This window comes from Microcebus murinus, chromosome 22, assembly GCF_040939455.1.
Source record: "Microcebus murinus isolate Inina chromosome 22, M.murinus_Inina_mat1.0, whole genome shotgun sequence".
Taxonomy (NCBI): domain Eukaryota; kingdom Metazoa; phylum Chordata; class Mammalia; order Primates; family Cheirogaleidae; genus Microcebus; species Microcebus murinus.
Genome location: NC_134125.1, coordinates 29,867,770 through 29,939,858, shown reverse-complemented (window position 1 = coordinate 29,939,858; position 72,089 = coordinate 29,867,770).

Genomic DNA, 72,089 nt, shown 5'->3' with positions numbered 1-72,089 from the left:
AAGAATCTCTGCCATCATGGCCTTTCCTTTGCCCAAAACAAAAAAACAGTTAAGAGGGTTCTTAGGGCTAACAGGCTACTGCAGAAGTTGGATTCCAAACTACTCATTAATGGCCCAGCCCTTATACAAGAAACTAAAGCATCACCAACCAAATCCAATTTGCTGGGGGGAAAGTGAAAAGCAATATATAGAGGATTTAAAACAGGCTCTTACCCAGGCACCTGCTTTAGGACACCCCAACTATAGCCTTCCTTTTTTCCTTTTTGTACATAAAGTAGATGGAAATGCGCTTAGAGTATTAACTCAAAAGCATGGCGACAGTCACAGGCCAGTTGGTTATTTCAGCCAACAGTTAGACCCAGTAGCAAAAGGACACCCCCCTTGTATGAGAGCTATATCAGCTGCAGCCATTTTATGTAAAAAAAATTGAGGAATTTGTCCTGGGGTCCCCACTAATAATTTATGCCCCTCATTCTGTGGAATCTCTCCTAAACTCTCACCACACTCAACACTATTCTGTAAGTCGCCTTGCCTCCTATGAAGTGCTTTTGCTTTCTGCCCCTAACATCACTTTGAAGCGCTGCAATATTCTTAACCCTGCAACTCTTCTCCCTCTTCCAGGTGAGCAAGAAGAAAAACATGACTGCAGTCTACTAACTGATATCTTACTCTCTCCTCGAGCAAATTTGCAGGAAACTCCTATCGAGAATGCTGAGTTAATTTGGTTTACAGATGGTTCTTATTTAAAGGACCATCAGGGACATTATCAGGCGGGATATGCTGTCACTTCCACAGTAGACATAATAGAAAGCGCCCAACTCAAAGGAGTAAAATCAGCCCAAATGGCTGAATTAATAGCATTAACTAGAGCTTGTATTTTGGCTGAAGGGAAGGTAGCTAATATATACACTGATAGCCGCTATGCTTTTAGCATAGCCCATGATTTTGGCATGCTATGAAAACAGAGAGGATTTCTTACCTCATCTGGACAACCTATAAGAAATGGGCACCAAGTCTCAGAGCTATTAAAAGCAATTCAAATGCCTAAACAACTGGCAATCATAAAAATTCCTGGGCATTCCAAAGATAACACTGAAGAAGCTAAGAGAAACAATCTAGCTGATGCTGCAGCAAAAAATGCTGCCCTAGGAAAGATGACCTGTCCTGTACGAGAATGCCCCTTCCGACCCACCGACACTCTTACTAACATTCTTTTACAGTACCAACAGGCATCAACCCCTGAAGAGAAACAAATCTGGCAGCAAAAGGGAGGTGTATTTGACCCAAATAGGGAGTTGTGGCTGGGTCCCAACAAAAAACCTATAGTTCCTTTAGGTGCACAATTTCCTCTCCTTCAATTCATTCATGAAATGACTCACTGGGCCCCTGAGAAAATGATATTATGGGGAAAACAATATTTCTAGAAACCATCCCCCACAATAGCCCAAAAGGTATATTTTCGTTGTACTATATGTCCAAAACATAACCCTGGCAAGCCTTTGCATGGCTCCCAAGGCCACTTTCCTTTGCCTGCAAGACCATTTGAAGTTTGGCAACTGGATTTTATCCAGATGCCACCATCCCAGAATTACAAATATGTATTGGTCCTGGTTTGCATGTTCTCCCACTGGGTAGAAGCATTTCCTTGTCGGAGGGCTACTGCCTTAACAGTAGGCAAAATACTGCTAGAAAGAATCATTCCAGTTTGGGGAATCCCTTCTGAGTTACACAGTGATCGTGGAACTCACTTTACTGGACAAATTATCCAATCCATCTGCAAAATTTGGCCCATAATACAACATTTCCATTGTGCCTATCATCCTCAGTCGTCTGGGTTGGTAGAACGAACAAATGGCACAATAAAAACTCAATTAGCTAAATTAACTGAGGCCTTTAACCTCCCCTGGCCGAAAGCCCTCCCACTGGTTTTGCTTAACCTTAGATCCTCTCCCTTTGGGAAGCACTGTCTATCACCTTATGAAATAATAACAGGGAGACCTATGAGGCTGGACGAGGGTTTATATGAGCCAGCCTTACTTAAAAAAAAAATACTACATTATTGTCAGGGACTACTTAAAGCTCTAACAAATAATGCAAAAATGGTAACAGAGTCTTTCCACAGTGAGCTTACGGGAGCTAAAGACCCCAAGGATCATGGATTACAGCCAAGTGACTTTGTTTATTGGAAAAGGCACCAACTCAAAGACTCCTTACAACCTCGCTGAAAAGGACCTTACCAGGTACTCTTAACTAACTCTTGTGCTGCAAAATTAAAGGGGGTCGCCTCTTAGATTCATGTCTCACATCTAAAACGAGTGCCTGACCACGCTCCCGACCACACCTGGACTTCTAAATTAATCTCTGACACCCGCCTACGACTTCAAAAAACATCTGAGTCTCAACCAGCCTCCAAAGCAACGTCCAAAGCAACAACTAAAGCGGACACTCTTCTCAAGACATTGGACCAGGCCAGTCCTTATAAACCCTAAAATAACTCTTATTCTTACTTTACTTGCTATAGAATATATTGCTGCAAACCCTGAATGCCTTAACCAAGACCCCCAAGAGGTTGTTTGGGATTTGTAGAATCTCCCTTGGTATAACTTTCTAAATGAATATGGTTATGAATTTCCTTGTTAAGATTAGAAAAATATTTCACTTGATCATCCTCCTTCCCATAATTTCCCCTATCTGCCTACCCCACACTCCTGTTCTCTTTAAACCTAAAGATTTTTCCTGGCTTCCTGCAAACCTCACTACCTTCCCTGCCAGTAGAAATCATATCATTTGGTATGACATAGATCAGGATGAAATGAAGGCCACTGAATGGAACAGTTCCACTGTAAATCTCCCTAGAGGGGCCCCCTTTGCAGGGTACCTCTATTATAAAGCCTTAACCAAGTATAATGCCCTGCAAGAATATTTACCGAATAATGCCTCAGGACGATTATTAAAGAGATCTAATCAGGTAGAATACTGCGTCACAATAGACATTGGTGATGACAAACTCAGACAACTGCCTGGGTATGATGAGAAAAACCTAGCAGCTTCCTGTGTAAACTGTCGCAGCATAAGCTGCCCAGACAACCACCAGCCCTGTGCTTGTGGCTGGATGCCCTTGTCCAGCACCAACCACACTGACACTGCCCATAAAGAACTATTTATGGGAGTCAGTTGGTGGACAGAAGTCCCTGACAGTACAAATTCCACCCTAAGACAAGGGCGCCTCTGGGAAGCCTTATGGCACACTCAGACAAAGGCATACTTAGGAGTAACCTCCACCCATCTGACAATTGTCTGGGATACCCAGCGGTTCTGGGTTGACTCCATTTATCCAAATTGCACTGAGGCCATTAGTATACAATGGCAACAGCATTCCTGGTGAATACACCAAAATTGGCCATCCAAAAGACTAAAACGCCATCTCACGGGAAAAATTAGAGCTGGGTTAGGTATATTGGGGCAAGCTAAATTCGCAGCTAATAAAAAAAGACATTCCCTAAAAAAAGATTCCCTCTCAAAAATAGGCCACATAGAAGGAATGCTGTTCCAAAAAAAAGGGAAGGGATGGGAAGCTGCCCTAAAAGATAATGCAGCTCTAATGAAGTGGATAGAAGAGACCAGACAAACCCTAAAGACATACGCCCAAACCCAGAGGTAGAAACGAGCATGTGCTCTGACCCAACAAGGACTCATGTCCATGTTATTACAAATGGAATCTGAAGTGGCTATAAAACAATGGCCTACAGTACTCAGTGCTGAGGCTCAATCTAGGCACCTATGGAAAATATATGGTTCCCCAAATCTATGAAAATTCTTAGATGATAGATGTGATCTTAAACATTGTATTTTAAAAATTCTAGCACCAAAGTTAAATGAGGCTCAACAATATCCTGTAGTTCAACTAGCTGGCATTGGAACTATTGTCAATAATACTAGAATACTCCCCATGGGAAGTCGATGGGCTATTTTAGCCAATGAAAACACCTGGCATCCCATTTCCCTCTCAGATTGTGAGAATAGAAAAGGAGAATGGCTATGCCCTCAAAACACTTGGAACCCTGATTTCTCCCAGATTTGGCCCCTAATATCCACCCCCATAGAGCATAACATCTGGTATATAGAAAAGGGCCGTTTTTGCTGAGAGGGAAAACAAAATGACATTATAAAATTATATGATTTCTTTTGTAACAAAACCTCCTTTTCCCTCCTAAATACTAGTATATGGTGTAACACAAAGGTGGTGGGAAAAATAAATTTGCTAACTGTAAACAAGTCCTATAATAATTTAGATATTAAAAATCAAATGTTTCTCGAATTCAATTTATACCCTCCTCAGAATGTTATACCTATGGAGACTAATTGGCCAGAGGAAAAATTAAATTTATTAGACTCCAAATTGGTATCAGTTTTACAATCCTCAAATAAAATTTATCATAAAGTTCAATTGACTGTTGATAAAGAGGGTAAACATATTGTAAGTCTGATTAAAAAATATGATGATACATGCAGAGGATTTTTTGGCTGGTTAGGCTGCTTGCTACCTTCTGATTCTACCTATGGCTTTCTTGGGCACCTTCTGTTTAGTACTTTTATGACACTCATTGCCGTATTATTATTATATGTTTCTTGTAAATGCTATACCAGATACAAGAAAAGGAAGAAAAAAAATCAGTCAAAGGCCCAAATCATAATAGCTCACAGAATAAATCTAGTCCAAAACGTTTTTTAGACTAAGCCCAAGGCCTGACTCTATCTGGCCCCTTTTAACAATTGACTACTAAATCAAATAGAGTCAAGTCCCTCCCCTAAGATATAACATCGCCTATTCTACAGCACCGTGGGACCAGATAGACAACTCTAAGAATGAGCCTTCCTAGCACCGTGGGACCAGATAGACAACTCTAAAAATGAGCCTTCCTAGCGCCCTAAGACCTCATGCTGGTTGTTGGCCTACACATGCATTCCATGGAATGATCTTTGGCCAACAGGGGGAACTGAAGACTGAACTCTAATTTTTTGCTAAAAACTCCTTCCTAAGGAGGCCAGCAGGGTTAGGCTGACAAACAATAAATTCCCACAAAGCGGCTTTTGTTAACCAAACGAAGCAGTGGTTTACCCCCTGACCTGATTCTGGTATGGCATTAACATCACCTAAAAGATAAGAAGCCCCTGTCTTAACTCAAGCATCCTGGCAGATGCCTATCATAAATCTAAAATGTCTTAACTGAGCATCCTAGCAGGCGCCTATTGTAAATTTAAAATGTCCTCCTGTCTGGACCTCCCAGAGTGCCCACAACCCTATCTTAAAATAAGCATATCCTTTCTGGTCTTCTAGATAAAGTCTAACCCTCTCAGCCAATTGCCAGCCAAAGAATCTTTAAACCCACCTATAACCTGTAAGCCCCCGCTTCGAGATGTCCCACCTTTTTGGGCCAAACCAATGTATACCTCTCATGTATTAATTTGTGACCTTGCCTGTAACCTTTGTCTCTCTGAAAATGTATAAAACTGAACTGTAACCCAGCTACAGCGAGCCCACTTGCTCAAGGCTTCTTGAGAGTGGCTCCGGGTCATGGTCCTCAAATTTGGCTCAGAATAAACTTCTTTCAAATATTTCAGGGCTTGGATTTTTTCCGTCCACAGTGGGGTGCTGAAGAAATCAGTCCCCTCCATCTCCTACCTCTGGAAAACGCCCAAGCCCTTGGAGAACTGCCCGCACCGCTACCGTGGGGGCCGGGACCCTCCTCTGTGTCCTCCTGTGGCCCAGTCCACGGGGCCTGGGCCTGGCCGGGGCTGCATTGGACCCCAACCACCCTGGTGTGTGGACTCGCGAAAAATCGGCGAGTAGATATTGGATTCCAGCTTCATTGAGGTCATTTCACTAATGAGTGCACCGGAAAGAGTTTCCTAATCCACCTGTGAGGGTGGCAACTGAAGGAGAATTTTAAAGCTGACAGAATAGGCGAGGAAAGGCATAGGAGATTTCCACACCCAGTAAGGAAGTCTTTCCCGAAATGGAAGAAAGAAACGAGCAAACAGAGACACCAGTAGCCCGCCCAGATCAGAGTCTGCCCCTGAGAGAAAGTACCCTGACCAGGTTCCCCGTGGGTGGGTCGCAAGCTAGCGGCATTCAGAAGAGCCAGGCCCGCAGTCTGTGCGGAAGACACCTGCACTCGGGTGTGTGTGGCGGCACAATTCACAAGCAGCTCCAGATGTTAATCCAAGGAGAAGCCAGGGAGTTCCCAACGCCCCAAGTGTCCTCAGCCCACGACCGGCTGCTGTGGGAATGCGAAGCCCGGCTCCCGGTCTCAGAGCGGGACAACCAGGAGGTGTGATGTACACCCCGGGGTTCCCAGGAGGATCAGGCTGAAGCTGGGACTTGGCCTCAAAGTGTCCCCTCGCATGGCCACGCCCTTCCCCTTCCTGCTCCTCTACTCTTGGTGCCCCTCCATCCAGGGGCCAGACCTTAACAGTCACCCGCAAGAGAATCCTGGTCCCAAAGGAGCCTTCTGGGGGACCGTGCTGAGAGAGGTTGTGGGCATGGCCCGCTGGGGCTCTGCCCGACCCAGGGCTGAGAGATGCAACCTCCCAGCTCTGGGTCCCTGCAGGAAGTGTTGGCAAGCACAGGGCCAGTCCTCCCAAGGTTCAGGTGCAGGGAGCTCAGGCCAAGCAGCCTGTGGAAGAAGCCACATGCTGTGCCACCCCGGGAACAGGACTGCAGGTCACGGCCCCTCCCACATCCTCCTCCTCCTCCTCTTCCTCCTCCTCCCCCCCACCCTGACATGGCCCAGGGCTCAGAGACACCTCAGACTCTTGCTACCCAAAGTGCAAAGGGCATCAGTTGCTCCTCCAAACCCCCCGCCCAGCAGACCACGTTGTCCAGCCAGCCCCCGGGCCTCCCTGGGGTACCCAGCACAAAAGTGCAGACACCCACCGGACCCTCAGTCTCAGCTTTCGGATGTTTTTGCCACTCTAAGGACCCGTAGGCCCGCTGGGCCTTCTGGCAGGACAGAGAGCCCCGGGATCCGACGTGGAGAGCTGCGTGTACGTCCCCATGAGGAGGCGGTCCCCACCTCTGCGGCTCTCCCCTTGTGGGGGGCGGCAGCCGCAGGGCCTCAGGGAAGACACCAGGGACACTTAGGTATGGCTGCTCGAGACTGCTGCGGCCACCCTGTTGCCGGGTTTCTGAAGGGCTTCCTGGCAGCAGCGTCCACACCAAGCCCTTGGAAGGCCCAGGCGACGGAAGAGCCCGTCAGGCAGGGGCCAAGGACGGTGACAGGCCGGGTGGGGAGGAGGGAAGGAGCGAGTCAGGCAGGGGCCCAGGTGATGGCCCGGGCGGGGAGGAGGGTGTCAGGCAGGGGCAGAGGATGGTGATAGGCCAGGCGGGAAGGAGCCATTCAGGCAGGGGCCCAGGACAGTGAGGGGCCTGGTGGGGAGGAGTGCGTCAGGTAGGGGCAGAGGAGACGAGCTGGGTAATGGTTAGGGTTACAGTTAGGGCACGATTCACAATCGCAAAGATGTGGAAGCGACCGAGTGCCCATCCATCCAGGAGTGCATTAATAAAATGTGGCGCGTGGACACCACAGAGTGCCCTTCGGCTATGAGGAGCAGCGGTGAGAGGGCACCTCTCGTGTTCTCCCGGCCAGAGCTGTGTATACTCACCCACGGGAGACGGGCAGGCAGGGCGCAGTGTGGATCTGGCTGTGTCCATTTACCCACGGGAGACGGGCAGAGAGGGTGCTGTGTAGATCTGGCTATGTCCACGGACCCACGGCAGACGGCCAGGCAGGGCACAGTGCGGATCGGGCTGTGTCCACTCACCCACGGGAGATGGGCAGAGAGGGTGCTGTGTGGATATGGCTATGTCCACTGACCAACGGCAGACGGGCATGCAGGGCGCAGTGCGGATCTGGCTGTGTCCAATCACACACGGCAGACGGGCAGGCAGGGCGCAGTGCAGATCTGGCTGTGTCCACTGACCCACGGGAGACGGGCAGGCAAGGCGCAGTGTGGATCTGTCTGTGTCCACTCACCCACGGGAGACGGACATAGAGGGTGCTGTGTGGATCTGGCTATGTCCACTGACCACGGCAGACGGGCAGGCAGGGCGCAGTGCGGATCTGGCTGTGTCCACTCACCCACGGCAGACTGTCAGGCAGGGCGCAGTGCGGATCTGGCTGTGTCCACTCACCCACGGGAGACGGGCAGGCAAGTCGCAGTGCGGATCTGGCTGTGTTCACTCACCCACGGCAGACGGGCAGGCAGGGAGCAGTGCGGATCTGGCTGTGTCCACTCACCGACAGGAGACGGGCAGGCAAGGCGCAGTGTGGATCTGGCTGTGTCCACTCACCCACGGGAGACGTGCAGAGAGGGTGCTGTGTGGATCTGGCTATGTCCACTGACCCACGGCAGACGCGCATGCAGGGAGCAGTGCGGATCTGGCTGTGTCCACTCACCCACGGCAGACAGTCAGGCAGGGCGCAGTGCGGATCTGGCTGTGTCCACTCACCAAAGGGAGACGGGTACGCAAGGCGCAGTTTGGATCTGGCTGTGTCCACTCACCCACGGGAGACGGGCAGAGAGGGTGCTGTGTGGATCTGGCTATGTCCACTGACCAACGGCAGACGGGCAGGCAGGGCGCAGTGCGCATCTGGCCGTGTCCACTCACCCACGGCAGACGGGCAGGCATGGCGCAATTGGGATCTGGCTGTGTCCACTCACCCACGGCAGACGGTCAGGCAGGGCGCAGTGTGGATCTGGCTGTGTCCACTCACCCACGGGAGACAGGCAGTGATGGTGCTGTGTGGATCTGGCTATGTCCACTGTCCCACGGCAGACGGGCAGGCAGGGCGCAGTGCGGATCTGGCTGTGTACACTCACCCATGGCAGACGGGCAGGCAGGACGCAGTGCGGATCTGGCTGTGTCCACTGACTCACGGCAGACGGGCAGGCAGGGCGCAGTGCAGATCTGGCTGTGTCCACTCACCCACGGCAGACGGGCATGCAGGGCGCAGTGAGGATCTGGCTGTGTCCAATCACCCACGGCAGACGGGCAGGCAGGGCGCAGTGCGGATCTGGCTGTGTCCACTGACCCACGGGAGACGGGCAGGCAAGGCGCAGTGTGGATCTGTCTGTGTCCACTCACCCACGGGAGACGGACATAGAGGGTGCTGTGTGGATCTGGCTATGTCCACTGACCACGGCAGACGGGCAGGCAGGGCGCAGTGCGGATCTGGCTGTGTCCACTCACCCACGGCAGACTGTCAGGCAGGGCGCAGTGCGGATCTGGCTGTGTCCACTCACCCACGGGAGACGGGCAGGCAAGTCGCAGTGCGGATCTGGCTGTGTTCACTCACCCACGGCAGACGGGCAGGCAGGGAGCAGTGCGGATCTGGCTGTGTCCACTCACCGACAGGAGACGGGCAGGCAAGGCGCAGTGTGGATCTGGCTGTGTCCACTCACCCATGGGAGACGTGCAGAGAGGGTGCTGTGTGGATCTGGCTATGTCCACTGACCCACGGCAGACGCGCATGCAGGGAGCAGTGCGGATCTGGCTGTGTCCACTCACCCACGGCAGACGGTCAGGCAGGGCGCAGTGCGGATCTGGCTGTGTCCACTCACCAACGGGAGACGGGTACGCAAGGCGCAGTTTGGATCTGGCTGTGTCCACTCACCCACGGGAGACGGGCAGAGAGGGTGCTGTGTGGATCTGGCTATGTCCACTGACCAACGGCAGACGGGCAGGCAGGGCGCAGTGCGCATCTGGCCGTGTCCACTCACCCACGGCAGACGGGCAGGCATGGCGCAATTGGGATCTGGCTGTGTCCACTCACCCACGGCAGACGGTCAGGCAGGGCGCAGTGTGGATCTGGCTGTGTCCACTCACCCACGGGAGACAGGCAGTGATGGTGCTGTGTGGATCTGGCTATGTCCACTGTCCCACGGCAGACGGGCAGGCAGGGCGCAGTGCGGATCTGGCTGTGTCCACTCACCCATGGCAGACGGGCAGGCAGGACGCAGTGCGGATCTGGCTGTGTCCACTGACTCACGGCAGACGGGCAGGCAGGGCGCAGTGCAGATCTGGCTGTGTCCACTCACCCACGGCAGACGGTCAGGCAGGGCGCAGTGCGGATCTGGCTGTGTCCACTTACCCACGGGAGACGGGCAGGCAGGGCGCAGTGCGGATCTGGCTGTGTCCACCCACTCATGGGAGACGTGCAGGCAAGACACAGTGTGGATCTGGCTGTGTCCACTCACCCACGGGAGACGGGCAGAGAGGGTGCTGTGTGGATCTGGCTATGTACACTGACCCACGGCAGACGGGCAGGCAGGGCGCAGTGTGGATCTGGCTGTGTCCACTCACCCATGGCAGACAGTCAGGCAGGGCGCCGTTCGGATATGGCTGTGTCCACTCACCCACGGGAGACGGGTAGGCAAGGCGCAGTGTGGATCTGGATGTGTCCACTCACCCACGGGAGACGGGCAGAGAGGGTGCTGTGTGGATCTCGCTATGTCCACTGACCCACGGCAGATGGGCAGGCAGGGCGCAGTGAGTATGTGGCTGTGTCCACTGACCCACGGCAGATGGGCAGGCAGGGCGCAGTGCGGATCTCGCTGTGTCCACTCACCCATGGCAGACGGTCAGGCAGGGCGCAGTGCGGATCTGGCTGTGTCCACTCACTCACGGGAGACCGGCAGGCAAGGCGCAGTGCGGATCTGGCTGTGTCCTCTCACTCACGGGAGACGGGCAGGCAGGGCGCAGTGCGGACCTGGCTGTGTCCACTCACCCACAGAAGACGGGCAGGCAAGGCGCAGTGTGGTTCTGGCTGTGTCCACTCACCCGCGGGAGGTGGGCAGAGAGGGTGCTGTGTGGCTCTGGCTATGTCCACTGACCCACGGCACACGGGCATGCAGGGCGCAGTGCGGATCTGGCTGTGTCCAATCACCCCCGGCAGACGGGCAGGCATGGCGCAGTGCGGATCTGATTGTGTCCACTCACCCATGGCAGACGGGCAGACAGGGCGCAGTGCGGATCTGGCTGTGTCCACTCACCCACGGGAGACTGGCAGGCAAGGCGCAGTGCGGATCTGGCTGTGTCCACTGACCCACGGCAGACGGGCAGGCAGGGCGCAGTGCGGCTCTGGCTTTGTGCACTCACCCACGGCAGGCGGTCAGGCAGGGCGCAGTGTGGATCAGGCTGTGTCCAATCACCCACGGGAGACGGGCAGGCAAGGCGCAGTGCGGATCTGGCTGTGTCCACTCACCCACGGCAGACGGGCAGGCAGGGCGCAGTGTGGATCTGGCTGTGTCCACTACCCACGGGAGACAGGCACAGAGGGTGATGTGTGGATCTGGCTATGTCCACTGACCCACGGCAGATGGGAAGGCAGGGCGCAGTGCGGATGTGGCTGTGTCCACTCACCCAGGGGAGACGGTCAGGAAGGGCGCAGTGCGGATCTGGCTGTGTCCAGTCACCCACGGGAGACGGGCAGGCAGGGCGCAGTGCAGATCTGGCTCTATCCACTCACCCAAGGCAGACGGGCCGGCAGGGTGCAGTGCGGATCTGGCTGTGTCCACTCACCCACGGCAGACAGTCAGGCAGGGCGCAGTGCGGATCTGGCTGTGTCCACTCACCCACGCGAGACGAGTAGGCAAGGCGCAGTGTGGATCTGGCTGTGTCCACTCCCCCAAGGGAGACGGGCAGAGACGGTGCTGTGTCGATCTCGCTATGTCCACTGACCCACGGCAGACGGGCAGGCAGGGCGCAGTGAGTATCTGACTGTGTCCACTGACCCACGGCAGACGGGCAGGCAGGGCGCAGTGCGGATCTGGCTGTGTCCACTCACCCACGGCTGACGGGCTGGCAGGGCGCAGTGCGGATCTGGCAGTTTCCACTCATTCACGGGAGACGGGCAGGCAATGCGCAGTGTGGATCTTGCTGTGTGCACTCTGCCACGGGAGACGGGCAGAGAGTGTGCGGTGTGGATCTGGCTATGTACACTGACCCACGTCAGACGGGCAGGCAGGGCGCAGTGCGGATCTGCCTGGGTCCACTCACCCACGGCAGATGGTCAGGCAGGGCGCAGTGCGGATCTGGCTGTGTCCACTCACCCAGGGGAGACGGACAGGCAGGGCGCAGTGCGGATCTGGCTGTGTCCACTCACCCACGGGAGACGGGCAGGCAGGGCGCAGTATGTATCTGGCTGTGTCCACTCACCACGGGAGACGGGCAGAGAGGGTGCTGTGTGGATCTGGCTATGTCCACTGACCCACGGCAGATGGGCAGGCAGGGCGCAGTGCGGATCTGGCTGTGTCCACTCACCCACGGTAGACGGGCAGGCAAGGCGCAATGTGGATCTGGCTGTGTCCACTCACCCACGGGAGACGGACAGAGAGGGTGCTGTGTGGATCTGGCTATGTCCACTGACCCACAGCAGACGGGCAGGCAGGGCGCAGTGCGGATCTGGCTGTGTCCACTCCCCCAAGGGAGACGGGCAGAGAGGGTGCTGTGTGGATCTCGCTATGTCAACTGACCCACGGCAGACGGGCAGGCAGGGCGCAGTGAGTATCTGGCTGTGTCCACTGACCCACGGCAGACGGGCAGGCAGGGCGCAGTGCGGATCAGGCTGTGTCCACTCACCCACGGCTGACGGGCAGGCAGGGCGCAGTGCGGATCTGGCTGTGTCCACTCACCCACGGGAGATGGGCAGTCAATGCGCAGTGTGGATCTGGCTGTGTCCACTCAACCACGGGATACGGGCAGAGACGGTGCTGTGTGGATCTGGCTATGTACTCTGACTCACGTCAGACGGACAGGCAGGGCGCAGTGCGGATCTGGCTGTGTCCACTCACCCACGGGAGACGGGCAGAGAGGGTGCTGTGTGCATCTGGCTATGTTCACTGACCCACGGCAGTCGGGCAGGCAGGGCGCAGTGCGGATCTGGCTGTGTCCACTCACCCACGGCAGACAGGAAGGCAGGGCGCAGTGCGGATCTGGCTGTGTCCACTCACCTATGGGAGACGGGCAGGCAAGGCGCAGTGTGGATCTGGCTGTGTCCACTCACCCACGGGAGACGGGCAGAGAGGGTGCTGTGTGGATCTGGCTATGTACACTGACCCACGGCAGACGGGCAGGCAGGGCGCAGTGCGGATCTGGCTGTGTCCACTCACCCATGGCAGACGGGCAGGCAGGGCGCAGTGCGGATCTGGCTGTGTCCACTCACCCACGGCACGGTCAGGCAGGGCGCAGTGCGGATCTGGCTGTGTCCAGTCACCCACGGGAGACGGGTAGGCAAGGCGCAGTGTGGATCTGGCTATGTCCACTGACCCACGGGAGATGGGCAGAGAGTGTGCTCTGTGGATCTGGCTATGTCGACTGACCCACGGCAGACGGGCAGGCAGGGCTCAGTGCAGATCTGGCTGTGTCCACTGACCCAGGGCAGACGGACAGGCAGGGCCCAGTGCGGATCTGGCTGTTTCCACTGACCCCCGGCAGACAGGCAGGCAGGACACTGCGGATCTGGCTGTGTCCACTCACCCACGGGAAACGAGCAGGCAGGGCGCAGTGCGTATCTGGCTGTGTCCACTCACCCACGGGATACGGGCAAGGGGGTGCTGTGTGGTTCTGGCTATGTACACTGACCCACGACAGACGGGCAGGCAGGGCGGTGTGCGGATCTGGCTGTGTCCACTCACCCACGGCAGACGGTGAGGAAGGCCGCAGTGCGGATCTGGCTGTGTCCACTCATCCACGGGAGACGGGCAGGCAGGGCGCAGTGCGGATCTGGCTGTGTCCACTCACCCACGGCAGACGGGCAGGCAGGGCGCAGTGCGGATCTGGCTGTGTCCACTCACCCACGGCAGACGGGCAGGCAGGGCGCAGTGCGGATCTGGCTGTGTCCACTCACCCACGGGAGACGGGCAGGCAGGGCGCAGTGCGGATCTGGCTGTGTCCACTCACCCACGGCAGACGGTAAGGAAGGTCGCAGTGCGGATCTGGCGGTGTCCACTCACTCACGGGAGACGGGCAGGCAGGGCGCAGTGCGGATCTGGCTGTGTCCACTCTCCCACGGGAGACGGGCAGGCAGGGCACAGTGCGTATCTGGCTGTGTCCACTCACACACGGCAGACAGGCAGGCAGGGCGCAGTGCGGATGTGGCTGTGTGCAATCAACCACGGCAGACGGGAAGGCAGGGCGCAGTGCGGATCTGGCTGTGTCCACTCACCCACGGGAGACGGGTAGGCAAGGCGCAGTGTGGATCTGGCTGTGTCCTCTCACCCACGGGAGTTGTGTAGGCAAGGCGCAGTGTTGATCTGGATGTGTCCACTCACCGACGGGAGACGGGCAGAGAGGGTGCTGTGTGGATCTGGTTATCTCCACTGACCCACGGCAGACGTGCATGCAGGGCGCAGTGCGGATCTGGCTGTGTCCACTCACCCACGGCAGACGGTCAGGCAGGGCGCAGTGCGGAATTGGCTGTGTCTACTCACCCACGGGAGTCGGGTAGGCAGGGCGCAGTGTGGATATGGCTGTGTCCACTCACCCACAGGAGACGGGCAGAGAGGGTCCTGTGTGGATCTGGCTATGTCCAATGACACACGGCAGACGGGCTGGCAGGGCGCAGTGCGGATCTGGCTGTGTCCACTCACCCACGGCAGACGGGCAGGCAGGGCGCAGTGCGGATCTGGCTGTGTCCAATCACCCACGGCAGACGGGCAGGCAGGGCGCAGTGAGGATCTGGCTGTGTCCGCTCACCCACGGCAGACGGTCAGGCAGGGCGCAGTGTGGATCTGGCTGTGTGCACTCACCCACGGGAGACGGCAAGAGAGGGTGCTGTGTGGATCTGGCTATGTCCACTGACCCACAGCAGACGGGCAGGCAGGGCGCAGTGCGGATCTGGCTTTGTCCACTCACCCACGGCAGACGGGCATGCAGGGCGCAGTGCGGAACTGGCTGTGTCCACTCACCCACGGGAGACGGGCAGGCAAGGCGCAGTGTGGATCTGGCTGTGTCCATTCACCCACGGGAGACGGGCAGAGAGGGTGCTGTGTGGATCTGGCTATGTACACTGACCCACGGCAGACGGGCAGGCAGGGCGCAGTGCGGATCTGGCTGTGTCCATTCACCCACGGCAGACGGTAAGGAAGGGCGCAGTGTGGATCTGGCGGTGTCCACTCACCCACGGGAGACGGGCAGGCAGGGCGCAGTGCGGATCTGGCTGTGTCCACTCTCCCACGGGAGACGGGCAGGCAGGGCGCAGTGCGGATCTGGCTGTGTCCCCTCACCCACGGGAGACGGGCAGGCAAGGCGCAGTGTGGATCTGGCTGTGTCCATTCACCCACGGGAGACGGGCAGAGAGGTTGCTGTGTGGATCTGGCTATGTCCACTGACCCATGGCAGACGGGCAGGGAGGGCGCAGTGCGGATCTCGCTGTGTCCACTCACCCACGGCAGACGGGCAGGCAGGGCGCAGTGCGGATCTGGCTGTGTCCACTCACCCACTGGAGACGGGCAGGGAAGGCGCAGTGTGGATCTGCCTGTGTCCACTCACCCACGGGAGACGGGCAAGAGGGTGCTGTGTGGATCTGGCTGTGTCCACTCACCCACGGCAGACGGGCAGGGAGGGCGCAGTGCGGATCTCGCTGTGTCCACTCACCCACGGCAGACGGGCAGGCAGGGCGCAGTGCGGATCTGGCTGTGTACACTCACCCACGGGAGACGGTAAGGCAAGGCACAGTGTGGATCTGGCTGTGTCCACTCACCCACGGGAGACGGGCAGAAAGTGCGCTGTGTGGATCTGGCTCTGTCCCCTGACCCACGGCAGACGGGCGGGCAGGGCGCAGTGCGGATCTGGCTGTGTCCACTCACCCAGGGGAGACGGGCAGAGAGGGTACTGTGTTGATCTGGCTATATCCGCTGACCCACAGCACACGGGCAGGCAGGGCGCAGTGCAGATCTGGCTGTGTCACTCACCCACGGGAGACGGGTAGAGAGGGTGCTGTTTGGATCTGGCTATGTACACTGACCCACGGCAGACGGGCAGGGAGGGCGCAGTGCGGATCTCGCTGTGTCCACTCACCCACGGCAGACGGGCAGGCAGGGCGCAGTGCGGATCTGGCTGTGTCCACTCACCCACGGGAGACGGGCAGGCAAGGCGCAGTGTGTATCTGTCTGTGTCAACTCACCCACGGGAGACGGGCGGAGAGGGTGCTGTGTGGATCTGACTATGTACACTGACCCACGGCAGAAAGGTAGGCAGGGCGCCGTGCGGATCTGGCTGTGTCCACTCACCCACGGCAGACGGTCAGGAAGGGCGCAGTGCGGATCTGGCTGTGTCCACTCACCCACGGCAGACGGTCAGGAAGGGCGCAGTGCGGATCTGGCTGTGTCCACACAACCACGGGAGACGGGCAGGCAGGGCGCAGTGCGGATCTGGCTGTGTCCACTCACCCACGGCAGACGGGCAGGCAGGGCGCAGTTCGGATCTGGCTGTGTCCACTCACCCACGGGAGATGGGTAGGCAAGGCGCAGTGTGGATCTGGCTGTGTCCACTCACCCACGGGAGATGGGCAGATAGGGTGCTGTGTGGATCTGGCTATGTCCACTGACCCTCGGCTGACGGGCAGGCAGGGCGCAGTGCGGATCTGGCTGTGTCCCCTCACCCACGGCAGACGGTCAGGCAGGGCGCAGTGCGGATCTGGCTGTGTCCACTCTCCCACGGGAGACGGGTAGGCAAGGCGCAGTGTGGATCTGGCTGTGTCCACTCACCCACGGGAGACGGGCAGAGAGGGTGCTGTGTTGATCTGGCTATATCCACTGACCCACAGCACACGGGCAGGCAGGGCGCAGTGCGGATCTGGCTGTGTCCAATCACCCACGGCAGACGGGCAGGCAGGGAGCAGTGCAGATATGGCTGTGTCCACTCACCAACGGAAGACGGGTAGGCAAGGCGCAGTGTGGATCTGGCTGTGTCCACTCACCCATGGGAGACGGGCAGAGAGGCTGCTGTGTTGATCTGGTTGTGTCCACACAACCACGGGAGTCGTGTAGGCAAGGCGCAGTGTTGATCTGGCTGTGTCCACTCACCGACGGGAGACGGGCAGAGAGGGTGCTGTGTGGATCTGGCTATCTCCACTGACCCACGGCAGACGGGCATGCAGGGCGCAGTGCGGATCTGGCTGTGTCCACTCACCCACGGCAGACGGGCAGGCAGGGCGCAGTGCGGATCTGGCTGTGTCCACTCACCCACGGGAGACGGGCAAAGAGGGTGCAGTGTGGATCTGGCTATGTACACTGACTCACGGCAGACGGGCAGGAAGGGCGCAGTGCGATTCTGGCTGTGTCCACTCACCCACGGCAGACGGTCAGGAAGGGCGCAGTGCGGATCTGGCTGTGTCCACTCACCCACGGCAGACGGTCAGAAGGGCGCAGTGCGGATCTGGCTGTGTCCACTCACCCACGGGAGACGGGTAGGCATGGCGCAGTATGGATCTGGCTGTTTCCACTCACCCACGGGAGACGGGCAGGCAGGGCGCAGTGCGGATCTGGCTGTGTCCACTCACCCACGGCAGACGGGCAGAAAGTGCGCTGTGTGGATCTGGCTCTGTCCACTGACCCACGGCAGATGGGCAGGCAGGGCGCAGTGCGGATCTGGCTGTGTCCACTCACCCACGGGAGACGGGCAGAGAGGGTGCTGTGTTGATCTGGCTATATCCACTGACCCACAGCACACGGGCAGGCAGGGCGCAGTCCGGATCTGGCTGTGTCGACTCACCCACGGGAGACGGGCAAAGAGGGTGCTGTTTGGATATGGCTATGTACACTGACCCACGGCAGAGGGGCAGGCAGGGCGCAGTGCGGATCTGGCTGTGTCCACTCACCCACGGCAGACAGGCAGGCAGGGCGCAGTGCGGATCTGGCTGTGTCCACGCACCCACGGGAGACGGGCAGGCAAGGCGCAGTGTGGATCTGGCTGTGTCCACTCACCCACGGGAGACGGGCAGAGAGGGTGCTGTGTGGATCTGGCTATGTACACTGACCCACGGCAAACGGGCAGGCAGGGCGCAGTGCGGATCTGGCGGTGTCCACTCACCCACGGCAGACGGTCAGGAAGGGCGCAGTGCGGATCTGGCTGTGTCCACTCACCCACCGCAGATGGTCAGGAAGGGCGCAGTGCGGATCTGGCTGTGTCCACACACGCACGGGAGATGGGCAGGCAGGGCGCAGTGCGGATCTGGCTGTGTCCACTCACCCACGGCAGACGGGCAGGCAGGGCGCAGGGCGGATATGGCTGTGTCCACTCTCCCACGGGAGACGGGCAGATAGGGTGCTGTGTGGATCTGGCTATGTCCACTGACCCTCGGCTGACGGGCAGGCAGGGCGCAGTGCGGATCTGGCTGTGTCCCCTCACCCACGGGAGACGGTCAGGCAGGGCGCAGTGCGGATCTGGCTGTGTCCACTCTCCCACGGGAGACGGGTAGGCAAGGCGCAGTGTGGATCTGGCTGTGTCCACTCACCCACGGGAGACGGGCAGAGAGGGTGCTGTGTTGATCTGGCTATATCCACTGACCCACAGCACACGGGCAGGCAGGGCGCAGTGCGGATCTGGCTGTGTCCAATCACCCACGGCAGACGGGCAGGCAGGGCGCAGTGCGGATATGGCTGTGTCCACTCACAAACGGGAGACGGGCAGACAAGGCGCACTGAGGATCTGGCTGTGTCCACTCACCCACGGGAGACGGGTAGGCAAGGCGCAGTGTGGATCTGGCTGTGTCCACTCACCCACGGGAGACGGGCAGAGAGGCTGCTGTGTTGATTTGGCTGTGTCCACACAACCACGGGAGTCGTGTAGGCAAAGCTCAGTGTTGATCTGGCTGTGTCCACTCACCGACGGGAGACGGGCAGAGAGGGTGCTGTGTGGATCTGGCTATCTCCACTGACCCACGGCAGACGGGCATGCAGGGCGCAGTGCGGATCTGGCTGTGTCCACTCACCCACGTCAGACGGGCAGGCAGGGCGCAGTGCGGATCTGGCTGTGTCCACTCACCCACGGGAGACGGGCAAAGAGGGTGCAGTGTGGATCTGGCTATGTACACTGACCCACGGCAGACGGGCAGGCAGGGCGCAGTGCGGATCTGGCTGTGTCCACTCACCCACGGCAGACGGTAAGGAAGGGCGCAGTGCGGATCTTGCGGTGTCCACTCACCCACGGGAGACGGGCAGGCAGGGCGCAGTGCGGATCTGGCTGTGTCCACTCTCCCACGGGAAACGAGCAGGCAGGGCGCAGTGCGTATCTGGCTGTGTCCACTCACACACGGCAGACAGGCAGGCAGGGCGCAGTGCGGATCTGGCTGTGTCCACTCACCCATGGGAGACGGGCAGGCAAGGCGCAGTGTGGATCTGGCTGTGTCCACTCACCCACGGGAGACGGGCAGAGAGGTTGCTGTGTGGATCTGGCTATGTCCACTGACCCACGGCAGACGGGCAGGGAGGGCGCAGTGCGGATCTCGCTGTGTCCACTCACCCACGGCAGACGGGCAGGCAGGGCGCAGTGCGGATCTGGATGTGTCCACTCACCCACTAGAGACGGGCAGGGAAGGCGTAGTGTGGATCTGCCTGTGTCCACTCACCCACGGGAGACGGGCAAGAGGGTGCTGTGTGGATCTGGCTGTGTCCACTCACCCACGGCAGACGGGCAGGGAGGGCGTAGTGCGGATCTCGCTGTGTCCACTCACCCACGGCAGACGGGCAGGCAGGGCGCAGTGCGGATCTGGCTGTGTCCACTCACCCACGGGAGACGGTAAGGCAAGGCACAGTGTGGATCTGGCTGGGTCCACTCACCCATGGGAGACGGGCAGAAACGGCGCTGTGTGGATCTGGCTATGTCCACTGACCCACGGCAGACGGGCAGTCAGGGCGCAGTGCGGATCTGGCTGTGTCCACTCACCCACGGCAGACCGGCAGGCAAGGCGCAATGCGGATCTGGTTGTGTCCACTCACCCACGGTAGACGGGCAGAGAGGGTGCAGTGTGGATCTGGCTATGTCCACTGTCCCACGGCAGACGGGCAGGCAGGGCGCAGTGCGGATGTGGCTGTGTGCAATCAACCACGGCAGACGGGAAGGCAGGGCGCAGTGCGGATATGGCTGTGTCCACTAACCCACGGGAGACGGGTAGGCAAGGCGCAGTGTGGATCTGGCTGTGTCCACTCACCCACAGGAGACGGGCAGAGAGGGTGCTGTGTTGATCTGGCTGTGTCCAATGGCACACGGCAGACGGGCTGGCAGGGCGCAGTGCAGATCTGGCTGTGTCCACTCATCCACGGCAGACGGTCAGGAAGGGTGCAGTGCGGATCTGGCTGTGTCCACTCACACACGGGAGACGGGCAGGCAGGGCGCAGTGCAGATCTGGCTCTGTCAACTCACCCAAGGCAGACGGGCCGGCAGGGCGCAGTGCGGATCTGGCTGTGTCCACTCACCCACGGCACACGGGCAGGCAGGGCGCAGTGCGGATCTGGCTGTGTCCACTCACCCACGGCAGACGGGCAGGCAGGGCGCAGTGCAGATCTGGCTGTGTCCACTCACCCATGGGAGACGAGCAGGCAAGGTGCAGTGTGGATCTGGCTGTGACCACTCACCCACGGGAGACGGGCAGAGAGGGTGCTGTGTGGATCTGGCTATGTACACTGACCCACGGCAAACGGGCAGACAGGGCGCAGTGCGGATCTGGGGGTGTCCACTCACCCACGGCAGACGGTCAGGAAGGGCGCAGTGCGGATCTGGCTGTGTCCACTCACCGACGGCAGATGGTCAGAAGGGCGCAGTGCGGATCTGGCTGTGTCCAATCACCTACGGGAGATTGGTAGGCAAGGCGCAGTGTGGATCTGGCTGTGTCCACTCACCCACGGGAGACGGGCAGAGAGGGTGCTGTGTTGATCTGGCTATATCCACTGACCCACAGCACACGGGCAGGCAGGGCGCAGTGCGGATCTGGCTGTGTCCAATCACCCACGGCAGACGGGCAGGCAGGGCGCAGTGTGGATATGGCTGTGTCCACTCACCAACGGGAGACGGGCAGTCATGGCGCACTGAGGATCTGCCTGTGTCCACTCACCCACGGGAGACGGGCAGAGAGGCTGCTCTGTTGATCTGGCTGTGTCCACACAACCACGGGAGTCGTGTAGGCAAGGCGCAGTGTTGATCTGGCTGTGTCCACTCACCGACGGGAGACTGGCAGAGAGGGTGCTGTGTGGATCTGGCTATGTCCACTGACCCATGGCAGATGGGCAGGCAGGGCGCAGTGCGGATCTCGCTGTGTCCACTCACCCACGGCAGACGGGCAGGCAGGGCGCAGTGCGGATCGTGCTGTGTCCACTCACCCACTGGAGACGGGCAGGAAAGGCGTAGTGTGGATCTGCCTGTGTCCACTCACCCACGGGAGACGGGCAAGAGGGTGCTGTGTGGATCTGGCTGTGTCCACTCACCCACGGCAGACGGGCAGGGAGGGCGTAGTGCGGATCTCGCTGTGTCCACTCACCCACGGCAGACGGGCAGGCAGGGCGTAGTGCGGATCTGGCTGTGTCCACTCACCCACGGGAGACGGTAAGGCAAGGCACAGTGTGGATCTGGCTGTGTCCACTCACCCACGGGAGACGGGCAGAAACGGCGCTGTGTGGATCTGGCTATGTCCACTGACCCACGGCAGACGGGCAGTCAGGGCGCAGTGCGGATCTGGCTGTGTCCACTCACCCACGGCAGACCGGCAGGCAGGGCGCAATGCGGATCTGGTTGTGTCCACTCACCCACGGTAGACGGGCAGAGAGGGTGCAGTGTGGATCTGGCTATGTCCACTGTCCCACGGCAGACGGGCAGGCAGGGCGCAGTGCGGATGTGGCTGTGTGCAATCAACCACGGCAGACGGGAAGGCAGGGCGCAGTGCGGATATGGCTGTGTCCACTAACCCACGGGAGACGGGTAGGCAAGGCGCAGTGTGGATCTGGCTGTGTCCACTCACCCACGGGAGACGGGCAGAGAGGGTGCTGTGTTGATCTGGCTGTGTCCAATGGCACACGGCAGACGGGCTGGCAGGGCGCAGTGCAGATCTGGCTGTGTCCACTCATCCACGGCGGACGGTCTGGAAGGGCGCAGTGCGGATCTGGCTGTGTCCACTCACCCACGGGAGACGGGCAGGCAGGGCGCAGTGCAGATCTGACTCTGTCCACTCACCCAAGGCAGACGGGCCGGCAGGGCGCAGTGCGGATCTGGCTGTGTCCACTCACCCACGGCACACGGGCAGGCAGGGCGCAGTGCGGATCTGGCTGTGTCCACTCACCCACGGCAGACGGGCAGGCAGGGCGCAGTGCAGATCTGGCTGTGTCCACTCACCCATGGGAGACGAGCAGGCAAGGTGCAGTGTGGATCTGGCTGTGTCCACTCACCCACGGGAGACGGGCAGAGAGGGTGCTGTGTGGATCTGGCTATGTACACTGACCCACGGCAAACGGGCAGACAGGGCGCAGTGCGGATCTGGGGGTGTCCACTCACCCACGGCCGACGGTCAGGAAGGGCGCAGTGCGGATCTGGCTGTGTCCACTCACCGACGGCAGACGGTCAGAAGGGCGCAGTGTGGATCTGGCTGTGTCCAATCACCTACAGGAGATTGGTAGGCAAGGCGCAGTGTGGATCTGGCTGTGTCCACTCACCCACGGGAGACGGGCAGAGAGGGTGCTGTGTTGATCTGGCTATATCCACTGACCCACAGCACACGGGCAGGCAGGGCGCAGTGCGGATCTGGCTGTGTCCAATCACCCACGGCAGACGGGCAGGCAGGGCGCAGTGTGGATATGGCTGTGTCCACTCACCAACGGGAGACGGGCAGTCATGGCGCACTGAGGATCTGGCTGTGTCCACTCACCCACGGGAGACGGGTAGGCAAGGCGCAGTGTGGATCTGGCTGTGTCCACTCACCCACGGGAGACGGGCAGAGAGGCTGCTCTGTTGATCTGGCTGTGTCCACACAACCACGGGAGTCGTGTAGGCAAGGCGCAGTGTTGATCTGGCTGTGTCCACTCACCGACGGGAGACTGGCAGAGAGGGTGCTGTGTGGATCTGGCTATGTCCACTGACCCACGGCAGACGGGCAGGCAGGGCGCAGTGCGGATCTCGCTGTGTCCACTCACCCACGGCAGACGGGCAGGCAGGGCGCAGTGCGGATCGTGCTGTGTCCACTCACCCACTGGAGACGGGCAGGAAAGGCGCAGTGTGGATCTGCCTGTGTCCACTCACCCACGGGAGACGGGCAAGAGGGTGCTGTGTGGATCTGGCTGTGTCCACTCACCCACGGCAGACGGGCAGGGAGGGCGCAGTGCGGATCTCGCTGTGTCCACTCACCCACGGCAGACGGGCAGGCAGGGCGCAGTGCGGATCTGGCTGTGTCCCCTCACCCACGGCAGACGGTCAGGCAGGGCGCAGTGCGGATCTGGCTGTGTCCACTCTCCCACGGGAGACGGGTAGGCAAGGCGCAGTGTGGATCTGGCTGTGTCCACTCACCCACGGGAGACGGGCAGAGAGGGTGCTGTGTTGATCTGGCTATATCCACTGACCCACAGCACACGGGCAGGCAGGGCGCAGTGCGGATCTGGCTGTGTCCAATCACCCACGGCAGACGGGCAGGCAGGGCGCAGTGCGGATATGGCTGTGTCCACTCACCAACGGGAGACGGGCAGACAAGGCGCACTGAGGATGTGGCTGTGTCCACTCACCCACGGGAGACGGGTAGGCAAGGCGCAGTGTGGATCTTGCTGTGTCCACTCACCCACGGGAGACGGGCAGAGAGGCTGCTGTGTTGATTTGGCTGTGTCCACACAACCACGGGAGTCGTGTAGGCAAGGCGCAGTGTTGATCTGGCTGTGTCCACTCACCGACATGAGACGGACAGAGAGGGTGCTGTGTGGATCTGGCTATCTCCACTGACCCACGGCAGACGGGCATGCAGGGCGCAGTGCGGATCTGGCTGTGTCCACTCACCCACGGCAGACGGGCAGGCAGGGCGCAGTGCGGAAATGGCTGTGTCCACTCACCCACGGGAGACGGGCAAAGAGGGTGCAGTGTGGAAATGCCTATGTACACTGACCCACGGCAGACGGGCAGGAAAGGCGCAGTGCTGTTCTGGCTGTGTCCACTCACCCACGGCAGACGGGCAGGCAGGGCGCAGTGCGGATCTGGCTGTGTCCAATCACCCACGGCAGACGGGCAGGCAGGGCGCAGTGATGATCTGGCTGTGTCCGCTCACCCACGGCAGACGGTCAGGAAGGGCGCAGTGTGGATCTGGCTGTGTGTACTCACCCACGGGAGACGGCCAGAGAGGGTGCTGTGTGGATCTGGCTATGTTCACTAACCCACAGCAGACGGGCAGGCAGGGCGCAGTGCGGATGTGGCTTTGTCCCCTCACCCACGGCAGACTGGCATGCAGGGCGCAGTGCAGAACTGGCTGTGTCCACTCACCCACGGGAGACGGGCAGAGAGGGTGCAGTGTGGATCTGGCTATGTCCACTGACCCACGGCAGACGGGCAGGCAGGGCGCAGTACGGACCTGACTGTGTTAACTCACCCACGGCAGACGGGCTGGCAAGGCGCAGTGTGGATCTGGCTGTGTCCACTCACCCACGGGAGACGGGCAGAGAGGGTGCTGTGTTGATCTGGCTATGTCCACTGACCCACGGCAGACGGGCATGCAGGGCGCAGTGCGGATCTCGCAGTGTCCACTCACCCACGGCAGACGGTCAGGCAGGGCGCAGTGCGGAATTGGCTGTGTCCAATCACCCACGGGAGATGGGTAGGCAGGGCGCAGTGTGGATCTGGCTGTGTCCACTCACCCACAGGAGACGGGCAGAGAGGGTCCTGTGTGGATCTGGCTATGTCCAATGACACACGGCAGTCGGGCTGGCAGGGCGCAGTGCGGATCTGGCTGTGTCCACTCATCCACGGCAGACGGTCAGGAAGGGCACAGTGCGGATCTGGCTGCGTCCACTCCCCCACGCGAGACGGGCAGAGAGGGTGCCGTGTGGATCTGGCTATGTCCACAGACCCACGGTAGACGGGCAGGCAAGGCGCAGTGCGGATCTGGCTGTGTCCCCTCACCCACGGCAGTCGGGCAGGCAGGGCGATGTGCGGATCTGGCTGTGTGCACTCACCCACGGGAGACGGGCAGGCAAGGCGCAGTGTGGATCTGGCTGTGTCCACTCACCCTCGGGAGACGGGCAGAGAGGGTGCTGTGTGGATCTGGCTATGTCCAATGACACACGGCAGTCGGGCTGGCAGGGCGCAGTGCGGATCTGGCTGTGTCCACTCATCCACGGCAGACGGTCAGGAAGGGCACAGTGCGGATCTGGCTGCGTCCACTCCCCCACGCGAGACGGGCAGAGAGGGCGCCGTGTGGATCTGGCTATGTCCGCAGACCCACGGTAGACGGGCAGGCAAGGCGCAGTTCGGATCTGGCTGTGTCCCCTCACCCACGGCAGTCGGGCAGGCAGGGCGATGTGCGGATCTGGCTCTGTGCACTCACCCACGGGAGACGGGCAGGCAAGGCGCAGTGTGGATCTGGCTGTGTCCACTCACCCTCGGGAGAAGGGCAGAAAGGGTGCTGTGTGGATCTGGCTATGTCCACTGACCTACGGCAGACGGGCAGGCAGGGCGCAGTGCGGATCTGGCTGTGTCCACTCACCCACGGCAGACGGTCAGGAAGGGCGCAGTGCGGATCTGGCTGTGTCCACTCACCCACGGCACCGGTCAGGAAGGGCGCAGTGCGGATCTGGCTGTGTCCACACAACCACGGGAGACGGGCAGGCAGGGCGCAGTGCGGATCTGGCTGTGTCCACTCACCCACGGCAGACGGGCAGGCAGGGCGCAGAGCGGATCTGGCTGTGTCCACTCACCCACGGGAGATGGGTAGGCAAGGCGCAGTGTGGATCTGGCTGTGTCCACTCACCCACGGGAGATGGGCAGATAGGGTGCTGTGTGGATCTGGCTATGTCCACTGACCCTCGGCTGACGGGCAGGCAGGGCGCAGTGCGGATCTGGCTGTGTCCCCTCACCCACGGTAGACGGTCAGGCAGGGCGCAGTGCGGATCTGGCTGTGTCCACTCTCCCACGGGAGACGGGTAGGCAAGGCGCAGTGTGGATCTGGCTGTGTCCACTCACCCACGGGAGAAGGGCAGAAAGGGTGCTGTGTTGATCTGGCTATATCCACTGACCCACAGCACACGGGCAGGCAGGTCGCAGTGCGGATCTGGCTGTGTCCAATCACCCACGGCAGATGGGCAGGCAGGGAGCAGTGCGGATAAGGCTGTGTCCACTCACCAACGGAAGACGGGTAGGCAAGGCGCAGTGTGGATCTGGCTGTGTCCACTCACCCATGGGAGACGGGCAGAGAGGCTGATGTGTTGATCTGCTTGTGTCCACACAACCACGGGAGTCGTGTAGGCAAGGCGCAGTGCTGATCTGGCTGTGTCCACTCACCGACGGGAGACGGGCAGAGAGGGTGCTGTGTGGATCTGGCTATCTCCACTGACCCACGGCAGACGGGCATGCAGGGCGCAGTGCGGATCTGGCTGTGTCCACTCACCCACGGCAGACGGGCAGGCAGGGCGCAGTGCGGATCTGGCTGTGTCCACTCACCCACGGGAGACGGGCAAAGAGGGTGCAGTGTGGATCTGGCTATGTACACTGACCCACGGCAGACGGGCAGGAAGGGCGCAGTGCGATTCTGGCTGTGTCCACTCACCCACGGCAGACGGTCAGGAATGGCGCAGTGCGGATCTGGCTGTGTCCACTCACCCACGGCAGACGGTCAGAAGGGCGCAGTGCGGATCTGGCTGTGTCCATTCACCCACGGGAGACGGGTAGGCAAGGCGCAGTGTGGATCTGGCTGTTTCCACTCACCCACGGGAGACGGGCAGGCAGGGCGCAGTGCGGATCTGGCTGTGTCCACTCACCCACGGCAGACGGGCAGAAAGTTCGCTGTGTGGATCTGGCTCTGTCCACTGACCCACGGCAGATGGGCAGGCAGGGCGCAGTGCGGATCTGGCTGTGTCCACTCACCCACGGGAGACGGGCAGAGAGGGTGCTGTGTTGATCTGGCTATATCCACTGACCCACAGCACACGGGCAGGCAGGGCGCAGTCCGGATCTGGCTGTGTCGACTCACCCACGGGAGACGGGCAGAGAGGGTGCTGTTTGGATCTGGCTATGTACACTGACCCACGGCAGACGGGCAGGGAGGGAGCAGTGCGGATCTCACTGTGTCCACTCACCCACGGCAGACGGGCAGGCAGGGCGCAGTGCGGATCTGGCTGTGTCCACTCACCCAAGGGAGACGGGCAGGCAAGGCGCAGTGTGGATCTGGCTGTGTCAACTCACCCACGGGAGACGGGCGGAGAGGGTGCTGTGTGGATCTGACTATGTACACTGACCCACGGCAGAAGGGCAGGCAGGGCGCCGTGCGGATCTGGCTGTGTCCACTCACCCACGGCAGACGGTCAGGAAGGGCGCAGTGCGGATCTGGCTGTGTCCACTAACCCACGGGAGACGGGCAGGCAGGGCGCAGTGCGGATCTGGCTGTGTCCACTCACCCACGGCAGACGGGCCGGCAGGGCGCAGTGCGGATCTGGCTGTGTCCACTAACCCATGGGAGACGGGCAGGCAGGGCGCAGTGCGGATCTGGCTGTGTCCACTCACCCACGGCAGACGGGCAGGTAATGCGCAGTGCGGATCTGGCTGTGTCCACTCACCCACGGCAGACGGGCAGGCAGGGCGCAGTGCGGATCTGGCTGTGTCCACTCACCCACGGCAGACGGGCAGGCAGGGCGCAGGGCGGATATGGCTGTGTCCACTCTCCCACGGGAGACGGGCAGATAGGGTGCTGTGTGGATCTGGCTATGTCCACTGACCCTCGGCTGACGGGCAGGCAGGGCGCAGTGCGGATCTGGCTGTGTCCCCTCACCCACGGCAGACGGTCAGGCAGGGCGCAGTGCGGATCTGGCTGTGTCCACTCTCCCACGGGAGACGTGTAGGCAAGGCGAAGTGTGGATCTGGCTGTGTCCACTCACCCACGGGAGACGGGCAGAGAGGGTGCTGTGTTGATCTGGCTATATCCACTGACCCACAGCACACGGGCAGGCAGGGCGCAGTGCGGATCTGGCTGTGTCCAATCACCCACGGCAGACGGGCAGGCAGGGCGCAGTGCGGATATGGCTGTGTCCACTCACAAACGGGAGACGGGTAGACAAGGCGCACTGAGGATCTGGCTGTGTCCACTCACCCACGGGAGACGGGTAGGCAAGGCGCACTGTGGATCTGGCTGTGTCCACTCACCCACGGGAGACGGGCAGAGAGGCTGCTGTGTTGATCTGGCTGTGTCCACACAACCACGGGAGTCGTGTAGGCAAGGCGCAGTGTTGATCTGGCTGTGTCCACTCACCGACGGGAGACGGGCAGAGAGGGTGCTGTGTGGATCTGGCTATCTCCACTGACCCACGGCAGACGGGCATGCAGGGCGCAGTGCGGATCTGGCTGTGTCCACTCACCCACGTCAGACGGGCAGGCAGGGCGCAGTGCGGATCTGGCTGTGTCCACTCACCCACGGGAGACGGGCAAAGAGGGTGCTTTGTGGATCTGGCTATGTACACTGACCCACGGCAGACGGGCAGGCAGGGCGCAGTGCGGATCTGGCTGTGTCCACTCTCCCACGGGAAACGAGCAGGCAGGGCGCAGTGCGTATCTGGCTGTGTCCACTCACACACGGCAGACAGGCAGGCAGGGCTCAGTGCGGATCTGGCTGTGTCCACTCACCAACGGGAGACAGGCAGACAGGGTGCAGTGCGGATCTGGCTGTGTCCACTCACCCACAGGAGACGGGCAGGCAGGGCGCAGTGCGGATCTGGCTGTGTCCACTCTCCCACGGGAGACGAGCAGGCAGGGCGCAGTGCGTATCTGGCTGTGTCCACTCACACTCGGCAGACAGGCAGGCAGGGCGCAGTGCGGATCTGGCTGTATCCCCTCACCCACGGCAGACGGTCAGGCAGGGCGCAGTGCGGATCTGGCTGTGTCCACTCTCCCACGGGAGACGGGTAGGCAAGGCGCAGTGTGGATCTGGCTGTGTCCACTCACCCACGGGAGACGGGCAGAGAGGGTGCTGTGTTGATCTGGCTATATCCACTGACCCACAGCACACGGGCAGGCAGGGCGCAGTGCGGATCTGGCTGTGTCCAATCACCCACGGCAGACGGGCAGGCAGGGCGCAGTGCGGATATGGCTGTGTCCACTCACCAACGGGAGACGGGCAGACAAGGCGCACTGAGGATGTGGCTGTGTCCACTCACCCACGGGAGACGGGTAGGCAAGGCGCAGTGTGGATCTGGCTGTGTCCACTCACCCACGGGAGACGGGCAGAGAGGCTGCTGTGTTGATCTGGCTGTGTACACTGACCCACTGCAGACGGGCAGGCAGGGCGCAGTGCGGATCTGGCTGTGTCCACTCACCCACGGCAGACGGTCAGGAAGGGCGCAGTGCGGATCTGGCTGTGTCCACTCACCCATGGGAGACGGGCACGCAGGGCACAGTGCGGATCTGGCTGTGTCCACTCACACACGGCAGACGGGCAAGCAGGGCGCAGTGCGGATCTGGCTTTGTCCACTCACCCACGGGAGACGGGCAGGCAAGGCGCAGTTTGGATCTGGCTGTGTCCACTCACCCACGGTAGACGGGCAGAAAGGGCGCTGTATGGATCTGTCTATGTCCACTGACCCACGGCAGACGGGCAGGCAAGGCGCAGTGCGGATCTGGCTGTGTCCAATCACCCACGGCAGACGGGCAGGCAGGGCGCAGTGCGGATCTGGCTGTGTCCACTCACCCACGACAGACGGTCAGGCAGGGCGCAGTGCGGATCTGGCTGTGTCCACTCACCCACGGGATACGGGTAGGCAAGGCGCAGTGTAGATCTGGCTGTGTCCACTCATCAACGGGAGAGGGGCAGAGAGGGTGCCATGTGGATCTGGCTATGTCCACTGACCCACGGCAGATGGGCAGGCCGGGCGCAGTGCGGATCTGGCTGTGTCCCCTCACCCATGGCAGACGGTCAGGCAGGGCGCAGTGCGGATCTGCCTATGTCCACTAACCCACGAGATATGGGTAGGCAAGGTGCAGTGTGGATCTGGCTGTGTCCACTCACCCACCGGAGAGGGGCAGAGAGGGCGCAGTGCGGATCTGGCTATGTCCACTCACCCACGGCCGGCGGGCAGGCAGGGCACAGTGCGGATATGGCTGTGTCCACTCACCCACGGGAGACGGGCAGGCAAGGTGCACTGTGGATCTGGCTGTGTCCACTCACCTACGGGAGACGGGCAGAGAGGGTGCTGTGGATCCGGCTATGTCCACTGACCCACGGCAGACTGGCAGGCAGGGCGCAGTGCGGATCTGGCTGTATCCAATCACCCACGGCAGACGGGCAGGCAGGGCGCAATGCGGATCAGGCTGTGTCCACTCACCCACGGCAGACGGTCAGGCAGGGCGCAGGGCGGATCTGGCTGTGTCCACTCACCCACGGGATACGTGTGGGAAGGCGCAGTGTGGATCTGGCTGTGTCCACTCACCCACGGGATACGGGCAGAAAGGGTGCAGTGTGGATCTGGCTATGTGCACTGACCCACGGCAGACGGGCAGGCAGGGCGCAGTGCGGATCTGGCTGTGTCCACTGACCCACGGCAGATGGGCAGGCAGAGTGCAGTGCGGATCTGGCTGTGTCCACTCACCCACGGGATACGGGCAGGCAAGGCGCAGTGTGGATTTGGCTGTGTCCACTGACCCACGGCAGACGGGCAGGCAGGGCGCAGTGCAGATCTGGCTGTGTCCAATCACCCACGGCAGACGGGCAGGCAGGGCGCAGTGCGGATCTGGCTGTGTCCAATCACCCACGGCAGACGGGCAGGCAGGGCGCCGTGCGGATCTGGCTATGTCCACTCACCCCCGGCAGACGGTCAGGCAGGGCGCAGTGCGGATCTGGCTGTCTCCACTCACCAACGAGAGACGGTCAGGCAAGGTGCAGTGTGCATCCGGCTGTCTCCACTCACCCATGGGAGACGGGCAGAGAGGGTCCTGTGTGGATCTGGCTATGTCAATTGACCCACGGCAGACGGGCAGGCAGGGCGCAGTGCGGATCTGGCTGTGTCCACTCACCCACGAGAGACGGGCAGGCAAGGCGCAGTGTGCATCCGGCTGTCTCCACTCACCCACGGGAGACGGGCAGAGAGGGTGCTGTGTGGATCTGGCTATGTATACTGACCCACGGCAGACGGGCAGACAGGGCGCAGTGCGGATCTGGCTGTGTCCACTCACCCACGGCACACTGTCAGGCAGGGCGCAGTGCGGATCTGGCTAGGTCCACTCACCCAGGGCAGACGGGCAGACAGGGCGCAGTGCGGATCTGGCTGTGTCCACTCACCCATGGGAGACGGGCAGGCAAGGCGCAGTGTGGATCTGGCTGTGTCCACAACCCACAGGAGACGGGCAGAGAGGGTGCAGTGAGGATCTGGCTGTTTCCACTCACCCACGGGAGACGGGCAGGCAGGGCGCAGTGCGGATCTGGCTGTGTCCACTGACCCACGGCAGACGGGCAGGCAGGGCGCAGTGCGGATCTGGCTGTGTCCACTCACGCACGGCAGACGGGCAGGCAGTGCGCAGTGCGGATCTGGCTGTGTCCAAACACCCACGGCATACGGGCAGGCAAGGCGCAGTGCGGATCTGGCTGTGTACACTCACACACGGCAGACGGGCAGGCAGGGCACAGTGCGGATCTGGCTGTGTCCACTCACCCACGTGAGATGGGCAGGCAAGGCACAGTGTGGATCTGGCTATGTCCACTCACCCATGGGAGACGGGTAGCGAAGGCGCAGTGTGGATCTGGCTGTGTCCACTCACCCACGTGAGATGGGCAGGGAAGGCACAGTGTGGATCTGGCTGTGTCCACTCACCCACGGGAGACGGGCAGAGAGGGTGCTGTGTGGATATGGCTATGTCCACTGACCCACGGCAGACGGGAAGGCAGAGCGCCGTGCGGATCTGGTTGTGTCCAATCCCCCACGGCAGACGGGCAGGCAGGGCGCAATTCGGATCAGGCTGTGTCCACTCACCCACGGCAGACGGTCAGGCAGGACGCCGTGCGGATCTGGCTGTGTCCACTAACCCACGGGAGACGGGTAGGGAAGGCGCAGTGTGGATCTGGCTGTGTCCACTCACCCACGGGAGACGTGCAGAAAGGGTGCTGTGTGGATCTGGCTATGTCCACTGACGCCCAACAGACGGGCAGGCAGGGCACAGTGCAGATCTGGCTGTGTCCACTGACCCACGGCAGACGGGCAGGCTGGGCGCAGTGCGGATCTGGCTGTGTCCACTCACCCACGGCAGACGGGCAGGCAGAGCGCAGTGCGGATCTGGCTGTGTCCAAACACCCACGGCAGACGGGCAGGCAGGGCGCAGTGCGGATCTGGCTGTGTTCAATCACACACGGGAGACAGGCAGAGAGGGTGCTGTGTGGATCTGGCTATGTCCACTGACCCACGGCAGACGGGCAGGCAGGGCGCAGTGCGGATCTGGCTGTGTCCACTCACCCACGGCAGACGGGCAGGCAGGGCAATGTGCGGATCTGGCTGTGTGCACTCACCCACGGGAGACGGGCAGGCAAGGCGCAGTGTGGATCTGGCTGTGTCCACTCACCCAGGGGAGACGGGCAGTCAGGGTGCTGTGTGCATCTGGCTATGTCCACTGACCGACGGCAGACGGACATGCAGAGCGCAGTGCGGATCTGGCTCTGTCCACTCACCCATGGCAGACGGTCAGGCAGGGCGCAGTCCGAATCTTGCTAGGTCCACTCACCCACGGGAGACGGGCAGGCAGGGCACAGTGCGGATCTGGCTGTGTCCACTCACCCACGGCACACGGGCAGGCAGGGCGCAGTGCGGATCTGGCTTTGTCCGCTCACCCACGGGAGATGGGCAAGCAAGGCGCAGAGTGGATCTGGCTGTGTCCACTCACCCACGGGAGACGGGCATTAAGGGCGCTGTGTGGATCTGGCTATGTCCACTGACCCACAGCTGACGGGCAGGCAGGGCGCAGTGCGGATCTGGCTGTGTCCACTCACTCACGGGAGACGGGCAGGCAAGGCGAAGTGTGGATCTGGCTGTGTCCACTCACCAACGGGATACGGGCAGAGAGGGTGCTGTGTGGATCTGGCTATGTACACTGACCCACTGCAGACGGGCAGGCAGGGCGCAGTGCGGATCTGGCTGTGTCCACTCACCCACGGCAGACGGTCAGGAAGGGCGCAGTGCGGATCTGGCTGTGTCCACTCACCCATGGGAGACGGGCACGCAGGGCACAGTGCGGATCTGGCTGTGTCCACTCACACACGGCAGACGGGCAAGCAGGGCGCAGTGCGGATCTGGCTTTGTCCACTCACCCACGGGAGACGGGCAGGTAAGGCGCAGTTTGGATCTGGCTGTGTCCACTCACCCACGGTAGACGGGCAGAAAGGGCGCTGTATGGATCTGTCTATGTCCACTGACCTACGGCAGACGGGCAGGCAAGGCGCAGTGCGGATGTGGCTGTGTCCAATCACCCACGGCAGACGGGCAGGCAGGGCGCAGTGCGGATCTGGCTGTGTCCACTCACCCACGGCAGACGGTCAGGCAGGGCGCAGTGCGGATCTGGCTGTGTCCACTCACCCACGGGAGACGGGTAGGCAAGGCGCAGTGTAGATCTGGCTGTGTCCACTCATCAACGGGAGGGGGGCAGAGAGGATGCCATGTGGATCTGGCTATGTCCACTGACCCACGGCAGATGGGCAGGCCGGGCGCAGTGCGGATCTGGCTGTGTCCCCTCACCCACGGCAGACGGTCAGGCAGGGCGCAGTGCGGATCTGCCTATGTCCACTAACCCACGAGATATGGGTAGGCAAGGTGCAGTGTGGATCTGGCTGTGTCCACTCACCCACCGGAGACGGGCAGAGAGGGCGCAGTGCGGATCTGGCTATGTCCACTCACCCACGGCCGACGGGCAGGCAGGGCACAGTGCGGATATGGCTGTGTCCACTCACCCACGGGAGACGGGCAGACAAGGTGCACTGTGGATCTGGCTGTGTCCACTCACCTACGGGAGACGGGCAGAGAGGGTGCTGTGGATCCGGCTATGTCCACTGACCCACGGCAGACTGGCAGGCAGGGCGCAGTGCGGATCTGGCTGTATCCAATCACCCACGGCAGACGGGCAGGCAGGGCGCAATGCGGATCAGGCTGTGTCCACTCACCCACGGCAGACGGTCAGGCAGGGCGCAGGGCGTATCTGGCTGTGTCCACTCACCCACGGGAGACGGGCAGGCAGGGCGCAGTACGGACCTGACTGTGTTAACTCACCCACGGCAGACGGGCTGGCAATGCGCAGTGTGGATCTGGATGTGTCCACTCACCCACGGGAGACTGGCAGAGAGGGTGCTGTGTTGATCTGGCTATGTCCACTGACCCACGGCAGACGGGCATGCAGGGCGCAGTGCGGATCTCGCTGTGTCCACTCACCCACGGCAGACGGTCAGGCAGGGCGCAGTGCGGAATTGGCTGTGTCCACTCACCCACGGGAGACGGGTAAGCAGGGCGCAGTGTGGATCTGGCTGTGTCCACTCACCCACAGGAGACGGGCAGAGAGGGTCCTGTGTGGATCTGGCTATGTCCAATGACACACGGCAGTCGGGCTGGCAGGGCGCAGTGCGGATCTGGCTGTGTCCACTCATCCACGGCAGACGGTCAGGAAGGGCACAGTGCGGATCTGGCTGCGTCCACTCCCCCACGCGAGACGGGCAGAGAGGGTGCCGTGTGGATCTGGCTATGTCCACAGACCCATGGTAGACGGGCAGGCAAGGCGCAGTGCGGATCTGGCTGTGTCCCCTCACCCACGGCAGACGGGCAGGCAGGGCGATGTGCGGATCTGGCTGTGTGCACTCACCCACGGGAGACGGGCAGGCAAGGCGCAGTGTGGATCTGGCTGTGTCCACTCACCCTCGGGAGACGGGCAGAGAGGGTGCTGTGTGGATCTGGCTATGTCCACTGACCTACGGCAGACGGGCAGGCAGGGCACAGTGCGGATCTGGCTGTGTCCACTCACCGACGGCAGACGGGCAGGCAGGGCAATGTGCGGATCTGGCTGTGTGCACTCACTCACGGGAGACGGGCAGGCAAGGCGCAGTGTGGATCTGACTGTGTCCACTCACCCACGGGAGACGGGCAGACAGGGTGCTGTGTGCATCTGGCTATGTCCACTGACCGACGGCAGACGGACATGCAGGGCGCAGTGCGGATCTGGCTCTGTCCACTCACCCATGGCAGACGGTCAGGCAGGGCGCAGTCCGAATCTTGCTAGGTCCACTCACCCACGGGAGACGGGCAGGCAGGGCACAGTGCGGATCTGGCTGTGTCCACTCACCCACGGCACACGGGCAGGCAGGGCGCAGTGCGGATCTGGCTTTGTCCGCTCACCCACGGGAGATGGGCAAGCAAGGCGCAGAGTGGATCTGGCTGTGTCCACTCACCCACGGGAGACGGGCATTAAGGGCGCTGTGTGGATCTGGCTATGTCCACTGACCCACAGCTGACGGGCAGGCAGGGCGCAGTGCAGATCTGGCTGTGTTCAATCACCCACGGGCGACGGGCAGGAAAGGCGCAGTGTGGATCTGGCTGTGTCCACTCACCCACGGGAGACGGGCAGAGAGGGTGCTGTGTGGATCTGACTATGTCCACTCCCCAAGGCAGACGGGCAGGCAGGGCGCAGTGCGGATCTGGCTGTGTCCACTCACGCACGGCAGACAGGCAGGCAGGGCGCAGTGCGGATCTGGCTGTGTCCACTCACTCACGGGAGACGGGCAGGCAAGGCGAAGTGTGGATCTGGCTGTGTCCACTCACCCACGGGATACGGGCAGAGAGGGTGCTGTGTGGATCTGGCTATGTACACTGACCCACTGCAGACGGGCAGGCAGGGCGCAGTGCGGATCTGGCTGTGTCCACTCACCCACGGCAGACGGTCAGGAAGGGCGCAGTGCGGATCTGGCTGTGTCCACTCACCCATGGGAGACGGGCACGCAGGGCACAGTGCGGATCTGGCTGTGTCCACTCACACACGGCAGACGGGCAAGCAGGGCGCAGTGCGGATCTGGCTTTGTCCACTCACCCACGGGAGACGGGCAGGCAAGGCGCAGTTTGGATCTGGCTGTGTCCACTCACCCACGGTAGACGGGCAGAAAGGGCGCTGTATGGATCTGTCTATGTCCACTGACCCACGGCAGACGGGCAGGCAAGGCGCAGTGCGGATCTGGCTGTGTCCAATCACCCACGGCAGACGGGCAGGCAGGGCGCAGTGCGGATCTGGCTGTGTCCACTCACCCACGACAGACGGTCAGGCAGGGCGCAGTGCGGATCTGGCTGTGTCCACTCACCCACGGGAGACGGGTAGGCAAGGCGCAGTGTAGATCTGGCTGTGTCCACTCATCAACGGGAGAGGGGCAGAGAGGGTGCCATGTGGATCTGGCTATGTCCACTGACCCACGGCAGATGGGCAGGCCGGGCGCAGTGCGGATCTGGCTGTGTCCCCTCACCCACGGCAGACGGTCAGGCAGGGGCAGTGCGGATCTGCCTATGTCCACTAACCCACGAGATATGGGTAGGCAAGGTGCAGTGTGGATCTGGCTGTGTCCACTCACCCACCGGAGACGGGCAGAGAGGGCGCAGTGCGGATCTGGCTATGTCCACTCACCCACGGCCGACGGGCAGGCAGGGCACAGTGCGGATATGGCTGTGTCCACTCACCCACGGGAGACGGGCAGGCAAGGTGCACTGTGGATCTGGCTGTGTCCACTCACCTACGGGAGACGGGCAGAGAGGGTGCTGTGGATCCGGCTATGTCCACTGACCCACGGCAGACTGGCAGGCAGGGCGCAGTGCGGATCTGGCTGTATCCAATCACCCACGGCAGACGGGCAGGCAGGGCGCAATGCGGATCAGGCTGTGTCCACTCACCCACGGCAGACGGTCAGGCAGGGCGCAGGGCGGATCTGGCTGTGTCCACTCACCCACGGGAGACGGGTGGGAAGGCGCAGTGTGGATCTGGCTGTGTCCACTCACCCACGGGATACGGGCAGAAAGGGTGCAGTGTGGATCTGGCTATGTGCACTGACCCACGGCAGACGGGCAGGCAGGGCGCAGTGCGGATCTGGCTGTGTCCACTGACCCACGGCAGATGGGCAGGCAGAGTGCAGTGCGGATCTGGCTGTGTCCACTCACCCACGGGATACGGGCAGGCAAGGCGCAGTGTGGATTTGGCTGTGTCCACTGACCCACGGCAGACGGGCAGGCAGGGCGCAGTGCGGATCTGGCTGTGTCCAATCACCCACGGCAGACGGGCAGGCAGGGCGCAGTGCGGATCTGGCTGTGTCCAATCACCCACGGCAGACGGGCAGGCAGGGCGCAGTGCGGATCTGGCTATGTCCACTCACCCCCGGCAGACGGTCAGGCAGGGCGCAGTGCGGATCTGGCTGTCTCCACTCACCAACGAGAGACGGTCAGGCAAGGCGCAGTGTGCATCCGGCTGTCTCCACTCACCCATGGGAGACGGGCAGAGAGGGTCCTGTGTGGATCTGGCTATGTCAATTGACCCACGGCGACGGGCAGGCAGGGCGCAGTGCGGATCTGGCTGTGTCCACTCACCCACGAGAGACGGGCAGGCAAGGCGCAGTGTGCATCCGGCTGTCTCCACTCACCCACGGGAGACGGGCAGAGAGGGTGCTGTGTGGATCTGGCTATGTATACTGACCCACGGCAGACGGGCAGACAGGGCGCAGTGCGGATCTGGCTGTGTCCACTCACCCACGGCACACGGTCAGGCAGGGCGCAATGCGGATCTGGCTAGGTCCACTCACCCAGGGCAGACGGGCAGACAGGGCGCAGTGCGGATCTGGCTGTGTCCACTCACCCATGGGAGACGGGCAGGCAAGGCGCAGTGTGGATCTGGCTGTGTCCACAACCCACAGGAGACGGGCAGAGAGGGTGCATTGAGGATCTGGCTGTTTCCACTCACCCACGGGAGACGGGCAGGCAGGGCGCAGTGCGGATCTGGCTGTGTCCACTGACCCACGGCAGACGGGCAGGCAGGGCGCAGTGCGGATCTGGCTGTGTCCACTCACGCACGGCAGACGGGCAGGCAGTGCGCAGTGCGGATCTGGCTGTGTCCAAACACCCACGGCATACGGGCAGGCAAGGCGCAGTGCGGATCTGGCTGTGTACACTCACACACGGCAGACGGGCAGGCAGGGCACAGTGCGGATCTGGCTGTGTCCACTCACCCACGTGAGATGGGCAGGCAAGGCACAGTGTGGATCTGGCTATGTCCACTCACCCACGGGAGAAGGGTAGCGAAGGCGCAGTGTGGATCTGGCTGTGTCCACTAACCCACGTGAGATGGGCAGGCAAGGCACAGTGTGGATCTGGCTGTGTCCACTCACCCACGGGAGACGGGCAGAGAGGGTGCTGTGTGGATATGGCTATGTCCACTGACCCACGGCAGACGGGAAGGCAGAGCGCCGTGCGGATCTGGCTGTGTCCAATCCCCCACGGCAGACGGGCAGGCAGGGCGCAATTCGGATCAGGCTGTGTCCACTCACCAACGACAGACGGTCAGGCAGGACGCCGTGCGGATCTGGCTGTGTCCACTAACCCACGGGAGACGGGTAGGGAAGGCGCAGTGTGGATCTGGCTGTGTCCACTCACCCACGGGAGACGTGCAGAAAGGGTTCTGTGTGGATCTGGCTATGTCCACTGACGCCCAACAGACGGGCAGGCAGGGCACAGTGCAGATCTGGCTGTGTCCACTGACCCACGGCAGACGGGCAGGCTGGGCGCAGTGCGGATCTGGCTGTGTCCACTCACCCACGGCAGACGGGCAGGCAGAGCGCAGTGCGGATCTGGCTGTGTCCAAACACCCACGGCAGACGGGCAGGCAGGGCGCAGTGCGGATCTGGCTGTGTTCACTCACACACGGGAGACAGGCAGAGAGGGTGCTGTGTGGATCTGGCTATGTCCACTGACCCACGGCAGACGGGCAGGCAGGGCGCAGTGCGGATCTGGCTGTGTCCACTCACCCACGGCAGACGGGCAGGCAGGGCAATGTGCGGATCTGGCTGTGTGCACTCACCCACGGGAGACGGGCAGGCAAGGCGCAGTGTGGATCTGGCTGTGTCCACTCACCCACGGGAGACGGGCAGTCAGGGTGCTGTGTGCATCTGGCTATGTCCACTGACCGACGGCAGACGGACATGCAGGGCGCAGTGCGGATCTGGCTCTGTCCACTCACCCATGGCAGACGGTCAGGCAGGGCGCAGTCCGAATTTTGCTAGGTCCACTCACCCACGGGAGACGGGCAGGCAGGGCACAGTGCGGATCTGGCTGTGTCCACTCACCCACGGCACACGGGCAGGCAGGGCGCAGTGCGGATCTGGCTTTGTCCGCTCACCCACGGGAGATGGGCAAGCAAGGCGCAGAGTGGATCTGGCTGTGTCCACTCACCCACGGGAGACGGGCATTAAGGGCGCTGTGTGGATCTGGCTATGTCCACTGACCCACAGCTGACGGGCAGGCAGGGCGCAGTGCGGATCTGGCTGTGTTCAATCACCCACGGGAGACGGGCAGAGAGGGTGCTGTGTGGATCAGACTATGTCCACTACCCAAGGCAGACGGGCAGGCAGGGCGCAGTGCGGATCTGGCTGTGTCCACTCACCCACGGCAGACAGGCAGGCAGGGCGCAGTGCGGATCTGGCTGTGTCCACTCACTCACGGGAGACGGGCAGGCAAGGCGAAGTGTGGATCTGGCTGTGTCCACTCACCCACGGGATACGGGCAGAGAGGGTGCTGTGTGGATCTGGCTATGTACACTGACCCACTGCAGACAGGCAGGCAGGGCGCAGTGCGGATCTGGCTGTGTCCACTCACCCACGGCAGACGGTCAGGAAGGCCGCAGTGCGGATCTGGCTGTGTCCACTCACCCATGGGAGACGGGCACGCAGGGCACAGTGCGGATCTGGCTGTGTCCACTCACACACGGCAGACGGGCAGGCAGGGCGCAGTGCGGATCTGGCTTTGTCCACTCACCCACGGGAGACGGGCAGGCAAGGCGCAGATTGGATCTGGCTGTGTCCACTCACCCACGGTAGACGGGCAGAAAGGGCGCTGTATGGATCTGTCTATGTCCACTGACCCACGGCAGACGGGCAGGCAAGGCGCAGTGCGGATGTGGCTGTGTCCAATCACCCACGGCAGACGGGCAGGCAGGGCGCAGTGCGGATCTGGCTGTGTCCACTCACCCACGGCAGACGGTCAGGCAGGGCGCAGTGCGGATCTGGCTGTGTCCACTCACCCACGGGAGACGGGTAGGCAAGGCGCAGTGTAGATCTGGCTGTGTCCACTCATCAACGGGAGAGGGGCAGAGAGGATGCCATGTGGATCTGGCTATGTCCACTGACCCACGGCAGATGGGCAGGCCGGGCGCAGTGCGGATCTGGCTGTGTCCCCTCACCCACGGCAGACGGTCAGGCAGGGCGCAGTGCGGATCTGCCTATGTCCACTAACCCACGAGATATGGGTAGGCAAGGTGCAGTGTGGATCTGGCTGTGTCCACTCACCCACCGGAGACGGGCAGAGAGGGCGCAGTGCGGATCTGGCTATGTCCACTCACCCACGGCCGACGGGCAGGCAGGGCACAGTGCGGATATGGCTGTGTCCACTCACCCACGGGAGACGGGCAGGCAAGGTGCACTGTGGATCTGGCTGTGTCCACTCACCTACGGGAGACGGGCAGAGAGGGTGCTGTGGATCCGGCTATGTCCACTGACCCACGGCAGACTGGCAGGCAGGGCGCAGTGCGGATCTGGCTGTATCCAATCACCCACGGCAGACGGGCAGGCAGGGCGCAATGCGGATCAGGCTGTGTCCACTCACCCACGGCAGACGGTCAGGCAGGGCGCAGGGCGGATCTGGCTGTGTCCACTCACCCACGGGAGACGAGTGGGAAGGCGCAGTGTGGATCTGGCTGTGTCCACTCACCCACGGGATACGGGCAGAAAGGGTGCAGTGTGGATCTGGCTATGTGCACTGACCCACGGCAGACGGGCAGGCAGGGCGCAGTGCGGATCTGGCTGTGTCCACTGACCCACGGCAGATGGGCAGGCAGAGTGCAGTGCGGATCTGGCTGTGTCCACTCACCCACGGGATACGGGCAGGCAAGGCGCAGTGTGGATTTGGCTGTGTCCACTGACCCACGGCAGACGGGCAGGCAGGGCGCAGTGCGGATCTGGCTGTGTCCAATCACCCACGGCAGACGGGCAGGCAGGGCGCAGTGCGGATCTGGCTGTGTCCAATCACCCACGGCAGACGGGCAGGCAGGGCGCAGTGCGGATCTGGCTATGTCCACTCACCCCCGGCAGACGGTCAGGCAGGGCGCAGTGCGGATCTGGCTGTCTCCACTCACCAACGAGAGACGGTCAGGCAAGGCGCAGTGTGCATCCGGCTGTCTCCACTCACCCATGGGAGACGGGCAGAGAGGGTCCTGTGTGGATCTGGCTATGTCAATTGACCCACGGCAGACGGGCAGGCAGGGCGCAGTGCGGATCTGGCTGTGTCCACTCACCCACGAGAGACGGGCAGGCAAGGCGCAGTGTGCATCCGGCTGTCTCCACTCACCCACGGGAGACGGGCAGAGAGGGTGCTGTGTGGATCTGGCTATGTATACTGACCCACGGCAGACGGGCAGACAGGGCGCAGTGCGGATCTGGCTGTGTCCACTCACCCACGGCACACGGTCAGGCAGGGCGCAGTGCGGATCGGGCTAGGTCCACTCACCCAGGGCAGACGGGCAGACAGGGCGCAGTGCGGATCTGGCTGTGTCCACTCACCCATGGGAGACGGGCAGGCAAGGCGCAGTGTGGATCTGGCTGTGTCCACAACCCACAGGAGACGGGCAGAGAGGGTGCAGTGAGGATCTGGCTGTTTCCACTCACCCACGGGAGACGGGCAGGCAGGGCGCAGTGCGGATCTGGCTGTGTCCACTGACCCACGGCAGACGGGCAGGCAGGGCGCAGTGCGGATCTGGCTGTGTCCACTCACGCACGGCAGACGGGCAGGCAGTGCGCAGTGCGGATCTGGCTGTGTCCAAACACCCACGGCATACGGGCAGGCAAGGCGCAGTGCGGATCTGGCTGTGTACACTCACACACGGCAGACGGGCAGGCAGGGCACAGTGCGGATCTGGCTGTGTCCACTCACCCACGTGAGATGGGCAGGCAAGGCACAGTGTGGATCTGGCTATGTCCACTCACCCACGGGAGACGGGTAGCGAAGGCGCAGTGTGGATCTGGCTGTGTCCACTCACCCACGTGAGATGGGCCGGCAAGGCACAGTGTGGATCTGGCTGTGTCCACTCACCCACGGGAGACGGGCAGAGAGGGTGCTGTGTGGATATGGCTATGTCCACTGACCCACGGCAGACGGGAAGGCAGAGCGCCGTGCGGATCTGGCTGTGTCCAATCCCCCACGGCAGACGGGCAGGCAGGGCGCAATTCGGATCAGGCTGTGTCCACTCACCCACGACAGACGGTCAGGCAGGACGCCGTGCGGATCTGGCTGTGTCCACTAACCCACGGGAGACGGGTAGGGATGGCGCAGTGTGGATCTGGCTGTGTCCACTCACCCACGGGAGACGTGCAGAAAGGGTGCTGTGTGGATCTGGCTATGTCCACTGACGCCCAACAGACGGGCAGGCAGGGCACAGTGCAGATCTGGCTGTGTCCACTGACCCACGGCAGACGGGCAGGCTGGGCGCAGTGCGGATCTGGCTGTGTCCACTCACCCACGGCAGACGGGCAGGCAGAGCGCAGTGCGGATCTGGCTGTGTCCAAACACCCACGGCAGACGGGCAGGCAGGGCGCAGTGCGGATCTGGCTGTGTTCACTCACACACGGGAGACAGGCAGAGAGGGTGCTGTGTGGATCTGGCTATGTCCACTGACCCACGGCAGACGGGCAGGCAGGGCGCAGTGCGGATCTGGCTGTGTCCACTCACCCACGGCAGACGGGCAGGCAGGGCAATGTTCGGATCTGGCTGTGTGCACTCACCCACGGGAGACGGGCAGGCAAGGCGCAGTGTGGATCTGGCTGTGTCCACTCACCCACGGGAGACGGGCAGTCAGGGTGCTGTGTGCATCTGGCTATGTCCACTGACCGACGGCAGACGGACATGCAGGGCGCAGTGCGGATCTGGCTCTGTCCACTCACCCATGGCAGACGGTCAGTCAGGGCGCAGTCCGAATCTTGCTAGGTCCACTCACCCACGGGAGACGGGCAGGCAGGGCACAGTGCGGATCTGGCTGTGTACACTCACCCACGGCACACGGGCAGGCAGGGCGCAGTGCGGATCTGGCTTTGTCCGCTCACCCACGGGAGATGGGCAAGCAAGGCGCAGAGTGGATCTGGCTGTGTCCACTCACCCACGGGAGACGGGCATTAAGGGCGATGTGTGGATCTGGCTATGTCCACTGACCCACAGCTGACGGGCAGGCAGGGCGCAGTGCGGATCTGGCTGTGTTCTATCACCCACGGGCGACGGGCAGGAAAGGCGCAGTGTGGATCTGGCTGTGTCCACTCACCCACGGGAGACGGGCAGAGAGGGTGCTGTGTGGATCTGACTATGTCCACTACCCAAGGCAGACGGGCAGGCAGGGCGCAGTGCGGATCTGGCTGTGTCCACTCACCCACGGCAGACAGGCAGGCAGGGCGCAGTGCGGATCTGGCTGTGTCCACTCACTCACGGGAGACGGGCAGGCAAGGCGAAGTGTGGATCTATCTGTGTCCACTCACCCACGGGATACGGGCAGAGAGGGTGCTGTGTGGATCTGGCTATGTACACTGACCCACTGCAGACGGGCAGGCAGGGCGCAGTGCGGATCTGGCTGTGTCCACTCACCCACGGCAGCCGGTCAGGAAGGGCGCAGTGCGGATCTGGCTGTGTCCACTCACCCACGGGAGACGGGCAGAGAGGGTGCTGTGTGGATCTGGCTATGTCCACTGACCCAGGGCAGACGGGCAGGCAGGTCGCAGTGCGGATCTGGCTGTGTCCACTCACCCACGGGAGTCGGGGAGGCAAGGCACAGTGTGGATCTGCTCTGTCTACTCACCCACGGGAGACGGGCAGAGAGGGCGCTGTGTGGATCTCGCTATGTCCACTGACCCACGGCAGACGGGCAGGCAGGGCGCAGTGCGGATCTGGCTGTGTCCACTCACCCACGGGAGACGGGCAGGCAAGGCGCAGTGTGCATCTGGCTGTCTCCACTCACCCACGGGAGATGGGCAGAGAGGGTGCTGTGTGGATCTGGGTATGTACACTGACCCACGGCAGACGGGCAGACAGGGTGCAGTGCGGATCTGGCTGTGTCCACTCACCCACGGCAGACGGTTAGGCAGGGCGCAGAGCGGATCCGGCTGTGTCCACTCACCCACGGGAGACAAGCAGGCAGGGCGCAGTGCGGATCTGGCGGTGTCCACTCACCCACGGGAGACGGGCAGTCAGGGCGCAGTGAGAATCTGGCTATGTCCACTCACCCAAGGGAGACGGGCAGGCAAGGCGCAGTGTGGATCTGGCTGTGTCCACTCACGCACGGGAGACGGGCAGAGAGGGTGCTGTGTGGTCTGGCTATGTCCACTGACCGACGGCAGAAGGGCAGGCAGGGCGCAGTGCGGATCTGGCTGTGTCCCCTCACCGATGGCACACGGTCAGGCAGGGCGCAGTGCGGATCTAGCTGTGTCCACTCACCCACGGGACACGGGCAGGCAGGGCGCAGTGCGGATCTGGCTGTGTCCACTCACCCACGGCAGACGGTCAGGCAGGGCGCAGTGCGGATCTGGCTGTGTCCACTCACCCAAGGGAGACGGGCAGGCAAGGCGCAGTGTGGATTTGGCTGTGTCCACTCACCCACGGGAGACGGGCAGAGAGGGTGCTGTATGGATCTGTCTATGTCCACTGACCCGCGGCAGACGAGCAGGAATGGCGCAGTGCAGATCTGGCTGTGTCCACTCACCCACGGTAGACGGGCAGAGAGGGTGCTGTGTGGATCTGACTATGTACACTGACCCACGGCAGACGGTCCGGCAGGGCGGTGTGCGGATCTGGCTGTGTCCAGTCACCCACGGCAGACGGTCAGGAAGGGCGCAGTGCGGATCTGGCTGTGTCCACTCACCCACGGGAGACGGGCCGGCTGGGCGCAGTGCGGATCTGGCTGTGTCCACTCACCCACGGCAGACGAGCAGGCAGGGCGCAGTGCGGATATGGCTGTGTCCACTCAGCCACGGGAGACGGGCATCCAAGGCGCAGTGTGGATCTGGCTGTGTCCACTCACTCACAAGAGACGGGCAGAAAGGGCGCTGTGTGGATCTGGCTATGTCCACTGACCTACGGCAGACGGGCAGTCAGGGCGCAGTGCGGATGTGGCTGTGTCCACTCACCCACGGCAGACGGTCAGGCAGGGCGCAGTGCGGATCTGGCTGTGTCCACTCACCCACGGGAGACGGGCAGAGAGGGTGTCGTGTGTATCTGGCTATGTCCACTGACCCACGGTATACGGGCAGGCAGGCCGCACTGCGGATTTGGCTGTGTCCCCTCACCCACAGCAGACGGTCAGGCAGGGCGCAGTGCGGATCTGGCTGTCTCCCCTCTCCCACGGCAGACGGTCAGGCAGGGCGCAGTGCGGATCTGGCTGTGTCCACTCACCCAAGGGAGACGGGCAGGCAAGGCGCAGTGTGGATTTGGCTGTGTCCACTCACCCACGGGAGACGGGCAGAGAGGGTGCTGTGTGGTCTGGCTATGTAGTGACCGACGGCAGAAGGGCAGGCAGGGCGCAGTGCGGATCTGGTTGTGTCCCCTCACCAACGGCACACGGTCAGGCAGGGCGCAGTGCGGATCTGGCTGTGTCCACTCACCGACGGGAGACGGGCAGACAGGGCGCAGTGTGGATCTGGCTTTGTCCACTCACCAAGGGCAGACGGGCAGGCAGGGCGCAGTGCGGATATGGCTGTGTCCACTCACCCATGGGAGACGGGCAGGCAAGTCGCAGTGTGGATCTGGCTGTGTCCACTCACCCACAGGAGACGGGCAGAGAGGATGCAGTGAGGATCTGGCTGTTTCCACTCACCCACGGGAGACGGGCAGGCAGGGCGCAGTGCGGATCTGGCTGTGTCCACTCACCCACGGCAGACGGGCAGGCAGGGCTCAGTGCGGATCTGGCTGTGTCCACTCACCCACGGGAGACGGGCAGGCAAGGCGCAGTGTGGATCTGGCTGTGTCCAATCACCCACGGGAGATGGGCAGGTAGGGCGCAGTGCGGATCTGGCTGTGTCCCCTCACCCACGGCAGACAGTCAGGCAGGGCGCAGTGCGGATCTGGCTGTGTCCACTCACCCACGGGAGACGGGTAGGCAAGGCGCAGTGTGGATCTGGCAGTGTCCACTCACCAACGGGAGACGGGCAAGAGGGCGCAGTGCGGATCTGGCTGTGTCCACACACCCATGGGAGACGGGCAGGCAGGGCACATTGCGGATCTGGCTGTGTCCACTCACCCAAGGGAGACGGGCAGAGAGGGTGCAGTGTGGTCTGGCTATGTCCACTGACCGACGGCAGACGGGCAGGAAGGGCGCAGTGCGGATCTGGCTTTTCCCACTCACCCAGGGCAGACGGGTAGGCAAAGCGCAGTGTGGATCTGGCTGTGTCCACTCACCCACGGGAGACGGGCAGAGAGGGTGCCGTGTGGATCTGACTATGTCCACTGACCCACGGCACACGGGCAGGCAGGGCGCAGTGCGGATCTGGCTGTGTCCCCTCACCCACGGCAGACGGTCAGGCAGGGCGCAGTGCGGAATTGCCTGTGTCCACTCACCCACGGGAGACAAGTAGGCAAGGTGCAGTGTGGATCTGGCTGTGTCCACTCACCCACGGTAGACGGGCAGGCAGGGCGCACAGCAGATCTGGCTGTGTCCACTCACCCACGGGAGACAGGCAGGCAAGGTGCAGTGTCGATCTGGCTGTGTCCACTCACCCACGGGAGACGGGCAGAGATGGTGCTGTGTGGATCTGGCTATGTACACTGACCCACGGCAGACGGGCAGGCAGAGCGCAGTGCGGATCTGGCTGTGTCCACTCACCCACGGCAGACGGTCAGGCAGGGCACAGTGCGGATCTGGCTGTGTCCACTCACCCACGGGAGACGGGCAGGCAGGGCGCAGTGCGGATCTGGCGGTGTCCACTCACCCACGGGAGACGGGCAGGCAGGGCACATTGCGGATATGGCTGTGTCCACTCACCCAAGTGAGAAGGGCAGAGAGGGTGCTGTGTGGTCTGGCTATGTCCACTGACCGACGGCAGACGGGCAGGCAGGGCGCAGTGCGGATCTGGCTTTGTCAACTCACCCAGGGGAGACGGGCAGAGAGGGTGCCGTGTGGATCTGGCTATGTCCACTGACCCACGGCAGACGGTCATGCAGGGCGCAGTGCAGTTCTGGCTGTGTCCCCTCACCCACGGCAGACGGTCAGGCAGGGCGCAGTGCGGAATTGGCTGTGTCCACTCACCCACGGGGGACAAGTAGGCAAGGCGCAGTGTGGATCTGGCTGTGTCCACTCACCCACGAGAGACGGGCAGAGAGGGTCCTGTGAGGATCTGCCTATGTCCACTGACCCAAGGCAGACGGGCAGGCAGGGCGCAGTGCAGATCTTGCTGTGTCCACTCACCCACGGTGGACGGGCAGGCAGGGCGCACATCGGATCTGGCTGTGTCCACTCACCCACGGGAGACGGGCAGGCATAGCGCAGTGTGGATCTGGCTGTGTCCACAACCCACGGGAGACCGGCAGAGAGGGTGCTGTGTGGATCTGGCTATGTAAACTGACCCACGGCAGACAGGCAGGCAGAGCGCAGTGCGGATCTGGCTGTGTCCACTTACCCACGGCAGATGGTCAGGCAGGGGGCAGTGCGGATCTGGCTGTGTCCACTCACCCACGGGAGATGGGCAGGCAGGGCGCAGTGCGGATCTGGCTGTGTCCACTCACCCACGGGAGATGGGCAGGCAGGGCGCAGTGCGGATCTGGCTCTGTCCACTCACCCACGGGAGACCGGCAGGCAGGGCATAGTGTGGATCTGGCTGTGTCCACTCACCCACGGCAGATGGGCAGGAAGGGCGCAGTGCGGATCTGGCTGTGTCCACTCACCCATGGGAGAAGGGCAGGCAAGGCGCAGTGTGGATCTGGCTGTGTCCACTCACCCACGGGGGACGGAAAGAGAGGGTGCTGTGTGGATCTGGCTATGTCCACTGACCCACGGCAGACGGGCAGGCAGGGCGCATTGCGGATCTGGCTGTGTCCAATCACCCACGGCAGACGGGCAGGCAGGGCGCAGTGCGAATATGGCTGTGTCCACTCACCCACGGCAGACGGGCAGGCCGGGCGCACTGCGTATCTGGGTGTGTCCACTCACCCACGGGAGACGGGCAGGCAAGGCGCAGTGTGGATCTGGCTGTGTCCACACACCCACGGGAGACGGGCAAGGGGGTGCTGTGTGGATTTGGCTATGTACACTGAACCACAGCAGACGGGAAGGCAGGGCGGTGTGAGGATCAGGCTGTCTCCACTCACCCACGGCAGACGGTCAGGAAGGTCGCAGTGTGGATCTGGCTGTGTCCACTCACCCACGGGAGACGGGCAGGCAGGGCGCTTGTGGATCTTGCTGTGTCCACTCACAGACGGGAGACGGGCGGAGAGGGTGCTGTGTTGATCTGGCTATGTCCACTGACCCACGGCAGACAGGCAGGCAGGGCGCAGTGCGGATCTGGCTGTGTCCAATCACCCACGGCAGACGGGCATGCAGGGTGCAGTGTGGATCTGGCTGTGTGCACTCACCCACGGGAGACGGGCAGGCAAGGTGCACTGTGGATGTTGCTGTGAACACTCACCCACGGGAGACGGGCAGAGAGGGTGCTGTGTGGATTTAGCGATGTCCACTGACCCACGGCAGACGGGCAGGCAGGGCGCAGTGCGGATCTGGCTGTGTCCACTCACCCACGGGAGACCGGCAGGCAGGGCGCAGTGCGGATCTGGCTGTGTCCACTAACCCACGGCAGACGGGCAGGCAGGGCGCAGTGCGGATCTGGCTGTGTCCACTGACCCACGGCAGACGGGCAGGCTGGGCGCAGTGCGGATCTGGCTGTGTCCACTCACCCACGGGAGACGGGCAGGCAGGGCGCAGTGTGGATCTGGCTGTGTCCACTCACCAACGGGAGACGGGCAAGTGGGTGTTGTGTGGATCTGGCTATGTCCACTGACACAGGGAAGACGGGCAGGCAGGGCGGTGTGCGGGTCTGGATGTGTCCCCTCACCCACGGTAGACGGTCAGGAAGGGTGCAGTGCGGATCTGGCTGTGTCCACTCATGCACGGGAAACGGGCAGGCAGTGCGCAGTGCAGATCTGGCTGTGTACACTCACCCACGGCAGACGGGCAGGCAGGGCGCAGTGTGGATCTGGCTGTGTCAACTCACCCACGGGAGACTGGCAGGCAAGGCGCAGTGTGGATCTGGCTGTGTCCACTCACCCCCGAGAGATGGGCAGAAAGGGCGCTGTGTGGATCTGGCTATGTCCACTGACCCACGGCCGATGGGCTGGCAGGGCGCAGTGCGGATCTGGCTGTGTCCACTCACCCACGGCAGACGGGCAGGCAGGGCGCAGTGCGGATCTGGCTGTGTCTACTCACCCACGGCAGGCGGTCAGGCAGGGCGCAGTGCGGATCTGGCTGTGTCCACTCACCCACGGGAGACAAGCAGGCAGGGCGCAGTGCGGATCTGGCGGTGTCCACTCACCCACGGGAGACGGGCAGTCAGGGCGCAGTGAGAATCTGGCTATGTCCACTCACCCAAGGGAGACGGGCAGGCAAGGCGCAGTGTGGATCTGGCTGTGTCCACTCACGCACGGGAGACGGGCAGAGAGGGTGCTGTGTGGTCTGGCTATGTCCACTGACCGACGGCAGAAGGGCAGGCAGGGCGCAGTGCGGATCTGGCTGTGTCCCCTCACCGATGGCACACGGTCAGGCAGGGCGCAGTGCGGATCTAGCTGTGTCCACTCACCCACGGGACACGGGCAGGCAGGGCGCAGTGCGGATCTGGCTGTGTCCACTCACCCACGGCAGACGGTCAGGCAGGGCGCAGTGCGGATCTGGCTGTGTCCACTCACCCAAGGGAGACGGGCAGGCAAGGCGCAGTGTGGATTTGGCTGTGTCCACTCACCCACGGGAGACGGGCAGAGAGGGTGCTGTATGGATCTGTCTATGTCCACTGACCCGCGGCAGACGAGCAGGAATGGCGCAGTGCAGATCTGGCTGTGTCCACTCACCCACGGTAGACGGGCAGAGAGGGTGCTGTGTGGATCTGACTATGTACACTGACCCACGGCAGACGGTCCGGCAGGGCGGTGTGCGGATCTGGCTGTGTCCAGTCACCCACGGCAGACGGTCAGGAAGGGCGCAGTGCGGATCTGGCTGTGTCCACTCACCCACGGGAGACGGGCCGGCTGGGCGCAGTGCGGATCTGGCTGTGTCCACTCACCCACGGCAGACGAGCAGGCAGGGCGCAGTGCGGATATGGCTGTGTCCACTCAGCCACGGGAGACGGGCATCCAAGGCGCAGTGTGGATCTGGCTGTGTCCACTCACTCACAAGAGACGGGCAGAAAGGGCGCTGTGTGGATCTGGCTATGTCCACTGACCTACGGCAGACGGGCAGTCAGGGCGCAGTGCGGATGTGGCTGTGTCCACTCACCCACGGCAGACGGTCAGGCAGGGCGCAGTGCGGATCTGGCTGTGTCCACTCACCCACGGGAGACGGGCAGAGAGGGTGTCGTGTGTATCTGGCTATGTCCACTGACCCACGGTATACGGGCAGGCAGGCCGCACTGCGGATTTGGCTGTGTCCCCTCACCCACAGCAGACGGTCAGGCAGGGCGCAGTGCGGATCTGGCTGTCTCCCCTCTCCCACGGCAGACGGTCAGGCAGGGCGCAGTGCGGATCTGGCTGTGTCCACTCACCCAAGGGAGACGGGCAGGCAAGGCGCAGTGTGGATTTGGCTGTGTCCACTCACCCACGGGAGACGGGCAGAGAGGGTGCTGTGTGGTCTGGCTATGTAGTGACCGACGGCAGAAGGGCAGGCAGGGCGCAGTGCGGATCTGGTTGTGTCCCCTCACCAACGGCACACGGTCAGGCAGGGCGCAGTGCGGATCTGGCTGTGTCCACTCACCGACGGGAGACGGGCAGACAGGGCGCAGTGTGGATCTGGCTTTGTCCACTCACCAAGGGCAGACGGGCAGGCAGGGCGCAGTGCGGATATGGCTGTGTCCACTCACCCATGGGAGACGGGCAGGCAAGTCGCAGTGTGGATCTGGCTGTGTCCACTCACCCACAGGAGACGGGCAGAGAGGATGCAGTGAGGATCTGGCTGTTTCCACTCACCCACGGGAGACGGGCAGGCAGGGCGCAGTGCGGATCTGGCTGTGTCCACTCACCCACGGCAGACGGGCAGGCAGGGCTCAGTGCGGATCTGGCTGTGTCCACTCACCCACGGGAGACGGGCAGGCAAGGCGCAGTGTGGATCTGGCTGTGTCCAATCACCCACGGGAGATGGGCAGGTAGGGCGCAGTGCGGATCTGGCTGTGTCCCCTCACCCACGGCAGACAGTCAGGCAGGGCGCAGTGCGGATCTGGCTGTGTCCACTCACCCACGGGAGACGGGTAGGCAAGGCGCAGTGTGGATCTGGCAGTGTCCACTCACCAACGGGAGACGGGCAAGAGGGCGCAGTGCGGATCTGGCTGTGTCCACACACCCATGGGAGACGGGCAGGCAGGGCACATTGCGGATCTGGCTGTGTCCACTCACCCAAGGGAGACGGGCAGAGAGGGTGCAGTGTGGTCTGGCTATGTCCACTGACCGACGGCAGACGGGCAGGAAGGGCGCAGTGCGGATCTGGCTTTTCCCACTCACCCAGGGCAGACGGGTAGGCAAAGCGCAGTGTGGATCTGGCTGTGTCCACTCACCCACGGGAGACGGGCAGAGAGGGTGCCGTGTGGATCTGACTATGTCCACTGACCCACGGCACACGGGCAGGCAGGGCGCAGTGCGGATCTGGCTGTGTCCCCTCACCCACGGCAGACGGTCAGGCAGGGCGCAGTGCGGAATTGCCTGTGTCCACTCACCCACGGGAGACAAGTAGGCAAGGTGCAGTGTGGATCTGGCTGTGTCCACTCACCCACGGTAGACGGGCAGGCAGGGCGCACAGCAGATCTGGCTGTGTCCACTCACCCACGGGAGACAGGCAGGCAAGGTGCAGTGTCGATCTGGCTGTGTCCACTCACCCACGGGAGACGGGCAGAGATGGTGCTGTGTGGATCTGGCTATGTACACTGACCCACGGCAGACGGGCAGGCAGAGCGCAGTGCGGATCTGGCTGTGTCCACTCACCCACGGCAGACGGTCAGGCAGGGCACAGTGCGGATCTGGCTGTGTCCACTCACCCACGGGAGACGGGCAGGCAGGGCGCAGTGCGGATCTGGCGGTGTCCACTCACCCACGGGAGACGGGCAGGCAGGGCACATTGCGGATATGGCTGTGTCCACTCACCCAAGTGAGAAGGGCAGAGAGGGTGCTGTGTGGTCTGGCTATGTCCACTGACCGACGGCAGACGGGCAGGCAGGGCGCAGTGCGGATCTGGCTTTGTCCACTCACCCAGGGGAGACGGGCAGAGAGGGTGCCGTGTGGATCTGGCTATGTCCACTGACCCACGGCAGACGGTCATGCAGGGCGCAGTGCAGTTCTGGCTGTGTCCCCTCACCCACGGCAGACGGTCAGGCAGGGCGCAGTGCGGAATTGGCTGTGTCCACTCACCCACGGGGGACAAGTAGGCAAGGCGCAGTGTGGATCTGGCTGTGTCCACTCACCCACGAGAGACGGGCAGAGAGGGTCCTGTGAGGATCTGCCTATGTCCACTGACCCAAGGCAGACGGGCAGGCAGGGCGCAGTGCAGATCTTGCTGTGTCCACTCACCCACGGTGGACGGGCAGGCAGGGCGCACATCGGATCTGGCTGTGTCCACTCACCCACGGGAGACGGGCAGGCATAGCGCAGTGTGGATCTGGCTGTGTCCACAACCCACGGGAGACCGGCAGAGAGGGTGCTGTGTGGATCTGGCTATGTAAACTGACCCACGGCAGACAGGCAGGCAGAGCGCAGTGCGGATCTGGCTGTGTCCACTTACCCACGGCAGATGGTCAGGCAGGGGGCAGTGCGGATCTGGCTGTGTCCACTCACCCACGGGAGATGGGCAGGCAGGGCGCAGTGCGGATCTGGCTGTGTCCACTCACCCACGGGAGATGGGCAGGCAGGGCGCAGTGCGGATCTGGCTCTGTCCACTCACCCACGGGAGACCGGCAGGCAGGGCATAGTGTGGATCTGGCTGTGTCCACTCACCCACGGCAGATGGGCAGGAAGGGCGCAGTGCGGATCTGGCTGTGTCCACTCACCCATGGGAGAAGGGCAGGCAAGGCGCAGTGTGGATCTGGCTGTGTCCACTCACCCACGGGGGACGGAAAGAGAGGGTGCTGTGTGGATCTGGCTATGTCCACTGACCCACGGCAGACGGGCAGGCAGGGCGCATTGCGGATCTGGCTGTGTCCAATCACCCACGGCAGACGGGCAGGCAGGGCGCAGTGCGAATATGGCTGTGTCCACTCACCCACGGCAGACGGGCAGGCCGGGCGCACTGCGTATCTGGGTGTGTCCACTCACCCACGGGAGACGGGCAGGCAAGGCGCAGTGTGGATCTGGCTGTGTCCACACACCCACGGGAGACGGGCAAGGGGGTGCTGTGTGGATTTGGCTATGTACACTGAACCACAGCAGACGGGAAGGCAGGGCGGTGTGAGGATCAGGCTGTCTCCACTCACCCACGGCAGACGGTCAGGAAGGTCGCAGTGTGGATCTGGCTGTGTCCACTCACCCACGGGAGACGGGCAGGCAGGGCGCTTGTGGATCTTGCTGTGTCCACTCACAGACGGGAGACGGGCGGAGAGGGTGCTGTGTTGATCTGGCTATGTCCACTGACCCACGGCAGACAGGCAGGCAGGGCGCAGTGCGGATCTGGCTGTGTCCAATCACCCACGGCAGACGGGCATGCAGGGTGCAGTGTGGATCTGGCTGTGTGCACTCACCCACGGGAGACGGGCAGGCAAGGTGCACTGTGGATGTTGCTGTGAACACTCACCCACGGGAGACGGGCAGAGAGGGTGCTGTGTGGATTTAGCGATGTCCACTGACCCACGGCAGACGGGCAGGCAGGGCGCAGTGCGGATCTGGCTGTGTCCACTCACCCACGGGAGACCGGCAGGCAGGGCGCAGTGCGGATCTGGCTGTGTCCACTAACCCACGGCAGACGGGCAGGCAGGGCGCAGTGCGGATCTGGCTGTGTCCACTGACCCACGGCAGACGGGCAGGCTGGGCGCAGTGCGGATCTGGCTGTGTCCACTCACCCACGGGAGACGGGCAGGCAGGGCGCAGTGTGGATCTGGCTGTGTCCACTCACCAACGGGAGACGGGCAAGTGGGTGTTGTGTGGATCTGGCTATGTCCACTGACACAGGGAAGACGGGCAGGCAGGGCGGTGTGCGGGTCTGGATGTGTCCCCTCACCCACGGTAGACGGTCAGGAAGGGTGCAGTGCGGATCTGGCTGTGTCCACTCATGCACGGGAAACGGGCAGGCAGTGCGCAGTGCAGATCTGGCTGTGTACACTCACCCACGGCAGACGGGCAGGCAGGGCGCAGTGTGGATCTGGCTGTGTCAACTCACCCACGGGAGACTGGCAGGCAAGGCGCAGTGTGGATCTGGCTGTGTCCACTCACCCCCGAGAGATGGGCAGAAAGGGCGCTGTGTGGATCTGGCTATGTCCACTGACCCACGGCCGATGGGCTGGCAGGGCGCAGTGCGGATCTGGCTGTGTCCACTCACCCACGGCAGACGGGCAGGCAGGGCGCAGTGCGGATCTGGCTGTGTCTACTCACCCACGGCAGGCGGTCAGGCAGGGCGCAGTGCGGATCTGGCTGTGTCCACTCACCCACGGGAGACAAGCAGGCAGGGCGCAGTGCGGATCTGGCGGTGTCCACTCACCCACGGGAGACGGGCAGTCAGGGCGCAGTGAGAATCTGGCTATGTCCACTCACCCAAGGGAGACGGGCAGGCAAGGCGCAGTGTGGATCTGGCTGTGTCCACTCACGCACGGGAGACGGGCAGAGAGGGTGCTGTGTGGTCTGGCTATGTCCACTGACCGACGGCAGAAGGGCAGGCAGGGCGCAGTGCGGATCTGGCTGTGTCCCCTCACCGATGGCACACGGTCAGGCAGGGCGCAGTGCGGATCTAGCTGTGTCCACTCACCCACGGGACACGGGCAGGCAGGGCGCAGTGCGGATCTGGCTGTGTCCACTCACCCACGGCAGACGGTCAGGCAGGGCGCAGTGCGGATCTGGCTGTGTCCACTCACCCAAGGGAGACGGGCAGGCAAGGCGCAGTGTGGATTTGGCTGTGTCCACTCACCCACGGGAGACGGGCAGAGAGGGTGCTGTATGGATCTGTCTATGCCCACTGACCCGCGGCAGACGAGCAGGAATGGCGCAGTGCAGATCTGGCTGTGTCCACTCACCCACGGTAGACGGGCAGAGAGGGTGCTGTGTGGATCTGACTATGTACACTGACCCACGGCAGACGGTCCGGCAGGGCGGTGTGCGGATCTGGCTGTGTCCAGTCACCCACGGCAGACGGTCAGGAAGGGCGCAGTGCGGATCTGGCTGTGTCCACTCACCCACGGGAGACGGGCCGGCTGGGCGCAGTGCGGATCTGGCTGTGTCCACTCACCCACGGCAGACGAGCAGGCAGGGCGCAGTGCGGATATGGCTGTGTCCACTCAGCCACGGGAGACGGGCATCCAAGGCGCAGTGTGGATCTGGCTGTGTCCACTCACTCACAAGAGACGGGCAGAAAGGGCGCTGTGTGGATCTGGCTATGTCCACTGACCTACGGCAGACGGGCAGTCAGGGCGCAGTGCGGATGTGGCTGTGTCCACTCACCCACGGCAGACGGTCAGGCAGGGCGCAGTGCGGATCTGGCTGTGTCCACTCACCCACGGGAGACGGGCAGAGAGGGTGTCGTGTGTATCTGGCTATGTCCACTGACCCACGGTATACGGGCAGGCAGGCCGCACTGCGGATTTGGCTGTGTCCCCTCACCCACAGCAGACGGTCAGGCAGGGCGCAGTGCGGATCTGGCTGTCTCCCCTCTCCCACGGCAGACGGTCAGGCAGGGCGCAGTGCGGATCTGGCTGTGTCCACTCACCCAAGGGAGACGGGCAGGCAAGGCGCAGTGTGGATTTGGCTGTGTCCACTCACCCACGGGAGACGGGCAGAGAGGGTGCTGTGTGGTCTGGCTATGTAGTGACCGACGGCAGAAGGGCAGGCAGGGCGCAGTGCGGATCTGGTTGTGTCCCCTCACCAACGGCACACGGTCAGGCAGGGCGCAGTGCGGATCTGGCTGTGTCCACTCACCGACGGGAGACGGGCAGACAGGGCGCAGTGTGGATCTGGCTTTGTCCACTCACCAAGGGCAGACGGGCAGGCAGGGCGCAGTGCGGATATGGCTGTGTCCACTCACCCATGGGAGACGGGCAGGCAAGTCGCAGTGTGGATCTGGCTGTGTCCACTCACCCACAGGAGACGGGCAGAGAGGATGCAGTGAGGATCTGGCTGTTTCCACTCACCCACGGGAGACGGGCAGGCAGGGCGCAGTGCGGATCTGGCTGTGTCCACTCACCCACGGCAGACGGGCAGGCAGGGCTCAGTGCGGATCTGGCTGTGTCCACTCACCCACGGGAGACGGGCAGGCAAGGCGCAGTGTGGATCTGGCTGTGTCCAATCACCCACGGGAGATGGGCAGGTAGGGCGCAGTGCGGATCTGGCTGTGTCCCCTCACCCACGGCAGACAGTCAGGCAGGGCGCAGTGCGGATCTGGCTGTGTCCACTCACCCACGGGAGACGGGTAGGCAAGGCGCAGTGTGGATCTGGCAGTGTCCACTCACCAACGGGAGACGGGCAAGAGGGCGCAGTGCGGATCTGGCTGTGTCCACACACCCATGGGAGACGGGCAGGCAGGGCACATTGCGGATCTGGCTGTGTCCACTCACCCAAGGGAGACGGGCAGAGAGGGTGCAGTGTGGTCTGGCTATGTCCACTGACCGACGGCAGACGGGCAGGAAGGGCGCAGTGCGGATCTGGCTTTTCCCACTCACCCAGGGCAGACGGGTAGGCAAAGCGCAGTGTGGATCTGGCTGTGTCCACTCACCCACGGGAGACGGGCAGAGAGGGTGCCGTGTGGATCTGACTATGTCCACTGACCCACGGCACACGGGCAGGCAGGGCGCAGTGCGGATCTGGCTGTGTCCCCTCACCCACGGCAGACGGTCAGGCAGGGCGCAGTGCGGAATTGCCTGTGTCCACTCACCCACGGGAGACAAGTAGGCAAGGTGCAGTGTGGATCTGGCTGTGTCCACTCACCCACGGTAGACGGGCAGGCAGGGCGCACAGCAGATCTGGCTGTGTCCACTCACCCACGGGAGACAGGCAGGCAAGGTGCAGTGTCGATCTGGCTGTGTCCACTCACCCACGGGAGACGGGCAGAGATGGTGCTGTGTGGATCTGGCTATGTACACTGACCCACGGCAGACGGGCAGGCAGAGCGCAGTGCGGATCTGGCTGTGTCCACTCACCCACGGCAGACGGTCAGGCAGGGCACAGTGCGGATCTGGCTGTGTCCACTCACCCACGGGAGACGGGCAGGCAGGGCGCAGTGCGGATCTGGCGGTGTCCACTCACCCACGGGAGACGGGCAGGCAGGGCACATTGCGGATATGGCTGTGTCCACTCACCCAAGTGAGAAGGGCAGAGAGGGTGCTGTGTGGTCTGGCTATGTCCACTGACCGACGGCAGACGGGCAGGCAGGGCGCAGTGCGGATCTGGCTTTGTCCACTCACCCAGGGGAGACGGGCAGAGAGGGTGCCGTGTGGATCTGGCTATGTCCACTGACCCACGGCAGACGGTCATGCAGGGCGCAGTGCAGTTCTGGCTGTGTCCCCTCACCCACGGCAGACGGTCAGGCAGGGCGCAGTGCGGAATTGGCTGTGTCCACTCACCCACGGGGGACAAGTAGGCAAGGCGCAGTGTGGATCTGGCTGTGTCCACTCACCCACGAGAGACGGGCAGAGAGGGTCCTGTGAGGATCTGCCTATGTCCACTGACCCAAGGCAGACGGGCAGGCAGGGCGCAGTGCAGATCTTGCTGTGTCCACTCACCCACGGTGGACGGGCAGGCAGGGCGCACATCGGATCTGGCTGTGTCCACTCACCCACGGGAGACGGGCAGGCATAGCGCAGTGTGGATCTGGCTGTGTCCACAACCCACGGGAGACCGGCAGAGAGGGTGCTGTGTGGATCTGGCTATGTAAACTGACCCACGGCAGACAGGCAGGCAGAGCGCAGTGCGGATCTGGCTGTGTCCACTTACCCACGGCAGATGGTCAGGCAGGGGGCAGTGCGGATCTGGCTGTGTCCACTCACCCACGGGAGATGGGCAGGCAGGGCGCAGTGCGGATCTGGCTGTGTCCACTCACCCACGGGAGATGGGCAGGCAGGGCGCAGTGCGGATCTGGCTCTGTCCACTCACCCACGGGAGACCGGCAGGCAGGGCATAGTGTGGATCTGGCTGTGTCCACTCACCCACGGCAGATGGGCAGGAAGGGCGCAGTGCGGATCTGGCTGTGTCCACTCACCCATGGGAGAAGGGCAGGCAAGGCGCAGTGTGGATCTGGCTGTGTCCACTCACCCACGGGGGACGGAAAGAGAGGGTGCTGTGTGGATCTGGCTATGTCCACTGACCCACGGCAGACGGGCAGGCAGGGCGCATTGCGGATCTGGCTGTGTCCAATCACCCACGGCAGACGGGCAGGCAGGGCGCAGTGCGAATATGGCTGTGTCCACTCACCCACGGCAGACGGGCAGGCCGGGCGCACTGCGTATCTGGGTGTGTCCACTCACCCACGGGAGACGGGCAGGCAAGGCGCAGTGTGGATCTGGCTGTGTCCACACACCCACGGGAGACGGGCAAGGGGGTGCTGTGTGGATTTGGCTATGTACACTGAACCACAGCAGACGGGAAGGCAGGGCGGTGTGAGGATCAGGCTGTCTCCACTCACCCACGGCAGACGGTCAGGAAGGTCGCAGTGTGGATCTGGCTGTGTCCACTCACCCACGGGAGACGGGCAGGCAGGGCGCTTGTGGATCTTGCTGTGTCCACTCACAGACGGGAGACGGGCGGAGAGGGTGCTGTGTTGATCTGGCTATGTCCACTGACCCACGGCAGACAGGCAGGCAGGGCGCAGTGCGGATCTGGCTGTGTCCAATCACCCACGGCAGACGGGCATGCAGGGTGCAGTGTGGATCTGGCTGTGTGCACTCACCCACGGGAGACGGGCAGGCAAGGTGCACTGTGGATGTTGCTGTGAACACTCACCCACGGGAGACGGGCAGAGAGGGTGCTGTGTGGATTTAGCGATGTCCACTGACCCACGGCAGACGGGCAGGCAGGGCGCAGTGCGGATCTGGCTGTGTCCACTCACCCACGGGAGACCGGCAGGCAGGGCGCAGTGCGGATCTGGCTGTGTCCACTAACCCACGGCAGACGGGCAGGCAGGGCGCAGTGCGGATCTGGCTGTGTCCACTGACCCACGGCAGACGGGCAGGCTGGGCGCAGTGCGGATCTGGCTGTGTCCACTCACCCACGGGAGACGGGCAGGCAGGGCGCAGTGTGGATCTGGCTGTGTCCACTCACCAACGGGAGACGGGCAAGTGGGTGTTGTGTGGATCTGGCTATGTCCACTGACACAGGGAAGACGGGCAGGCAGGGCGGTGTGCGGGTCTGGATGTGTCCCCTCACCCACGGTAGACGGTCAGGAAGGGTGCAGTGCGGATCTGGCTGTGTCCACTCATGCACGGGAAACGGGCAGGCAGTGCGCAGTGCAGATCTGGCTGTGTACACTCACCCACGGCAGACGGGCAGGCAGGGCGCAGTGTGGATCTGGCTGTGTCAACTCACCCACGGGAGACTGGCAGGCAAGGCGCAGTGTGGATCTGGCTGTGTCCACTCACCCCCGAGAGATGGGCAGAAAGGGCGCTGTGTGGATCTGGCTATGTCCACTGACCCACGGCCGATGGGCTGGCAGGGCGCAGTGCGGATCTGGCTGTGTCCACTCACCCACGGCAGACGGGCAGGCAGGGCGCAGTGCGGATCTGGCTGTGTCTACTCACCCACGGCAGGCGGTCAGGCAGGGCGCAGTGCGGATCTGGCTGTGTCCACTCACCCACGGGAGACAAGCAGGCAGGGCGCAGTGCGGATCTGGCGGTGTCCACTCACCCACGGGAGACGGGCAGTCAGGGCGCAGTGAGAATCTGGCTATGTCCACTCACCCAAGGGAGACGGGCAGGCAAGGCGCAGTGTGGATCTGGCTGTGTCCACTCACGCACGGGAGACGGGCAGAGAGGGTGCTGTGTGGTCTGGCTATGTCCACTGACCGACGGCAGAAGGGCAGGCAGGGCGCAGTGCGGATCTGGCTGTGTCCCCTCACCGATGGCACACGGTCAGGCAGGGCGCAGTGCGGATCTAGCTGTGTCCACTCACCCACGGGACACGGGCAGGCAGGGCGCAGTGCGGATCTGGCTGTGTCCACTCACCCACGGCAGACGGTCAGGCAGGGCGCAGTGCGGATCTGGCTGTGTCCACTCACCCAAGGGAGACGGGCAGGCAAGGCGCAGTGTGGATTTGGCTGTGTCCACTCACCCACGGGAGACGGGCAGAGAGGGTGCTGTATGGATCTGTCTATGCCCACTGACCCGCGGCAGACGAGCAGGAATGGCGCAGTGCAGATCTGGCTGTGTCCACTCACCCACGGTAGACGGGCAGAGAGGGTGCTGTGTGGATCTGACTATGTACACTGACCCACGGCAGACGGTCCGGCAGGGCGGTGTGCGGATCTGGCTGTGTCCAGTCACCCACGGCAGACGGTCAGGAAGGGCGCAGTGCGGATCTGGCTGTGTCCACTCACCCACGGGAGACGGGCCGGCTGGGCGCAGTGCGGATCTGGCTGTGTCCACTCACCCACGGCAGACGAGCAGGCAGGGCGCAGTGCGGATATGGCTGTGTCCACTCAGCCACGGGAGACGGGCATCCAAGGCGCAGTGTGGATCTGGCTGTGTCCACTCACTCACAAGAGACGGGCAGAAAGGGCGCTGTGTGGATCTGGCTATGTCCACTGACCTACGGCAGACGGGCAGTCAGGGCGCAGTGCGGATGTGGCTGTGTCCACTCACCCACGGCAGACGGTCAGGCAGGGCGCAGTGCGGATCTGGCTGTGTCCACTCACCCACGGGAGACGGGCAGAGAGGGTGTCGTGTGTATCTGGCTATGTCCACTGACCCACGGTATACGGGCAGGCAGGCCGCACTGCGGATTTGGCTGTGTCCCCTCACCCACAGCAGACGGTCAGGCAGGGCGCAGTGCGGATCTGGCTGTCTCCCCTCTCCCACGGCAGACGGTCAGGCAGGGCGCAGTGCGGATCTGGCTGTGTCCACTCACCCAAGGGAGACGGGCAGGCAAGGCGCAGTGTGGATTTGGCTGTGTCCACTCACCCACGGGAGACGGGCAGAGAGGGTGCTGTGTGGTCTGGCTATGTAGTGACCGACGGCAGAAGGGCAGGCAGGGCGCAGTGCGGATCTGGTTGTGTCCCCTCACCAACGGCACACGGTCAGGCAGGGCGCAGTGCGGATCTGGCTGTGTCCACTCACCGACGGGAGACGGGCAGACAGGGCGCAGTGTGGATCTGGCTTTGTCCACTCACCAAGGGCAGACGGGCAGGCAGGGCGCAGTGCGGATATGGCTGTGTCCACTCACCCATGGGAGACGGGCAGGCAAGTCGCAGTGTGGATCTGGCTGTGTCCACTCACCCACAGGAGACGGGCAGAGAGGATGCAGTGAGGATCTGGCTGTTTCCACTCACCCACGGGAGACGGGCAGGCAGGGCGCAGTGCGGATCTGGCTGTGTCCACTCACCCACGGCAGACGGGCAGGCAGGGCTCAGTGCGGATCTGGCTGTGTCCACTCACCCACGGGAGACGGGCAGGCAAGGCGCAGTGTGGATCTGGCTGTGTCCAATCACCCACGGGAGATGGGCAGGTAGGGCGCAGTGCGGATCTGGCTGTGTCCCCTCACCCACGGCAGACAGTCAGGCAGGGCGCAGTGCGGATCTGGCTGTGTCCACTCACCCACGGGAGACGGGTAGGCAAGGCGCAGTGTGGATCTGGCAGTGTCCACTCACCAACGGGAGACGGGCAAGAGGGCGCAGTGCGGATCTGGCTGTGTCCACACACCCATGGGAGACGGGCAGGCAGGGCACATTGCGGATCTGGCTGTGTCCACTCACCCAAGGGAGACGGGCAGAGAGGGTGCAGTGTGGTCTGGCTATGTCCACTGACCGACGGCAGACGGGCAGGAAGGGCGCAGTGCGGATCTGGCTTTTCCCACTCACCCAGGGCAGACGGGTAGGCAAAGCGCAGTGTGGATCTGGCTGTGTCCACTCACCCACGGGAGACGGGCAGAGAGGGTGCCGTGTGGATCTGACTATGTCCACTGACCCACGGCACACGGGCAGGCAGGGCGCAGTGCGGATCTGGCTGTGTCCCCTCACCCACGGCAGACGGTCAGGCAGGGCGCAGTGCGGAATTGCCTGTGTCCACTCACCCACGGGAGACAAGTAGGCAAGGTGCAGTGTGGATCTGGCTGTGTCCACTCACCCACGGTAGACGGGCAGGCAGGGCGCACAGCAGATCTGGCTGTGTCCACTCACCCACGGGAGACAGGCAGGCAAGGTGCAGTGTCGATCTGGCTGTGTCCACTCACCCACGGGAGACGGGCAGAGATGGTGCTGTGTGGATCTGGCTATGTACACTGACCCACGGCAGACGGGCAGGCAGAGCGCAGTGCGGATCTGGCTGTGTCCACTCACCCACGGCAGACGGTCAGGCAGGGCACAGTGCGGATCTGGCTGTGTCCACTCACCCACGGGAGACGGGCAGGCAGGGCGCAGTGCGGATCTGGCGGTGTCCACTCACCCACGGGAGACGGGCAGGCAGGGCACATTGCGGATATGGCTGTGTCCACTCACCCAAGTGAGAAGGGCAGAGAGGGTGCTGTGTGGTCTGGCTATGTCCACTGACCGACGGCAGACGGGCAGGCAGGGCGCAGTGCGGATCTGGCTTTGTCCACTCACCCAGGGGAGACGGGCAGAGAGGGTGCCGTGTGGATCTGGCTATGTCCACTGACCCACGGCAGACGGTCATGCAGGGCGCAGTGCAGTTCTGGCTGTGTCCCCTCACCCACGGCAGACGGTCAGGCAGGGCGCAGTGCGGAATTGGCTGTGTCCACTCACCCACGGGGGACAAGTAGGCAAGGCGCAGTGTGGATCTGGCTGTGTCCACTCACCCACGAGAGACGGGCAGAGAGGGTCCTGTGAGGATCTGCCTATGTCCACTGACCCAAGGCAGACGGGCAGGCAGGGCGCAGTGCAGATCTTGCTGTGTCCACTCACCCACGGTGGACGGGCAGGCAGGGCGCACATCGGATCTGGCTGTGTCCACTCACCCACGGGAGACGGGCAGGCATAGCGCAGTGTGGATCTGGCTGTGTCCACAACCCACGGGAGACCGGCAGAGAGGGTGCTGTGTGGATCTGGCTATGTAAACTGACCCACGGCAGACAGGCAGGCAGAGCGCAGTGCGGATCTGGCTGTGTCCACTTACCCACGGCAGATGGTCAGGCAGGGGGCAGTGCGGATCTGGCTGTGTCCACTCACCCACGGGAGATGGGCAGGCAGGGCGCAGTGCGGATCTGGCTGTGTCCACTCACCCACGGGAGATGGGCAGGCAGGGCGCAGTGCGGATCTGGCTCTGTCCACTCACCCACGGGAGACCGGCAGGCAGGGCATAGTGTGGATCTGGCTGTGTCCACTCACCCACGGCAGATGGGCAGGAAGGGCGCAGTGCGGATCTGGCTGTGTCCACTCACCCATGGGAGAAGGGCAGGCAAGGCGCAGTGTGGATCTGGCTGTGTCCACTCACCCACGGGGGACGGAAAGAGAGGGTGCTGTGTGGATCTGGCTATGTCCACTGACCCACGGCAGACGGGCAGGCAGGGCGCATTGCGGATCTGGCTGTGTCCAATCACCCACGGCAGACGGGCAGGCAGGGCGCAGTGCGAATATGGCTGTGTCCACTCACCCACGGCAGACGGGCAGGCCGGGCGCACTGCGTATCTGGGTGTGTCCACTCACCCACGGGAGACGGGCAGGCAAGGCGCAGTGTGGATCTGGCTGTGTCCACACACCCACGGGAGACGGGCAAGGGGGTGCTGTGTGGATTTGGCTATGTACACTGAACCACAGCAGACGGGAAGGCAGGGCGGTGTGAGGATCAGGCTGTCTCCACTCACCCACGGCAGACGGTCAGGAAGGTCGCAGTGTGGATCTGGCTGTGTCCACTCACCCACGGGAGACGGGCAGGCAGGGCGCTTGTGGATCTTGCTGTGTCCACTCACAGACGGGAGACGGGCGGAGAGGGTGCTGTGTTGATCTGGCTATGTCCACTGACCCACGGCAGACAGGCAGGCAGGGCGCAGTGCGGATCTGGCTGTGTCCAATCACCCACGGCAGACGGGCATGCAGGGTGCAGTGTGGATCTGGCTGTGTGCACTCACCCACGGGAGACGGGCAGGCAAGGTGCACTGTGGATGTTGCTGTGAACACTCACCCACGGGAGACGGGCAGAGAGGGTGCTGTGTGGATTTAGCGATGTCCACTGACCCACGGCAGACGGGCAGGCAGGGCGCAGTGCGGATCTGGCTGTGTCCACTCACCCACGGGAGACCGGCAGGCAGGGCGCAGTGCGGATCTGGCTGTGTCCACTAACCCACGGCAGACGGGCAGGCAGGGCGCAGTGCGGATCTGGCTGTGTCCACTGACCCACGGCAGACGGGCAGGCTGGGCGCAGTGCGGATCTGGCTGTGTCCACTCACCCACGGGAGACGGGCAGGCAGGGCGCAGTGTGGATCTGGCTGTGTCCACTCACCAACGGGAGACGGGCAAGTGGGTGTTGTGTGGATCTGGCTATGTCCACTGACACAGGGAAGACGGGCAGGCAGGGCGGTGTGCGGGTCTGGATGTGTCCCCTCACCCACGGTAGACGGTCAGGAAGGGTGCAGTGCGGATCTGGCTGTGTCCACTCATGCACGGGAAACGGGCAGGCAGTGCGCAGTGCAGATCTGGCTGTGTACACTCACCCACGGCAGACGGGCAGGCAGGGCGCAGTGTGGATCTGGCTGTGTCAACTCACCCACGGGAGACTGGCAGGCAAGGCGCAGTGTGGATCTGGCTGTGTCCACTCACCCCCGAGAGATGGGCAGAAAGGGCGCTGTGTGGATCTGGCTATGTCCACTGACCCACGGCCGATGGGCTGGCAGGGCGCAGTGCGGATCTGGCTGTGTCCACTCACCCACGGCAGACGGGCAGGCAGGGCGCAGTGCGGATCTGGCTGTGTCTACTCACCCACGGCAGGCGGTCAGGCAGGGCGCAGTGCGGATCTGGCTGTGTCCACTCACCCACGGGAGACAAGCAGGCAGGGCGCAGTGCGGATCTGGCGGTGTCCACTCACCCACGGGAGACGGGCAGTCAGGGCGCAGTGAGAATCTGGCTATGTCCACTCACCCAAGGGAGACGGGCAGGCAAGGCGCAGTGTGGATCTGGCTGTGTCCACTCACGCACGGGAGACGGGCAGAGAGGGTGCTGTGTGGTCTGGCTATGTCCACTGACCGACGGCAGAAGGGCAGGCAGGGCGCAGTGCGGATCTGGCTGTGTCCCCTCACCGATGGCACACGGTCAGGCAGGGCGCAGTGCGGATCTAGCTGTGTCCACTCACCCACGGGACACGGGCAGGCAGGGCGCAGTGCGGATCTGGCTGTGTCCACTCACCCACGGCAGACGGTCAGGCAGGGCGCAGTGCGGATCTGGCTGTGTCCACTCACCCAAGGGAGACGGGCAGGCAAGGCGCAGTGTGGATTTGGCTGTGTCCACTCACCCACGGGAGACGGGCAGAGAGGGTGCTGTATGGATCTGTCTATGTCCACTGACCCGCGGCAGACGAGCAGGAATGGCGCAGTGCAGATCTGGCTGTGTCCACTCACCCACGGTAGACGGGCAGAGAGGGTGCTGTGTGGATCTGACTATGTACACTGACCCACGGCAGACGGTCCGGCAGGGCGGTGTGCGGATCTGGCTGTGTCCAGTCACCCACGGCAGACGGTCAGGAAGGGCGCAGTGCGGATCTGGCTGTGTCCACTCACCCACGGGAGACGGGCCGGCTGGGCGCAGTGCGGATCTGGCTGTGTCCACTCACCCACGGCAGACGAGCAGGCAGGGCGCAGTGCGGATATGGCTGTGTCCACTCAGCCACGGGAGACGGGCATCCAAGGCGCAGTGTGGATCTGGCTGTGTCCACTCACTCACAAGAGACGGGCAGAAAGGGCGCTGTGTGGATCTGGCTATGTCCACTGACCTACGGCAGACGGGCAGTCAGGGCGCAGTGCGGATGTGGCTGTGTCCACTCACCCACGGCAGACGGTCAGGCAGGGCGCAGTGCGGATCTGGCTGTGTCCACTCACCCACGGGAGACGGGCAGAGAGGGTGTCGTGTGTATCTGGCTATGTCCACTGACCCACGGTATACGGGCAGGCAGGCCGCACTGCGGATTTGGCTGTGTCCCCTCACCCACAGCAGACGGTCAGGCAGGGCGCAGTGCGGATCTGGCTGTCTCCCCTCTCCCACGGCAGACGGTCAGGCAGGGCGCAGTGCGGATCTGGCTGTGTCCACTCACCCAAGGGAGACGGGCAGGCAAGGCGCAGTGTGGATTTGGCTGTGTCCACTCACCCACGGGAGACGGGCAGAGAGGGTGCTGTGTGGTCTGGCTATGTAGTGACCGACGGCAGAAGGGCAGGCAGGGCGCAGTGCGGATCTGGTTGTGTCCCCTCACCAACGGCACACGGTCAGGCAGGGCGCAGTGCGGATCTGGCTGTGTCCACTCACCGACGGGAGACGGGCAGACAGGGCGCAGTGTGGATCTGGCTTTGTCCACTCACCAAGGGCAGACGGGCAGGCAGGGCGCAGTGCGGATATGGCTGTGTCCACTCACCCATGGGAGACGGGCAGGCAAGTCGCAGTGTGGATCTGGCTGTGTCCACTCACCCACAGGAGACGGGCAGAGAGGATGCAGTGAGGATCTGGCTGTTTCCACTCACCCACGGGAGACGGGCAGGCAGGGCGCAGTGCGGATCTGGCTGTGTCCACTCACCCACGGCAGACGGGCAGGCAGGGCTCAGTGCGGATCTGGCTGTGTCCACTCACCCACGGGAGACGGGCAGGCAAGGCGCAGTGTGGATCTGGCTGTGTCCAATCACCCACGGGAGATGGGCAGGTAGGGCGCAGTGCGGATCTGGCTGTGTCCCCTCACCCACGGCAGACAGTCAGGCAGGGCGCAGTGCGGATCTGGCTGTGTCCACTCACCCACGGGAGACGGGTAGGCAAGGCGCAGTGTGGATCTGGCAGTGTCCACTCACCAACGGGAGACGGGCAAGAGGGCGCAGTGCGGATCTGGCTGTGTCCACACACCCATGGGAGACGGGCAGGCAGGGCACATTGCGGATCTGGCTGTGTCCACTCACCCAAGGGAGACGGGCAGAGAGGGTGCAGTGTGGTCTGGCTATGTCCACTGACCGACGGCAGACGGGCAGGAAGGGCGCAGTGCGGATCTGGCTTTTCCCACTCACCCAGGGCAGACGGGTAGGCAAAGCGCAGTGTGGATCTGGCTGTGTCCACTCACCCACGGGAGACGGGCAGAGAGGGTGCCGTGTGGATCTGACTATGTCCACTGACCCACGGCACACGGGCAGGCAGGGCGCAGTGCGGATCTGGCTGTGTCCCCTCACCCACGGCAGACGGTCAGGCAGGGCGCAGTGCGGAATTGCCTGTGTCCACTCACCCACGGGAGACAAGTAGGCAAGGTGCAGTGTGGATCTGGCTGTGTCCACTCACCCACGGTAGACGGGCAGGCAGGGCGCACAGCAGATCTGGCTGTGTCCACTCACCCACGGGAGACAGGCAGGCAAGGTGCAGTGTCGATCTGGCTGTGTCCACTCACCCACGGGAGACGGGCAGAGATGGTGCTGTGTGGATCTGGCTATGTACACTGACCCACGGCAGACGGGCAGGCAGAGCGCAGTGCGGATCTGGCTGTGTCCACTCACCCACGGCAGACGGTCAGGCAGGGCACAGTGCGGATCTGGCTGTGTCCACTCACCCACGGGAGACGGGCAGGCAGGGCGCAGTGCGGATCTGGCGGTGTCCACTCACCCACGGGAGACGGGCAGGCAGGGCACATTGCGGATATGGCTGTGTCCACTCACCCAAGTGAGAAGGGCAGAGAGGGTGCTGTGTGGTCTGGCTATGTCCACTGACCGACGGCAGACGGGCAGGCAGGGCGCAGTGCGGATCTGGCTTTGTCCACTCACCCAGGGGAGACGGGCAGAGAGGGTGCCGTGTGGATCTGGCTATGTCCACTGACCCACGGCAGACGGTCATGCAGGGCGCAGTGCAGTTCTGGCTGTGTCCCCTCACCCACGGCAGACGGTCAGGCAGGGCGCAGTGCGGAATTGGCTGTGTCCACTCACCCACGGGGGACAAGTAGGCAAGGCGCAGTGTGGATCTGGCTGTGTCCACTCACCCACGAGAGACGGGCAGAGAGGGTCCTGTGAGGATCTGCCTATGTCCACTGACCCAAGGCAGACGGGCAGGCAGGGCGCAGTGCAGATCTTGCTGTGTCCACTCACCCACGGTGGACGGGCAGGCAGGGCGCACATCGGATCTGGCTGTGTCCACTCACCCACGGGAGACGGGCAGGCATAGCGCAGTGTGGATCTGGCTGTGTCCACAACCCACGGGAGACCGGCAGAGAGGGTGCTGTGTGGATCTGGCTATGTAAACTGACCCACGGCAGACAGGCAGGCAGAGCGCAGTGCGGATCTGGCTGTGTCCACTTACCCACGGCAGATGGTCAGGCAGGGGGCAGTGCGGATCTGGCTGTGTCCACTCACCCACGGGAGATGGGCAGGCAGGGCGCAGTGCGGATCTGGCTGTGTCCACTCACCCACGGGAGATGGGCAGGCAGGGCGCAGTGCGGATCTGGCTCTGTCCACTCACCCACGGGAGACCGGCAGGCAGGGCATAGTGTGGATCTGGCTGTGTCCACTCACCCACGGCAGATGGGCAGGAAGGGCGCAGTGCGGATCTGGCTGTGTCCACTCACCCATGGGAGAAGGGCAGGCAAGGCGCAGTGTGGATCTGGCTGTGTCCACTCACCCACGGGGGACGGAAAGAGAGGGTGCTGTGTGGATCTGGCTATGTCCACTGACCCACGGCAGACGGGCAGGCAGGGCGCATTGCGGATCTGGCTGTGTCCAATCACCCACGGCAGACGGGCAGGCAGGGCGCAGTGCGAATATGGCTGTGTCCACTCACCCACGGCAGACGGGCAGGCCGGGCGCACTGCGTATCTGGGTGTGTCCACTCACCCACGGGAGACGGGCAGGCAAGGCGCAGTGTGGATCTGGCTGTGTCCACACACCCACGGGAGACGGGCAAGGGGGTGCTGTGTGGATTTGGCTATGTACACTGAACCACAGCAGACGGGAAGGCAGGGCGGTGTGAGGATCAGGCTGTCTCCACTCACCCACGGCAGACGGTCAGGAAGGTCGCAGTGTGGATCTGGCTGTGTCCACTCACCCACGGGAGACGGGCAGGCAGGGCGCTTGTGGATCTTGCTGTGTCCACTCACAGACGGGAGACGGGCGGAGAGGGTGCTGTGTTGATCTGGCTATGTCCACTGACCCACGGCAGACAGGCAGGCAGGGCGCAGTGCGGATCTGGCTGTGTCCAATCACCCACGGCAGACGGGCATGCAGGGTGCAGTGTGGATCTGGCTGTGTGCACTCACCCACGGGAGACGGGCAGGCAAGGTGCACTGTGGATGTTGCTGTGAACACTCACCCACGGGAGACGGGCAGAGAGGGTGCTGTGTGGATTTAGCGATGTCCACTGACCCACGGCAGACGGGCAGGCAGGGCGCAGTGCGGATCTGGCTGTGTCCACTCACCCACGGGAGACCGGCAGGCAGGGCGCAGTGCGGATCTGGCTGTGTCCACTAACCCACGGCAGACGGGCAGGCAGGGCGCAGTGCGGATCTGGCTGTGTCCACTGACCCACGGCAGACGGGCAGGCTGGGCGCAGTGCGGATCTGGCTGTGTCCACTCACCCACGGGAGACGGGCAGGCAGGGCGCAGTGTGGATCTGGCTGTGTCCACTCACCAACGGGAGACGGGCAAGTGGGTGTTGTGTGGATCTGGCTATGTCCACTGACACAGGGAAGACGGGCAGGCAGGGCGGTGTGCGGGTCTGGATGTGTCCCCTCACCCACGGTAGACGGTCAGGAAGGGTGCAGTGCGGATCTGGCTGTGTCCACTCATGCACGGGAAACGGGCAGGCAGTGCGCAGTGCAGATCTGGCTGTGTACACTCACCCACGGCAGACGGGCAGGCAGGGCGCAGTGTGGATCTGGCTGTGTCAATTCACCCACGGGAGACTGGCAGGCAAGGCGCAGTGTGGATCTGGCTGTGTCCACTCACCCCCGAGAGATGGGCAGAAAGGGCGCTGTGTGGATCTGGCTATGTCCACTGACCCACGGCCGATGGGCTGGCAGGGCGCAGTGCGGATCTGGCTGTGTCCACTCACCCACGGCAGACGGGCAGGCAGGGCGCAGTGCGGATCTGGCTGTGTCGCCTCACTCACGGCAGACGGTCAGGCGGGGTGCAGCACGGAATTGGCTGTGTCCACTCACCCACGGGAGACGGGTAGGCAAGGCGCAGTGTGGATCTGGCAGTGTCCACACACCCACGGGAAACAGGCAGAGAGGGCCTGTGTGGATCTGGCTATGTCCACTTACCCACGGCAGACGGGCAGGCAGGGCGCAGTGCGGATCTGGCTGTGTCCACTCACCCACGGGAGACGGGCAGGCAGGGCGCAGTGCGTATCTGGCTGTGTCCACTCACCCACGGGAGACGGGCAGGCAAGGCGCAGTGTGGATCTGGCTGTGTCCACTCACCCACGAGAGACGGGCAGAGAGGGCGCTGTGTGGATCTGGCTATGTCTACTGACCCACGGCAGACGGGCAGGCAGGGCGCAGTGCGGATCTGCCTGTGTCCACTCACCCACGGCAGAGGGTCAGGCAGGGTGCAGAGCGGATCTGGCTGTTTCCACTCACCCAAGGGAGACGGGCAGGCAAGGCGCAGTGCGGATCTAGCTGTGTCCACTCACCCATGGGAGACGGGCAGGCAGAACGTAGTGCGGATCTGGCTATGTCCACTCACCCACGGGAGACTGGCAGAAAGGGCTCTGTGTGGATCTGGCTATGTACACTGACCCACGACAGACGGGTAGGCAGGGCGCTGGGCGGATCTGGCTGTGTCCACTCACCCACGGGAGACGGGCAGGCAGGGCGCAGTCGGATCTGGCTGTGTCCACTCACCCATGGGAGACGGGCAGGCAAGGCGCAGTGTGGATCTGGCTGTGTCCACTCACCCACGGGAGATGGGCAGAG